We start from the raw sequence: 72,089 nt of genomic DNA on the forward strand, positions 1-72,089 counted from the left end.
GGCACAACAACGTGTCGGTCTCCGTATTAGCCTCAGAAAACAACTCTAGGCGCTTAGTTAGTTCCCTAAACTTTCTAAGTTAAATCCGAGGACGACCTCCTCGACGAAACGCGCTCGCAACAAAAAACTTGCAAATAAAGAAAAAGGTTTTGTCGCGCAGGCATTTAACAATGTCGAGCAAATACACAAACACCAAAACCAAAAATTTGTTAAGTTAAAAACGAGCAAGCATAAAGACATGCATATTACAAACAGGCATAACTTAGCAAAAACAAAGAGCAATAACATAAACATACACACGAGGAGAATAAAATTGACGAGCAGGATTAAAGAACGAGCATCAATGTTATAAATTACCGGGCATTAAAAACCCATTTGTCAAATATTACATAGTCGGGCACGCAGGCCCCCAAAAATAAATTGTCATGAAGCAAAAAAGACGAATAAAGTACAAGTCATTGGCGCGCAGGCCCAAATAAAACACCGGGGAGGATCAGGAGCTTTCATCATGACCCTCTGGGTTGCCCTCCGGTGCCCTCTCCTCCCCGACAACTTCCTCTTCGACTTCCTCATCCTCCTCGTCCTCATCATCAACCGCCTCTTCATCCAACTTTTCCTCCTCGAGCTCCATTTGCTTATACTCTTCAGGAATAACAATCTGCCCGTTCTCAACCCGTTTGAGCTTGTGAATGCCATCAGTAATCAAGCCATGCTCGGCATTCACAACCCTGAGTTGGGCGATCGCATTCTTCCACCCGTGCACCATACTCGCCAACATCAAGCCCCCTTGCCTTTTGATTTCCTTCACCAAGTCTCCTCGAGTTACAAACTTGAGAGTTTCCTCCTTCTCATCCTCAAGAGGGGCACACTTGGCTTGCAACATAGCCACTTCTTCCATCAGCTTACCCCTCTGCTCGGCACTGCTGACTTTCAGGTCCTCGAGCACCTTATTCGTCTTCTCCAGCTGCTCAGCGGTAAGTCGGGCCTCCTCCATATTCTTGAAATAATTTTCCTGCTTGCTCCTAAGGTCGAGCAGATCATTTTCCAACAGAGCAATCTCAGCCTCCAGCTTCCTGTTTTTAGCGGCCAGCTTCTCAGCCTCGAGAGTTGGTCCCCCTTCATTGAGCACCAAGGCTGTCTCCGCCAGACGGATGACAGCAGCAACATCCTCATTAAGCTGCTTCTGTCGGGCAGATGCAGAAGCGGCCAGTATAAAAGCCTTCTCTGAAGCGGGCACCTGGAGGGGATTCTTATCGAAGTATTTCTGGTCGCTCAAACATGCGGGGAGAACGAAGCCACCGTCCCCCTCTGACAAGTCGACGATAGGCGTCATCTGCTCCTCCCGCTGCCTCTTCGAACGACCACCCGGGGTCCCAGCTGAACTGCCTACCGGGGAAGATTGGGAGACGCTCCCCGAAGCACCCTGATCGCCCATCAAAATGGTTGGCTTGGCCCTCCTCGCCTTTTTCTTTGATTTCTCCCCCTTTTGCTCAGCAGCTATCCTCATCAGCTCGGAGGCAAGATCAGCCATTCTACCTGCAAAGTTAGAAACGTGGTCAGAAATACGGGGAGAAATTCAAAACATCAAAAGTGCTGAACAATAAAAAAGTAAAAAACGGGCAGGAATCAAAGTAGATACCCAGCAAAGTGTTCTCAGCTGCAACAGTCTTGCACGACAATAATAATCTGGTATTAACGAAACGAGGTTCGATCCTCGGTCTACCGTGCTTATCCAAAGCAACCTCCCCCAAACTAGTCACGACCTTACACGGCTTAAAGCCGTCCACATAGGCCTTAAGCTTCTCAAAGCCTGCCATTTCGGCCGAGGTAAGATCCTCGGCAGCAGTCAGATACTCGTCGGTCCGCAAATCGAAGTGCTCCGACGACCACGACAATGGGAATCGGAGAACCCACTCCATCACTTGTTCCCCTTCCTCGTCCAACCGAGGAGTCCCATCCTCGAGAAATACAGGCCTCTCCACGTGCAGAGAGTCCATAGCAAACTCTGTCGTTGGCTTCACCACATAATACCTCTCCTTGAAACCCCGAGCAGACTCGACAAACATCTTAAAAATTTTGCTCGACTGGTGCTTCAAGGAAATCCAACCCTGCCGGTCCCCGACTTTCTGCCGTTGGATTTGGAAGATGTAGAAAAATAAGGCAACAGTAGCTTCCACCTCCAGATACCGACAAAGGATCTCATACGCCCGGATGAACGCCAACGAGTTCGGATGAAGCTGGGAAGGAGCCACTTTTAGCCGGCCAAAAATCCCGGCTTCAAGATCGTTGAAGGGCAGCCGAAATCCCAGCTCCTTAAACGCCATCTCGTACATAGTGAAGCTACATCCAGTGTACGACGAACAAATCCGCTCCCCTTCCGCGGGTGCGTGAACCTCCCAGTTGACCGCACCAGCCTCCTCGACGATAGTAAAAAGCCGGGGATCCTGGGCAGTGATCGTTGAAGCAATGCCCCGAGGCTCGGGCGCAACCCAGGCCAGCACTGGATCCGTTATGGTATCGACCAGCTTATGTTTTGACGTTGCTTGGCTCCCCGTCATTTCCTCTGTATCTGACATTTTGAAAACCTGAAAAGCAGCGAAAAGACAGTGAATTCGACAATAATCAAATCCACCCTTTCACCGCAGATCAAGTGAAAGGGCGTAGGATAGGGCGAGGACGCTGTCCCCGACCATAAGCCCTTATCAAAATGGCAAACTAAAGCAAAACAGAGGAAGCGGGGAGAACTATTTAACAAAGCCTAAAAACGGGGAGAGGCTCCCCGACAAAGAGTTTTTTACAAACTCATGTATCTACCAAATTTCCCAGCGAAATAACGGGGAGAAGGTCCCCTAAAAACGGGGAGAGGCTCCCCGACAAAGAGTTTTCTTCAAATAGATATTCTCAACGACATAACGGGGAGAAGGTCCCCGACATTCATACAATTCGCAAAGACACTTAAATATTCGCGAAGGCAAAAACGGGGAGAAGCTCCCCGACATAAGGGTCAACTAACCTAGCTTTTTGCTACAATAAACGGGGAGAGGAAACAACATTCCCCTCCCCGACAAAAAACATAGAATTCCAGAAATCTATGAAATCTATGAATGTTGTTCATCATCTTCATGGTGTTCATCACCATTTTCCAGAAATTCATCACTATCTACCCCTGTTTCCCAGAAAACCCATCGCGGTTCATCAATACTCATCATTTTTCCAGAAAAACTTCATCACAACGAAGAAACGGAAAAGGGGAAAGCCTAAATCATGATACAAAATCATCGTTTAACAGTAATCCTACCACACAACTAAACACTAAATCACACTAAACTAAAAGGTTTAGAACCACCAAACATAGTGAAAAATGGGTCACAAAAAACCCAAAACAGAACATAAACCCAAAATAACCCAAAGATTGGCTCTAAATCTGAATGCACTCAAAGCAAAAACACAAATCAAAAGGCATAAATTTGGAAATCAAAACAGAGTAGAACACATTACCTGTTTGAAGGAAGACTTGAAGCACAAAAAAGTAGAAGCTTTGGTAAACTCTGAACCTTCGAAAAGCAAAAAGCAAGCAGCAACAAGTGCAGAGGAAACAAAGAGGCGAAGAAGGGAAAAGTTGCAAATGACCTTTCTTCCCCCTATTTATAGACTCTCCAAACCCTGCACCTGCATCACAAAAAGATACGCCCTTTCCATCCTCCACCGTTGATAAAATCCAACGGTCACGATCAAAAGCCATTAAGCGGCCCTGATTGAATCTCATGAGAAAACCAAAGGACGAATCGATCCAACGATCCACAAGCCTCCTCGTAAAACGAAGCAACGATCACATTTCCCCAAGTCATAATTGCACTTTTTAATAAAGGTGACACATGGCAGCAGCAGACGAAACGTCTGTCTTTTCATTTCCCATCAAACAGACGATACGATTCCCGAGGGACTTATCGTTATCCCCAGCGCAAATATCTCCTCGACTCCGCGAGCAGGCGAAAATCACGGGCAGTTAAGGCAAACTTCATAAGCAAACGTGCCCGTAAAAACAGGCAGCATCAACAAGATGCAATTAACACAACACTTCCTCGACAAACCGTCGAGGAACGTAAAAGCAAATGACTTTCAAAGGCAAAATCCCTTCCCCGTAATTTCCTCCACGAACATCCTGGCACGCGTCACGAGCAAAGGGAAGCTTCCCCCTTTTTGATAACTCTCCTCGTCGTGCCAAGGAGGAATTTACGAGCAACATACAGTTGCGCTCCTCGCGCAAACAAGCAACAAGCATAATCAATGTATTATAAACTCCTCCTAGGATTGCCGGGGAAAACATCTCCTCGACATGCGGGCCTGAATCTTAAGTCATTACTCCTACGCCTAGGAGCAACGACTTGGGGGGCTCCTGTTCTGGACTGGGCCAAGAGCTGGCCCAATCACTTATGCCCGACATTTGGGGCACAGCCCACTAAGGGGAGACTTCCCCGACACGTCAGCCAATGACGCGCCCTGCTCGACATAATGGGTAAGCAGCACGTTTAGCACGTGCTCATATACCCGCGCATGTTGATCCGTTCACCGTAGCTTAACAGCTAAGCAGCACGTTTAGCACGTGCTCCCTTATCCAGCCACAGCTGTCACGGAGCCTATCCCTTACCCGCGAATAGCGGAACGGCTCCAACCAAGATAGAGGCAAATAACGGCCTTCCCCTACGATACGGGGACTATCTTGGCAGTTGAGTCTATTGGGCCGGTTATCCCGGCCCAATAGACCAACCTTTGGCCCAGCGCTGGGGGCACTATATAAGCTCTCCTATACAGGAGAGCCAGGTATTCAAAACCATTCTACACTTTCTTTCTCTCTCTTCTTTTGTATCTCTCTGTTCACTTTGCTGACTTAGGCATCGGAGCACCTGCAGGTACAAACCCCCCCTTCGGTGTGGACGCTTGCTCAACGGACCGGCCATCAATCTATTCTGATCACCAGGTACGATCAGGTTTAATATTAATATTATAATCCTATACATGAAAGTTAAACTCCAAAGTGTATTTCTATTAAAGTATACGATGAGACAATTATCGTATTGCTAACATGATCGTCTAATACTATTTTCTTAAAAATATAAAGGGAGACATTGAAAAAAACATCACAAAGAAATACATTTTTTCACGAGCTTTTTTCTAAAACGTATCCATTTTGAGTACACTACAAGTCAACTACTAATATATATTAATAAGCAAGCAAATTGATATATTATTTAATGTCAAGTCGTGCTGAAAATATCTAACTATATATATATATATATATATATATATATATATGGGGAGGGATCAAATTACACCGGTGTAACATTTGAGTAATGTTACACCGCTCAATAACGCTTCAACAAATATAAATTTTACAAAATCCACCGTTGGATTGAAAGTTTATATCATATAGATCATTCATGTTCAATTCTATAAAAATCTAAAATCATTTGATATGTTATTGAGATTGATCAAGCTTAACGGTATTCAATAAAAACACATAAAGCGTTAATCTTGATCGGTCTCAATAACATATCAAACGATTTTAGATTTTTGTAAAATTGAACATGGATGATCTAAATGATACAAACTTTCAATCCAACGGTGAATTTTGTAAAATTTGTATTCGTTGAAGCGTTATTGAGCGGTGTAACATTACTCAAATATTACATCGGTGTAATTTGATCCCTCCTATATATATATATATATATATATATATATATATATATATATATATATATATATATATATGTATGCAATAGTGTTTTGAGAATAACATATTTGAGATTTAGTGAAAAAAATATTTATGTTTGAGATAACAATATGAACTACATTAATTGTTGGAGAGTCGCCCTTTTGATTTTTTAATTCTCAATTGTTTATACATTATATTGAGAGATAAGAGCAAAAACATAATCGAGCTATATCTTTTTGCATTCTCTCTATTGAGAATTATTTTTGTTTTGGTTATTGTAAGTGGATTCTATCAAGTTAAGACACACTTAGTTGAATTGTTGTCTTAAGAAAGTAATATATACACAAAAATATATAATTTAGGTAGTAAGATATGTGTATGACTTATGACAGATAATTATACGATGTTTTTAGTAGTAGTTTAAGGTAGTTTTAATAGCAATTGAAGTCGAAAAGCAAACAAATAACTGAAAAAAGTGAAGTTATTTGTCCCAGAAGCAAGACAAGTGAAAAAAAAAACAAAAGGGCAAAAACGTAATAAACAGCGCAAGTCATCGTACCTACGATGAGATCCAACGTGGCGCGATGAGAAGACGGTTTAAATTGAAGAAAATCTACAACAAATATTTTTCATCGTACCACGATGACTTATCATTGTGGCACGATAAAGACGGTTGAAGAAAAACAGAAAATCTGGAGAAGATCTTCTATCGTACCATGATATGATTCATCGTGGCCACGATGAGGCAAAATTACACGCCACCATGGCCACGATGGGTGCGCAGAAAAAGCCCAAATCCAGCTTAAAATTTATAAATAGAGTCCCCCCCTTCACTATTATTCTTTCCAAAATATTGAGAGTTATTCAATATTCACTCTAGAGTTAGGAGAACTCTAAGGAGGAGGCAAAGAGGGCCAATGAACTCCCTTAATTTATTTTTCTTTAATGTCTTTGTAATTTATTTTTCCTAGGTTAGGTTGAGTAGATGAACTTCCTTAATTACGAATGCTAGCTTGAGACATGTAACCCTGGTTAGATAAAGTTTGTGCTCAATTGTTATTATGTTATTTTCTATATTTGTCTTGGTTTTAATTCTTCATTATTTAGTATTGATCACATTAATTGAATGAACCTAGAGAGAAATTTACTGATCCCGTGACAACAACTTAATAAGCTGGACTGAAATGACATTTCATCCTACCAATATGTGAGACCATTAAATTCAGTATCTGACGGTACGAGGGCAGGATTAAGATTAGCACGTAGTTAAATTCTACACTGATGTTAGGAAACCGAGTTGACTTAGAGAACTTGTTAAATTTTGAACTTCTAAAGGTAAGGACGCCCCTTCGGCTTCGAGGCTGAACCTGTTAAAGGTAATGACACGAGATAACGAAGGCTAAACCTAGACTAGCTTAATTGGTTCGGCCTAAATAGATTGCAATAGAAGTAAGATTAGTAATACTAGACTTAATCCGGTAACTTATAACTGATAACAAGGTATAGTATAACGCAACTTACCAAGCAGGAGTAAGGGATGAATTCGAAACACTTAACCACACACACACCCCGTGTGGCCACACACACACCCTTTTATTATTATTGTCCTTTATTTTACTGTTATTTATTTTTATAAACTCTCTCAAACAAACAAAGCGAATACAAAACACTTTTACTTTCTAAATTCCTAAGCGAAACTAGTAATTTTTGCACAATCTCTGTGGAGAACGATAACTTATCACTTTATTACTTGGTTGTAATTATGTGTACTTACAGAACCACCATCACTGACCAATTGTTGCATAGTAGACAAAATTCATCAAATCAAAGAATTAAGTGTAGCTCTCAATTTGAGGATGAGTTAGGATAAAAAATTTGTATTTTTTTTTTACGAAAAATATATTGTATTAATTATCTTATCTTCCTTAACTCTTTTGTTTACATACCAACTTATTAATTCAGTAATGTTCTGGAAGTTGAAATTTATTTTAATTTAAACACACATTTTGAAATGATTTTTAAAATATTAAAAATAATCCATATTTTGTATACGTATGATCTTTTCAAAAATATTATTAGCATGAAACCATTTAAAATAGTCGCAATGAAGAACATTCCTATATAAAGAAACGTACAAAGCACATGAATCAATAAGTTGATCATGCATTTATTTATGGGTTCAAAATGGACACCTTCAAAACCATAATTTCAACTATCATGTTTCCCTTCTTGCATTTCATTTCATTTCATTATTTATAACTTCACCACTAAACCATCATTACTATAAAACTTATGTGTTGGAATGAAATTTTTGAACAATTTCTTTATTTAAAGACAGATGAATTTTTAAATAGGTTTAATGTGTTACATGGTTACAATACATTTTAAAATACATTTTAAAAGATGATGAAAGTCTTCAAAAAATTTGGTTGCAAAAGTTTGATGTATTAAAAAACTATAAACATAAAATACATTTTAAATTGCAAAAGAGATTTTATGTGGCTTTAATTATATTACAAAAGCTTGGATCCGTTAAGCAAGCTCTTGACAAAAAATACATAAGAGTTTACAATAACTATCACCATAAAATTACTTCAACTTCTGGGTACTTAATTTTTGGTAAATAAACACACTCGCAATAGTGTAGTCAAATATTCCTTTGGTAGAATGAGGTATTCAAATATTAACAAATATAATTTATTCATATATGTACTCCGTATAATATATATATATATATATATATATATATATATATATATATATATATATATATATATTTGACATTTAGTCAAACTTAGAGCGTGTATTGTATTAATTAAAAATATTAAATTTTCTTTATTTATTAGTATTTTTTTTAACCTTTCTTAAATAAAATATTTAAGCCCAAAAAATATTTTGACTAGCTATACATTTTTTTTATTCAGAAAAATTGATTTTGATTTCATTGACAGAATTTCAATGTTGATATTTGAAGACTAAGTTTGCTTACATATAGTTTCATCTAGAATAGAACGATCATACTTAGTCCCTCTTCATGTACCAAAACATCATGAGACACAATTGCTTACTAGTAAGTGAATGACAAAACTACTAACAACGATAATCAAACATTTATTACTAGTTTACTCGGCTTAATAAATATAACAAAAATTAAACAATTCAGACCCGAGGCTCATACTTGCGAGCCCATATGTGTTTTCCGTTGATCTGAAGCTTGGAAACACGTTTCCCCATCAGAATTTGATCTACTAATTCCACCATTTTCAAGATCATAACTGCAAATAAAGGTTGCTCACCTTGATTTTTATTCCCTCCCATGGTTAAACTTTGCAGACAATCCCCATAATTAGTTGTGAACAAGCATCTCACCTCCATCTCTGACACAGGAAAACCCCTTGAAAATGTGAGAAACATTGATCTATCATCATCTGTAGTAGCATCATCATCATCATCATAGGGTCTCTTTTCAATCCATATCCTTTCATCAGACAAATTGATGTTCTCAATCGTCGGCGATAAATCAAAGGTGCCAAATAAAGGGTGAGGAAAACCAGGAAGTGTCAAAGGAATGTTGGCTGTGTGAGTTCGTGATGCAGTACCTTGTGTTACAATTGTATTTTGTCTTTTCAGAACTATCTGCAAAATATCATTGAAAATTCGAGCACATATTTGGTTCAGAACAATTTTGATGCCAGTTACTGACGTGTACCTTTTCAAGTTGAACATATGAAGAGAGATCTCCTTTTGTATGATAATTTTGGTCAAGGGCAACCCACCCCCAATTGGGATGTTACGGTCATCCATCTCCAAAAACTGCAAGCAAGTCACGGCTTCATTCACTAGGGCATTGATAAGGGTACCCGGTAGAAATGATATTTTTTTTATAAGGTTATGACACCCAACTTTTTCAAACCAAAGCCACAAGGCCATGACTAGAAGTGATTGAGTCACGTCACGGTTAAGTTTGAAGATCAGAAAACAAAATAGCTCACGATCCATTTGGTAAAAGAGATGAACCTCTTTTCTGGTGATAGGAGATTTTGTGACGATTAAAGGTGTATCCATGCTGATGAAAAGGTTAAAAGGGTATTAGACGAAAGTGCGACAGTGGGTAATTGTGATTGTATATCGATAAAATACCTTATTTATATATAAATTTTCTCCGGTACAATGTATTAAAATTATATTTGGTAGGTGTATTGAAAATGCAACGCGAAATTAGATTAGGATAAATTTGAGAATTATTGTAAATAAAAAAAAAATTAATCAGTTAGAGAAAAAAAAAATGTAGGAGTTACTGAAAAGATGCAGGATTTCAATTCAAAGCCCTTTTTTCAATACTCAATACCCAAAAATAAAATTATGGAGGTTACTTTTAATTATTCAATTGAAGTCTAATTTTGGTGGGTAGTCAGTAATAAAAAAATTTATATGAATTAATGAGTGTTGAAAATATTTTTTTTTGTTAATTGAAATTTAATAAAAAATAAAAAAATTATGCTCTTTTTCATGCATATAATAATATTTAGTCCTTTATGTTTATTTAAGGTTTTAATTTGGTCTCTTACGTTTAAAAAGTTAAGTTGGTCCCTTATGTTATTGATGTCAACATTATATTCATCCTTTTTGTTAAACTTTGAGTCAATTTCTTCTACCTTTTTGTTAAATTTTGAGTTAACTTAGTCTAAACCTTCATATAAAACCATTCAAAGTTATTCGCGTATGCAAATCGGTTAGCCACATGGATGATTTAAACAAAAATTTGATTAAAATGGACCAAATATGCGCTTCATTTTAGTCCTTTTCAACGTATTTCAAGTTTCAAATTTATGATTTTCTTTCTATCTATGTTTTCAATTGTAAAAATATGTTTATGTCCTAAAATAAAACTATAGATTTGAATCTTAAAAAACCATTTTCAAACATAGATGAAGGACAAAAAATGAATAAAATGACGAGAAAAAAAATAAAGGACAAAATCATTACGTGAAATCAAGTTAAAGGACTAAAAGTGTTATTTTGTCAAAAAATTAATATTAAACAATACTATCACATTTGTCCCTAATTATAAGATCCTTTTGAGAATTTTTCGCGTCCCTTTTTATAAGACCCGTTTCAAATTTCTAAGGTTGTTAATTATTATTTTACCAACATACCCCTAATTATAGTGCATCTTTTTCTATAATCTCTAATAAATACACTAAAAAACATTAACACATTTTTTCTCTCTCTCTCTCTCTCTCTCTCTCTTAAAGGATAAAATTGTAAAAGTAATACACCCTCTGATCTTAATTATAAGCAAATTTATACTTTTTAGATTCATTGGAAAATTAATGTATTTGGTCTATAATTAAGGTCGAATACATTAAATACTCAATGAATCTATAAAGTGAAAATTTGCTTATAATTAAGGTGGGAGGTATCAATTATCAACAAATTTAATACCATAACCAACTTTCTTAATCTTAATTTTTTCTCAAAGGGGTCTTATATTTATATTTAGGAACAGATGTAGTATATAAATATATTTTATTCACCTGATTAAATTTTGGATGGATTCAAAAACTTTTCTTTTTTAAAGGTGGATTTTTAATTGGAAAGACTTAAATATCGGATTGAAATAATCTATAAAAAATATTATGGTATTAAACAAGATTTTTTTTTTTACTCTTTTGAAAAGAAAAAAAAAAAGGTTCTTGGGAATGGATAAATGACATCACAAAAATTAATATTTTGTCTCTCACCAAACTTGTGTTTAAGAATTTTAATAAAGATTGTGTAAAAAAAAAGAAAAAAGAATTGTAATAAAGACAAAATATTCAAAAATACTTAAATACCCGTATTTATTTTTTAGTATAAATAAATACTATCTCTATTTTATTTTTCTCTCTTTAAGATTTCTCGATGAGAGCTCCATAAAATAAGAGAGAGGGTAAATACCACTCAAAAGGCTTAAAACGTTGACAGTAAATTGTAAATGAAAAAGGGTTAACTATATTTTTTTTATATAAATATTTTAAATTTTGATTTTAGTATATATAAAAAATTTCAGCAAGTTTTGGTCCTTCAAATTTTTTTGTTATGATTTTTGCTACATAGTTTTCACCGTCATATTAGTGTGACACAATGGATTTTTCCCTTTTAACTGAATTTTTCGCTTACGCATAAGTTAGATATTGAACCCATAATATCTGCTTAAAATGCTCAAATTTCTTACCACTCGGATCATCATTGTTAATTATAATATGTTAATTCTATGGAACTCTCTTCTTTTTTTTTTTGAAGCATTGGAACTTTCTTTTGAAGACCTTTAAATATGCAAATTTGACTATATTTTTTTTTTATAATCAACTTTGACTATATTTATTAAATTGTTACACACCAAAATAATATTTTATAATTAGAATAAATTATAATACTTGATAATTTATTAATTTAAACAATAATTAGAAGAAAAGTAATTTACGAGCATCTTTGACTAAAATGTTGTATATATATATAAACTATAGTAATTTAGAACTTTTTTGACCCAAATGAATAAATTAAAATACCGTTTTTAATTAGAATAAATTATAATACTTGATATGTACCCAAAAAAAATTAGAATACTTGATAATTTATTAATTTAAACAATAATTAGCAGAAAAGTAATTTATTAGTATCTTTGACTAACATCAAAGAGAATAGAAGATATGTCAAGCATAATACACTTTATAAACCCTTTTTTTTTTTTGACGAAATAAACTCTAATCTCTTGTCAAGTGCTCATAGATATCATCACTCATAGTTATAGTGAATATTTGTAAGGAAATTGAATTTATTGTCTTCGAAAAAAAATTCCAATTGAATCAATTGATAAATATAAAATGACAAAGTGATAACTTTAGTTATTGATTTTTTTAAAAAAGTTAACATAATATAAAGTATTATTAATTATGTCAAAATAAACTATTTTGTTTAAAATTTCATACTCTATAAAAAAAATACACTTATTAACATAAAAATATGAAAAATTTATTAATACTTTTTTTTTTGATAAATTAATAGCATCTAGATATCAAGACAGATATAGACATCTCAACTCAGTTGGCACCCCTATCCCTCCCCTCCCTCTACCCATATAGCTCATATTATGATTAAAGAAGAAAAAAAAAGAAGATAATTACAAGGGGGACTAAACCTTACCCCAAAGAAAATGATAAAAAAAATAAAGTTCAAGTACTATGGTATCACTTTATCATGCTTATGAGAAAAAATAATAATTCCTCAAAGCTTTTCTAGTGTTTGGGTTACTAAATTTTCATAAAGACGTGTGAGAGGGAGCACCCTTCGATCGGGTGTTATATGGCTGACTTGCGCTCCTCACTTTTTGTTTATCTTTCTTCTTTCGATTTCTCGAAACAAACGACGTAAATGACTTTTCCTGCTCTGCCATGTTTTGCTCATAGTTGCTTCACCACTTTTAACTCATTTTGCACCTCTTCATCAAATTCCTCATCATTAACCACTCGAGTGGTTTGCGTTTCCGGTACAATAATTATCTTCTCGCCATCATCATTAATCTAATCATCTATGGTTTGTGTCACCACCTGCTCATCAACTTGTTGTAATACCGGGTCATCTACATGTAAATGACCATGTCCAACTTCGTCCGTAACGTCTTGTAGAGGCATACTAAAAACATTATGTTTACGAACAGCAACAACTTCCTCCACCTATAACTTTGGCGTATCTGTTGGGAATAATGCCTAAATATCTTTTTTGGAAGATTTTATATTTAAATTTAGTTTAGATTTATATTTGAAATAATATAATATTAGGGTTTATGATTTATATTTCTGTTTAGAATATTTAAGATTTGTTTAGAATTTATTATAGGATTAGTTTTGTTTTAAAAATATATGTGATTTGTTTTTATATAGCTCTATATATAGAGCCATAAGCATATGAATAAAACAAGAACTTTAGTATTCTTCATATAACCCTTTATTTGAGGAGAGTTTTCTCCCTAAATTTATATCTCACCAAATTCCGCAATACAAAAACACAAAAAAACCATATCAGTGGCATCAGAGCGCCGTCGTTCAAAAGGACCCGTGAAGATGGAAGAAGAAGATGATGAAGACGAAGAAAAAAGAAGAAACCATGAAATCAACAACCCATAACCTTGATTGCATCTTTATTATGAAGATGTGAAAAAGAAGAGAAAAACAATTCATAGCCAAAAACCATAACCATAACCTACACCTTTCATACGTTATATGCGAGATGGTTTCATGTATCATATAACCCATAACCATAACAAATCCATGAAAAAAGCTCAAGTCTCATATGAAGTTGTAGAAAAACCATAACCATAACCTGCATCTTTCATATGTTATATGCGAGATAGTCACTGGCGGAACTAGGGGAGGGCTGAGGTGGGCCGCGGCCCTCCCCCAAAAATAGGAAATTACTAATATACCCTTGGTATTTTGATAAAATTACATATTTCTAATACTATATATATTTATGAAGGTAATTAGAAAAAAGAAATGCAGTGATAGCCTAGTTGGTTGATGCTTCAACGCCTATTGTGCAGGAGGCGCAGGTCATGGGTTCTAACCATGCTTTTGTGGTTTTTGCTTTCTGTTTCTTTTCCCTTTTTCCTTTCCTTTTCTTTTCTTTTTTGTTTTTTTTTCTTTTAAAAATTAACTTTAATACACACCCTTGAGAATAAATTATCATCTTAAACCTGTAAAGACATAATTTTAAGATTAATGTTTTTCATATGATATATCAATTCACAATTTTTATTTTTACCAAAAAAACAAAACACAACTATTTTCAATTTAATTAATCCATGTGTAATTATCTTATATTTATTAATGAATAAATTTCAATCTAAATTTTTTTTATTGTATAGTTATGCAAGCAATAGTTCAAAGTCAATTATTGATGATTTCAAGTCACTTGACATATGCAGAGTATTATTTTCAGGTATGTAATTTAATTTTTTAATTATCAAATTATTGCTTATTATAACTTAAATTTTTATACGCAATATAATTTTTTTTATATTTAATTTATATATTATAAATTTTTTTAACGGCCCACCCAAGAAAAAAATCCTGGTTCCGCCACTGGAGATAGTTTCATGTATTATATAACCCATAACCATAACAAATACATGAAAAAAGCTCAAGTCTCATATGAAGATGTAGAAAATAACAACATCCATGGGTAACATCCTATTGTTACAAGAAACATACTCATTCGGAAAGAATGTAGATGAATAAAAGAAGACAACAACAACAAAAACAAAAATCAACATGAATCTCGGACTGGATACAACACAAAGATATTCAGTCAGGGATGAGTGTTAAACAAAAACAGCAACAAAGAATGTGGATGAACAACAACAACAACAACAAAATCAACATGAATCTCACGCTGGATACAACACAAAGATATTCAGTCGAGGAGGAGTGTTCAAAAAGGTTTTTTCAACTCAAATCTCATGTCGGATACAACACAAAGATATTCGGTCAAAGAGGATACAACAAAAAGATATTCAGTCAAAGAGGAGTGTTGGGAATAATGCCTAAATATCTTTTTTGGAAGATTTTATATTTAAATTTAGTTTAGATTTATATTTGAAATAATATAATATTAGGGTTTATGATTTATATTTCTGTTTAGAATATTTAAAATTTGTTTAGAATTTATTATAGGATTAGTTTTGTTTTAAAAATATATGTGATTTGTTTTTATATAGCTCTATATATAGAGCCATAAACATATGAATAAAACAAGAACTTTAGTATTCTTCATATAACCCTTTATTTGAGGAGAGTTTTCTCCCTAAATTTATATCTCACCAAATTCCGCAATACAAAAACACAAAAAAACCATATCAGTATCAGCGTCAAGTATCGGTTCAGGCACAAGCTGAGACTGGGCAGCTTGGATTAGGAGGGTCTCTGAGACGTGTTCAGGCATATTATGTGATTGTGCATCTTGCTCTAGGAAGGTCCCTGAGGTGAAAAAAAGTTGTGTTTGGGTTTAAGAAGGATTTAAGACTGATTTCAATGGGAAAATGAGAGTTAAATGATTTTTTTAAATTTAAATAGACACACTCAATTTTCATTCTTTCGCATGCACAAGATCAAATATTGCATGCAATTGTATGGTTTCTTATGTGACATAAGGTTAAAATAAAATTTCTTGAATGTTAAGACACCTAAGGGGCCAAACACTTTATATAATTATATCTACCGATTCAAAGTCTATCCAAAGTACTCACATACATATACACACACACGTACATATACTAAGAATATATACAATAGATAATTGAAGAGTTATATGTTTGGAAGACGAAAAGATTATTAATTCGGTATTACACAGAGAATAATGGGAAGAAAACATCTCATTTAAATTTAATTTGATTTATCAATGACTTGGTATATTTGGTTGAAACACAATGAGATTCTTTTTAACCTAAAAGTCGCCAAAAAGACAACATTTTAAAGGTGGTAGATCGTACCAAACCAATGTTTTGGTCATTGTTTATGTAGAAACTTAGGAAAATATGAGAGAATATTTTTGTGTATTCATTGTATATTTCAAGTACAAGTAAAAGCTCCTATTTATAATATAGGATTGGAGACAAAGAAACAAAGAAAATAAATACACATAAAGGCTAATGATCCTAACTTAATTACAATATAAATTATTATAATGAGAGAATCATAACATATCGTAACATCCCCCCTTAAACTCAAGTGGGTGGAGCTGTAAACAACTTGAGTTTGGACAATAAAGTGCAGAAGCGACCTGGAGAATGAGGTTTTGTGAACAAATCAGCAGGTTGATCTAGAGTGCCAATAGATATAAGATGAAGTTCACCATGGAGAAGATGTTGACGGATGAAGTGACAATCAATTTCAATATGTTTTGTTCGCTCATGGAAAACATCATTGTGAGCAATTTGAATGGCACTACGGTTGTCACAATAAAGATCTGTCGGTGAAGGTTGAGATGTCTCTAAATCAGCAAGAAGCCAACGAAGCCATAATATCTCAGAAGTAGTATCAGCAAGAGCACGATATTCAGCTTCAGTGCTAGAGCGGGATGTCAAAGTTTGTTTCTTGCTACGCCAAGATATAAGAGAATCTCCAAGAAAAATACAAAAACCAGTGGTGGAACGACGATCACTAGGATCACCGGCCCAATCAGCATCAGAGTAGGCTCTAAGAATTAATGGGGATATAGCTGAGTAATGAAGACCATAAAATAAAGTACCCTTGATATATCGAATGATCCGGAGGACAGCAGCATAATGTGTGGTGCGTGGAGAAGACATAAATTGGCTCACAAGATGAACATCATATGAAATATCCGGCCGAGTAACTGTGAGGTATATCAGACTACCTACGAGTTGCCGATAAAGAGTAGCATCATTAAGTAAAGTACCATCTTGAGGAGTAAATCGAACATTGGGTTCAAGAGGAGTGTGTTCAATTTTACAATCAGTAAGACCTGCTCGAGAGACAAGATCGGACGCATACTTAGCTTGTGAGAGAAACAAGCCATCACTAGAAGATAATACTTCAAGCCCCAAAAAGTAACTTAATGGTCCAAGATCCTTCATCTCAAAATGTTGACACAAGAATTGTTTGAGCTCTTCAATTCCAACAGAGTCATCGCCGGTAATAATCATGTCATCGACATAAAGAAGCAAGACAACAGTACCATTGTCAGTTTTTCGAGTAAAAAGAGCAGAGTCATGGGCACTTGAGGAGAAATTCAACTTGGTGATAGTCTTGTGAAATTTAGAAAACCAAGCTCTAGGTGCTTGTTTGAGACCATAGAGAGCCTTACGAAGGCGACACACTTTGTTTTCCTGACAAGTATAACCTGGAGGTGGACGCATGTAAACCTCTTCTTCTAACTCGCCGTTGAGAAAAGCATTTTTGACATCCATTTGAGTAAGCCTCCATTTGCGAGTAGCAGCAATGGCAAGAAGAGTTCGAACTGATGTGATGCGTGCAACAGGGGCAAATGTTTCTTCATAATCAATACCATACTCTTGAGTGAACCCTTTTGCCACAAGACGAGCTTTGTAACGTTCGATAGATCCATCAGAAAAAGTCTTTATTTTATACACCCATTTGCATCCCACGAGAGTCTTATCAGCAGGAGGATCAACAAGGTCCCATGTGTGGGTTTTCTCCAATGCGTGTAATTCTTCCTGCATAGCTTGCTGCCAATGAGGATCTGCAGAGGCTTCCTTATAGGATTGTGGTTCATAATGGTGAAGCATAGTGGAATAACAATGGTAATTATCACGAAGGTATGGAGGTAGATTTCTTACCCGTGGAGGAAGTTCAACAGTGGGCGGTGCAGGATCAACAGGAGAAACATCGTCACTAGAAGTGGATGGAATATCAGAAGGCGTCGGAAGCTCACTAGATGAACCTACATGCGTCTCAGAACCTGCAATTGTGTCACTAGGAAAATAATCGACATCAGGGTTAGTAAAGAGAGGAGTTGAAGTAGAAGGGATTGACTTAAACTTTGACAAGGAAGAGAACATTATATGTTCCCAAAAGACAACATGACGAGAGATACGGATGCGTTGGGATATTGAGTCCCAACATCGATAACCTTTGTGTTCAGTCCCATAACCAAGAAAGCAACATAGACGAGCACGAGGCTCAAGTTTAGTATATTCATGGGGCTGAAGGAGGACAAAACAAGCACAACCAAACACCTTAAGTGAGTTATAATCTGGTGTCGTGAAATAAAGACGCTCAAAAGGAGAGACATTTCCAATGACAGAGGAAGGGAGACGATTGATTATATGGACAGTTGTAAGAGCAGCTTCACCCCAAGCGCGTTCTGGACAAGAGGCTGAGATAAGCATAGCACGAATTGAATCAAGAATGTGACGATGCTTTCTCTCAGCACGACCATTTTGTTGAGATGTATATGGACATGAAAATTCAGACAAGGTACCCTGCTCATGAAGAAAAGACAAGAGTTTAGAATCACGATATTCCATGGCATTATCTCGTCGAAAAACTTTAATAGCTTTAGAAAATTGTGTTTGAATCATTTTGGCAAAATTGATATAAATTTGAGGAAGTTCATGCCGATTTTTCATCATATATATCCATGTAAAACGAGAATAATCATCAATAAATATAACAAAATACCGAGAACCTCCCATAGAAGGTGTGGGAGCAGGACCCCAAATATCAGAATGCACAAGATCAAATGGTGAAGCTGAATTAGAAGTACTTTTATTAAAGGACAATGCTGGTTGTTTAGCAGTTTGACAAGCAGAACAATCAAAAGAATCATTGGTGACAGAACCTAAATAACCTTGAGACACTAGGGGGCGCAACTTTCCAATAGAACTATGGGCAAGGCGTCGATGCCAAAGTTGCATGGAATCATTTGTGGAAGCGGCACAAATGTTGGACTCGTGAGGAACATGCAGTTCAGTGAGCTCATATAGCCTTCCGATCTTACATCCAGTCCCAATGAGTTGTCCGGTCCGTGGATCCTGCACACGACATCCAGAGGAAGAGAAAGTAATTTCATAGCCAAGATCACATAATTGACCAATAGAGATGAGATTAAAATTCAATTTAGGTATAAGGTATGTATTAGGCAGACTTAAATTGGGCAGAGAGATAGAACCACTGTGACTTACATGCATAAGAGATCCATCAGCAGTGTGGATAGAACAGGTAATGTCGTTTTTAGACAAGGAAGAAAATAAATGAGATGCAGATGTCATGTGGTTACAGCAGGCAGAATCAAAATACCATTTAGAATTACCTGGTGTGGTGGAAAGTGCAGCAGGAGTATTACCATTACCAGAAGGAATAAGTTGTCTAAGAAGAGACTGTATATTTGTGATAGAGAAGGCAGATTGAGAAGATTCTAGATACTCATCGGCAGCAACAGTTGTAGGAACAGACTTGGTAGAATTGGGACGAGGTCGATTCCTATTTTGATAAGATCGTGGAGGACGAGTGGGATAATTTTGAATCAAGTGTCCGACTGTCTTGCAGTATCGACAACAATTTGAAGCAATGTGACCCTTTTTCATACAATTATGACATTCAACCATGAGACAATTATAAAAGGAATGCCCCGACTTACGGCAATGACCGCAATATTTCTCCATTATTGCGAAAACAATATTATTAATGCAAAAACAAAGCAAAATATATTGTGACGGTACTTAAGCAAAAGGAAAAGTAGTGCTCAATGATGCTATATAAGAATACTCAATTTAGGAGTATTATGACAACAAAAATTGGTTTGTGAGATATCAAGATATGTATACAAGGGAAATTAACTCTCTGGAAAACGATGGTATATCAAGATACTATGGCAATTGGTTTGTGATATAATAAAGCAATAAGGTAGTCTTAAAAGATTGACAAACAGAGGGAAATAAAACTCACTGAAAGACGGTGGTAAGCAGCAACGAAATCACCGATGGATTGATAGCAACGATAAAGGAGAACCTAAGCTCTAGATACCATATAGAAACTTAGGAAAATATGAGAGAATATTTTTGTGTATTCATTGTATATTTTAAGTACAAGTAAAAGCTCCTATTTATAATATAGGATTGGAGACAAAGAAACAAAGAAAATAAATACACATAAAGGCTAATGATCCTAACTTAATTACAATATAAATTATTATAATGAGAGAATCATAATGTTGTAGAGATTAATTCAAATGATCATATCATATCTAGTTAGCTTGCTTGTAGAAGAAGTTTGTTAGTTAGTTAGTTTGAGTTTGTTTGCATGATTGTTAGTTAGTTACAAGTTGGTTAGTGTTTGTTAGTTAGTTTCAATTTTCTGTTTCTTGTTGAAGGGGTTATCTATATAAAGAGCCTCTTGTACCTATTTTTCATATCAATAAAACTTACCTTTTCTCTAAAACTCTTCCATTCAATCCTCTCTCAAATCTCTCCAAATTATCCATTCAATTCATCATTCATATTCCAACAAATTGGTATCCAGAGCATAGGTTCTGATTCAGCTGGTTCTGATTCAACCATCCATAGTTGTTGATCATCAAGAGAGTAATGATGGCATCAACAAATCTGCCAACACAGCTACCAAAATTGAAGGATAATAATTGGGATAGATGGAATGTTCAAATGCAAGCAATATTTGGGTTTCAAGAAGTGCAAGAAGTGATCACTGAAGGTGTCACTGCACTTGTGGATAATCCAACAGAGGCTCAAAGAATTGCACACAGAAACATCAAGAAGAAAGATTGCAAGGCAACATACCTCATTCATCAGAGCATTGATGAGGTCAATTTTGACAAGATTGCAACATGCACATCTGCAAAAGAGGCCTGGGATACACTAGAAAGATGTCACAATGGTGGTGACAAAGTCAAGAAGGTGAAGTTGCAAGCTTTAAGAAGAAAGTATGAACACATGGAGATGGAAGAGGACGAAAAGATTGAAGATTTCTTCAATAGGTTGAGGACAATCACTAATCCAATGGCACAGAATGGTGAAAGAATAACTGATCAACAATTCTGTGAAAAGGTATTGAGATCTCTTCCTTCTAGGTTTGATTACATTGTCTGCACAATAGAAGAAACCAAAGATATCACAACTGTGACACCAGCAGAGTTATTAAGCACACTGCAAGCTAGAGAAATAAGATTCAGTGAAAGAAGTGCTAACACTGAGAAAGATTCAAATCAAGCACTGTATGCACATTCAAAGAGCAAGAATGGCAAGAAACAGTGGGGTAAGAACAAGAAAGATTCTCAAGTTGCAGGTTCTAATGGGAATGACAAAGCTGAATCCTCAAACAAAGGAGGAGGAGGTAATGTGAATCCTAACAAATTCAAGAAGAACTTGAAGTGCTACTGCTGTGGAAAGAAAGGACATTTTGCAGAAGAATGTTGGTTCAATAAGGAGAACAAAGGAAAGGGTAAAAAGAAATACAAAGAAGAAGCAAATGTTGTGCAAGAAGAAGATTCATCTGATGATGATGATGAAAGTGAAGTAAAAGTGATGATGGCCACATTGAGTGAAGATTCACATCAAGGTAATCACTGGTTTCTTGACACTGGTTGTTCAAATCACATGACAAGTCATAAAGAGTGGCTGATTGAGATAGATGCCACAAGAAAAAGCAAAGTGAGATTTGCAGATGATAGAACAATACAGGCAGAAGGAATTGGAAAACTAGTGATAGACAAAGATGATGGAAACAATGTGATCATGGAAGATGTACTGTATGTGCCAGGTATGAAGAGTAATCTACTTAGTCTTGGTCAATTAATTCAGAAAGGATTTGAAGTTGAGATGAAGAACAAAGTCTTAGCACTATATGATGCAGAGCAAAATTTGATTCTGAAAACTCCATTGTCAAAGAATAGGACTTTTCAAATCAATCTCACTACTGCTAAAGTGATGTGTTTAAGTGCAACAGAGACACTAGATGAAAACTGGATCTGGCATGCTAGGTATGGTCATTTAAACTTCAAAAGTTTGAAAGATTTGGGCACAAATAAAATGGTGAATGGTCTACCAATCATCAAGATTCCTGAGAAAGTGTGTCAAGTGTGCATGATTGGAAAGCAAAGCAGAAAATCATTCAAGTCAGAGTTGCCTTCACGTGCAAGTAATCTGCTTGAAGTGATTCACTCAGATGTCTGTGGACCATTTGAAGTACCATCACTTGGAGGTAACAAGTACTTCATTTCATTTGTAGATGAATTCAGCAGAATGATGTGGATTTACTTGATTAAGGTCAAAAGTGAATCATTTGATGTGTTTAGAAAATTCAAGAAGAAAGTTGAGAAATACAGTGAAAAATCCATTAAGATTCTGAGAACTGATGGAGGAGGAGAGTACACATCAAATGAATTCAAACAATTTCTTGTTGAACAAGGAATTGAACATGAAATTACAGCTCCCTACACTCCTCAACACAATGGGTTGGCAGAAAGGAGAAACAGGACTGTGTTGAATATGGTTAGGAGCATGATTAGAGAAAAATCACTACCTAGTTATTTGTGGGGTGAGGCAGCAAGCACTGCTGTGTACATTCTCAACAAATGCCCAACTAAAAGGTTGACCAAATCAGTACCAGAAGAAATATGGAGTGGAAGAAAGCCAACAGTAAAGCATCTTAGAGTGTTTGGTGCTCTATGCTACAGTCACATTCCTGATCAAAGAAGAACAAAACTGCAAGACAAGAGCAAACAAGTGATACTGGTTGGTTATCATCCAACTGGAGCATATAGATTATATGATCCAGTGAAAGAAAAGATTGAAATTGGCAGAGATGTGGTAGTGTGTGAATCAGAGAATTGGGATTGGAAAGGTAAAAGTACTACTGTGATTAATCCATTGTTGAGTGACATAGATGATGATGCTGAAATCACCACTGCAAATAATGGAGCTAGCACAAGTTCACATGGCAATGCAGAAAATGGAAATGTTGTTAGTACTATACCAGCTGGTTCTAAGAGGACTAGAATTCCATCCACAAGACTACTAGATTGTGAAGTTTATGCTGATGATGCAATTGATGCAGAAGGTGACCTTGTACACTTTGCATTATTTGTTGACACTGAGCCAGTTAACATTGAAGATGCCATAGCAAGCAAAGTCTGGAAGCAAGCCATGACTGAAGAAATTGAAGCTATTGAGAGAAACAACACATGGTATCTGACTGATCTACCATCAAACAAACACCAGATAGCAGTGAAATGGGTGTTTAAAGTAAAACTCAACTCAGATGGATCAGTTGCAAAGCATAAAGCAAGGTTAGTGGCAAAAAGTTTTTTGCAGAAAGCTGGTCTAGATTATGATGAAGTTTATGCACCAGTTGCCAGAATTGAAACAATTAGACTAGTCATTGCAATTGCAAGTGCAAAGAAGTGGTCTTTGTCTCAAATGGATGTAAAGTCAGCTTTTCTCAATGGATCATTGGATGAAGAAGTTTATGTGTCACAACCTCCAGGATTCATCATGAAAGGTAAAGAAGGAATGGTGTATAAATTGAATAAAGCTCTATATGGCCTGAAGCAGGCACCTAGAGCATGGAATAAAAGAATAGATGGATTTTTGACTCAAATTGGCTTCAGGAAAAGTGTAGTAGAATATGGTATATATGTGAGACACTACTCTGACCCCAATAATGTGTTAATCATCTGTCTATATGTTGATGATCTTTTAATCACTGGTAGTAATGCTAGTGATATTGCTGCATTCAAGAAATTGATGCACTCAGAGTTTGAAATGACAGACTTAGGCAAATTGAGCTATTTTCTAGGCTTACAATTTGAAGATACAACTAAAGGTATCTTATTGCATCAGCAGAAATACATGAAAGAGATTCTATTAAAGTTCAATATGTATGGATGCAACCCTGCAACTACTCCAATGGAAGTCAATTTGAAACTGGAATTGGATGACACTGGTGAAGAAGTGAATGCTACTCTTTATAAACAAATAGTTGGATCTCTGAGGTACCTATGCAATAGTAGACCTGACCTTTCTTTTGCAGTTGGAGTTGTGAGCAGATTTGTAGATACTCCAAAACAGTCTCACCTAACTGCAGTAAAGAGGATCATGAGATATGTGCAAGGTACAATGAACTATGGCATTTTATTTCCTAGGTGTGTCAACAATGCAGTAGACAAATTAGAAGGATTCTCAGACTCTGATTGGTGTGGTGATCGTGTTGATAGAAGAAGCACAACAGGCTACATTTTCAAATACCTAAATGCTCCAATCTCATGGTGTTCAAGGAAGCAACCAGTCATTGCACTCTCATCCTGTGAAGCTGAATACATAGCTTGTGCCTTTGCTGCTTGTCAAGGCCTATGGTTAGAATCTCTACTCAAAGATATTGGAATTGACTTAACTGAACCTATACAGCTACTTGTTGATAATCAATCAGCAATCAATCTTGCAAGAAATCCTATTTCTCATGGCAGAAGCAAGCATATAGAAACAAGGTTTCATTTCATAAGGTTTCAAGTTGCTGCTAAGAAGATTGTATTGTCTCATTGCTCTACTGAGATACAAGAAGCTGACATCTTAACCAAAAGCTTGAAGCATGACAGGTTCATTGGATTGAGAAACAAAATTGGAGTTGTGTCTTTGGATCATTTGATTTAAGGTGGCATGTTGTAGAGATTAATTCAAATGATCATATCATATCTAGTTAGCTTGCTTGTAGAAGAAGTTTGTTAGTTAGTTAGTTTGAGTTTGTTTGCATGATTGTTAGTTAGTTACAAGTTGGTTAGTGTTTGTTAGTTAGTTTCAATTTTCTGTTTCTTGTTGAAGGGGTTATCTATATAAAGAGCCTCTTGTACCTATTTTTCATATCAATAAAACTTACCTTTTCTCTAAAACTCTTCCATTCAATCCTCTCTCAAATCTCTCCAAATTATCCATTCAATTTATCATTCATATTCCAACACATAACATATCGTAACAGTTTATATGTAGGAAAAGTAAAAACTAGAATTTTGTTTTTTCAAGCCAGTGGATTAATCCATCTCCCTTGTCTTCTTTTTTTGTACGGTGTAGTAGCATTGTGACTAAACTCACATTTTAAGGGTCTGTTTGGATGAACTTCTTTGAGTAATTAAGTTGATCGATGATTGACATACGTTTTGTGAGACTATTTGGCATAACTTATAAAAAACAACTTTATGACATTTTTTTATGAGCTTTTTTCAGCTTATATCGTATGCAAAAACAATTAATTTAATTTTATATCATGCTATTAAAATAGCTCATGTGTTTAAAAAAAAAAAGTTTATGTAAACTTATACATAAATACTTATTTTATAAGCTGCAAATAAGCTGTTTATCAAATCAGTACATATCGAGAAATGTAGAGTCTCAAATTCAAATCCAAGCAATTTGATATATGACAATTCATTGCTAATTGAGTTGCACTACGCGACCTACTCCATTGTCCTTGGTGTATTAGATAATGACTATTTAAAATCATTTTTTTTTTCTTTCTAAAATTTGCAATCAATTTTGAGTTGCGTTGTATTCTCTCACAAACACACATATAAGTGAAATGACATATTATGCATGTATATGAGGCTGCCACGTCATATTAATTTTTTTATTATTTAAATTATATTTTATTATTTCTTAAATTAAAAACATAAATTAAGAAATTAAAAATGACTAAATATCCGAATTTTTCAAAAGGACTAAAATTGTCCCAGACAAAATAGGGACCAAAATTACATATACTTTTGTTCATAAAAAGGCTTAAATATGAAAACAGTCAATGTAATTACGGCTTGTTTTGATTTTAGCCCCAAAAAAAAAATTGATTTTAGTCCCCGCAAAATACCAAAATTTTTAAAAAGGTCCATGAGGTGATCAAATATACAACCAAGTTAAAGCCGCAAAGTTAAATGGCGACCTAAGGGCTAAGGCCATGTATTGAAAAGCACTAAGTGCTAGGGTGGTGCCACACAAACAACGCCAAGACGCTCGTGGTTGTCGAAATGAAAATCATCTTATGTACTAAAAACTTTCAGAGAATGTACCGTGTCAATAAGTTTTGGTATTTTGCGGAGACTAAAATCAAACTTTTTTTGACAGGGCTAAAATTAAAACAAGTCATAATTGCATGGACTGTTTTCATATTTAAGCCTCATAAAAAAAATAGTATTTTTCTTATCTTAATTTTAACTCCTAAAAAAATAGCGGAGTCTCCTTAGTAAAAATAAAATAAAATAGCGGACCCAATGTCCTAAACCGTGGGTAAAATGACCGACCCGACCCGACCCGGTTGAAGAGATATACCTAGACTATAGACAGACCCTGGTTCTTTCTAGTTCCTTCGCCGAAGTCTCAACGAACTCACAGTATATTCCTAACTAACAAAAGACGCTGAATACAATACAATACAATACAATAGAGTATTCATTCAATTTCGTGCAAAATCAACAAAATGGAATCGAATATCAACAACAATCGAGAGCAAATCGTAGACGTTGGATCAGTGGTTGAAGCTGTTTCTGCTGACGCCGGCGATGCACCGCTTTACACCCTCGAATCCCTCTGCATGCGTTGTCATCAAAATGTATCATTCCATCACTTTCATATTTTTTTCCCCTTTTTTCTGTGTGTTTATTCATTCATCCTCGTGAATAGTTTCTTCGCTTATGCAATAGTTCCGCTTTTTAATTTTTCTTTTTGTTTTTTCCTCTCTACCCCATTTTATTGATGAACACTTCATCTTTTATTTGTTTTTGTTTTTTTTTCTCCCGTTTTTGTTCTTCTTTTTCTCTTTTTAGGGTTTCATAAAGTTCAATAAATGCAATTTGCTTTGCTTGAATACTTCATCTGATTGGGTTTATGTTTTTTCTGTCAAGGAATTTTGTTTTTGTTTTTATTATGTGACTTGAAACTTCTTCCATGTTTTTCAGGGAACTACAAGGTTTTTATTTACTATAATTCCGAACTTCAGGAAGGTACATGTCCTTAATTATTAACCCTTTGTTTTCTTATGCTTAATTAGTGGTTTCTTGATTATGTTTTCTACCGTTAGGTAATTGGTCTTGGGAATATGAATTTTAAACCATGTGAATTTTTATGTGCTTGTCCTTATGCTGATGTATTTTTTTATTGGAAAAATTTATTTGCTTCTAGTGTAATATATGATGGAAATGTACTGTATCATTCAAATTTATATAAAAAAGATGTACCATTTAAATTGATTTTGCGGTACCATTTAGTGGATATTTGGAATTACGGTAGCAAAACTAATTCTATTTGAGAGCATCGAAACATGGTTTGGTTATGTGTGGAAATGGCTTCTAGAATCACCAATAAGAAAGTAGGCCAAATGAAGGATAGTATAATAGTTAGAGATATAGAGGGAGACTATGAAAAACTATAGGCCAAACTAATAAAAAAGATTTAAGGTTTAAATATGCAAATGGTCCCTGCATATATAAAGGGTTTTGATTTTAGTCCCTGTTAAAATATTTTTTTGCTTTTAGTCCTTGTAAGTTGTAACCCTAAATATAACGTGTTGCTTTTGGTCCTTGTATTTTGTTTTAGTCCTTTTGCAAAATTGATTTCTATTGAAGTTGGTCGTTGTAATATGTAAAATATTTGATCTTAGTCCCTCACAATAAGGATTAAAATAAATATTACAAGGCTAATTTTTTTATTTTTTGGTTTTTAACCCTCTGGTTCCCGGGGACGGGGGCCCCGGTAATCCAGACTTTGGCTGCGAGATAAGTAAAGACTGGCCAAGGACTAATTTTAATATAAACATATTTTCCAAGGACTAAAACAAATAATTATATTATTTGCATGGACTATACACAAATTTTTTTACAAGGACTAAAACAAAAATACGACATTTTTTTTTTGGTATTAACCCTCTGGCTCCCAGCGGAAGGGGGCCTTGGTAATGCAGAGTTTGGCTGCGAGGTAAGTATAGCCCGGCCAAAAATTGTTCCCACTAGGAATCTAACTTGGGTTCTCTCGAACCATTCATCCTAGGGGGAGCTCATTAACCACTTAAACCCAATGTTTTGGTTAACAATATGGCATATTTGCTGGTACTAAAAACATATTTAAATCAAGATTTAAAAATGATGGTTTGTCACATGATTCATGATAGGGCATTCTCTTAACAATGGATCCATATACAGTAGTTGCTCCACCTAGTGGGCTAGTGGAAAAAGATTTTAGTTGTGTCTTTTTTGTTTGAATTATTCCTTATTTTGGACCTGATAGAAATGGACACATTAGAGAGAAAATTGTAGTTGACCCTAATGTGGAAATGTTGGTAGATTTTCTGCAAGAGGCCCAATAAAATGGAGAAACCAAATGGAGACCAGTTCAATACAAAAAGATCAATCAAAACTATAGAGCAAATTGTTAAGAAGGATTTCAATTTAAATGGTTTGTCAGATGATATGAATTATAGTAGAATATTATTACGACATTTAATTCATTTACTATATCCTACCTAATGAAAAAAGGCTTCTGTTATTGTAAATTATTCTTACATACTTAAATAAATTGATATTATCATTCTACAAAGTAAATGATGGACCATATCACATATTGTTATTTTCATCCACTGTTTCCTTACTCATGTCTGTAGTTTTATAGGAATAGGAATAATAATCTAATGCATTTGCCTTTGTGCAGATTTTGTTGTCGGCTTTTGAATGTCCTCATTGTGGCGAGAGGTAAGCTGCCCTTAATCTATGCCCTCATCTTGTAGTGTGTGCATTCAATATAATTGCTCCTGTTATTTTTCCTTGAAACCTAATATGTGTGCATTCAATATAATTGCTCCTGTTATTTTTCCTTGAAACCTAATATTTACTTTATGTTTTTGTTAACCTGCTAGGAACAATGAAGTGCAGTTTGCTGGTGAAATTCAACCACGCGGTTGTTGTTACTCGCTAGAGATCCCAGCGGGTGAACAGAAGGTTGGGTACATTCAAATTTAACTCCCCCTGATTATTATATAAATTTAAGCAAACATACATAGTCATCACTGGATGAATTAAAAATCATGGTTTAATAGTCGAGGTAGGTACAAGACTAATTTGGGTGGAGGTGCCCCAGTGACTTCCTAGCATCTAGTTACTACTCGGTTAGGTTAGTTTCTACACGAGGTCCTGTGTTGGATATCAATGACCAGCCGCAATGCAGGACTGATTTTTCATACTTATACTCATTTATGAGTTATAAATTGTGTCCATGCTTAGCCAAGGGACATATGTCTTAAAAGAGGCAATGATGTTTTGAAATGTTTAAAGTAACTGGTGATCATACAAGGCATGCCAAAATATAATTAAGAAATACTTAATATAGGACTTCAATGTTCACCAGTCCTCAGCCTGGCCATAAAGACAATGAAATATCTTTGGATAGCAATAGACTGTTCAAAATGTTAAAAGACATTATAATAACGTTTTCCCTTTTAGAATTGCTGTCTCACTTCACTCAATGCACTTACATCGGCTCCATCCCAGCTGCCAGTGACATATGGTGGTCTAGCATAGGATAATTTTTGCAATTGCCAACAAACTGCACATTTGTGTGCATTTATTGAACCAAGTTTGACAAGAATCTCATTGGTGGAAAGAATGTATCCATTCTTTTTCATTCTCTTTCTCTTACCACATTTGGTTTTGGAATAGAAATAGAAAACAAAAATTATAATTGTAATTTGAATTTTTGAAATCTAGGAGGCATTTTGGGCATACCAATAATAGTCATGTTTATCTTAGAAAAGAGGGAAATATGGAAGTTTAGAAGGTGAAACACTGAAGTATACTGTGAATAAATTAGGAAAGGTCTGGGAAACTAAATAAATATAATAACACAAGCATTGGTGGTATAACAGGAAAGAGAGCCTATCGAATTATTGATGTGTGCTTATATAAGATCCCATGTTTCTTATTTTGATTTGCGAGAGTGCCGTTTGCTAACTAGTTGGCTAATTTGTGAGTGCCTTATTAACAAGTTCAATGAATGCAGATGCTCAATCGCCAAGTGGTAAAATCAGAATCTGCTACCATTAAGGTACAATGATTGTTATTATTTAATTTTCTTTACATTTGTTTACACTTATTAGCACTTGCCTTTTTCGCATTTTATGGTAATGATTAAGTTAATGAAAATCCTTTTGATGTTTGACACGGCAATCTTGTATCCTTTGAAACTTAGACATATGCTATCTTAGTTGAGATGAGACATGACATGTATTGATTAATGTATTTCATCTCTGTTAGTGTGATAAGATCTGGTTGTTGCTATTGTCGGTGATGCTATGTGCAAGCATGCTATTGGTCCTTATTGGTCCTATAGCACCTTTTATGTTGGTTGAGCATCAATTTTGCTTTGTGTTGTTTTCTTCTTTATTTTTTAATTTATTAAGGAGTTCAAGTTTTCTTCTGACACTTTCTTCTACTTCTACCTCACCACCTATGTTATTTCTCGTGACTTTTTCTTTATTCCAGTCCTGCTTAATACTTGTATTATGATATATGATATACACCTTTTCTTGGTTGCTATAGTTTGTCACTAACAACACTGCCTGAAGTCTCAATAGCAGATTGTATGATATTTGCATAAGCAACATTTTACTCATGCATGAAGCCCGATTTTTGAATTTATAAGATTCATCTTTGTTGATTCTTAGTAAGCTTGAAACTATGACTAATACATATATTTCTATTATTAAAAATTTGTAAGTGTATCATACTTACTTTAAAAAACCTTTCTTATATGTATGACTGCAGATACCTGAACTCGATTTTGAAATTCCACCGGAGGCACAACGTGGTATTCTCTCAACGGTATTTCTGATATAAACTTTTATTTACTTGCTATTTTCCCTCTCCTATAGCTTTGACTTTTTTTTTTCTTTTCTTGTTCTTATGTTGGCTTCTCTGTCATTTCATGTGTCGTTGAATTTTTTGACACTTGCCTTCTTTTTTTCCTTGCTTATCAAACATTTGAACAATTGATATTAGCTAAAGTTAGTCAGCTTATGCAAAGTTATCTTGTGAATAAACAGTCACACATTTCCTTTTTATTTGATCAAAACAATCTTTCAAGTAAACAGATAAGAGTTTATTGCTATGCACTGATAATTGTGGAGATATTTTAGGAATTAATATAAAAGTGGCATAATGGTGAGATACTATTGGATGCATGTGTAATTTTTTTACACTGACAATGTATAACAATTAAAGCTGAAGGGGAAATTTTATCGTACAGCCTAAGATCATCAATGTTGTATTGGACAAAGTGTTGGGCAGTAAAGAACCTTCATGTGAATAAAATAATCCCAGCAGAGGTAAGGATGTTGTGTAGGGTGTGTGGTGAGACTAGGCTTGATAGAATTGGAAATGGCGACATCAAAAAGAGAGTTGGGGTAGCACCTATCGTAGAAAAATGTTGGAAATGAGGCGTAGGTGTTTTGGGCATTTGGGGAGAAGACGTGTAGATTCTGTAGTAAGGAGAGTAGATCAGCTGGAGGTTGTCAAGTCACTAGAGACAAAGGGAAGACCTAGAAAAACTATGAGAGAAACTATTAAGAAAGATCTAGATATTAATGAGTTGAACAGGGATATGATATATGATAGAACATTTTGGCGTCGTTTGACCGCTGTAGTTGACCCCGCTTAGTGGGACAAGGCCTGGTTGTTGTAATGTATAACAATTAAATCCAATAAGATAAGCATATTAATCTTATATTCCTTACCTTTTTGTTAGCGCGAAGAGGAAATAGTTTTGGGTAGATGTTTGAAGCTGTATTTTGGCTCAATCATATCATAGCTTAGTTGGTTTCCATTTGTCACTCACTATTTGGTGGCAAGGATAATGTCCGTAAATTTATATTAGAAATGTTGATTGTAAGTGTTAGTTTTATATTAGAAATGTTAATTTTGACAAAGAGTCGTGTTAAATTCACGACTAATTGAACTTTTGTTGTCATATGATTTGCCAATATTTTTTCTGGTTTAATTATAGGTAGAAGGGATACTAACGCGAGCTGCCGATGAACTTCAAGCTCTACAAGAGGAACGCAGGGTATAATTGGTTTCTTACCTTACCCTATATTAATTATTGATCGATATAAGTTTCTCTGGTAATAATTTACTGTTATATTTTTTTTACCTTCTAGAAAGTAGCTCCAGAGACGGCTGATGCGATTGATCAGTTCTTGGTGAAGTTGCAAGCCTGTGCAACATCAGAATTGTCCTTCACGTTTTTTATTGATGATCCTGCTGGAAATAGTTTCATTGAAAATCCGTAAGACACCATCTCTTTTTGAAAGTATCCCCTCCCCTAGGGTGTGATTAAATCAGTTATATTTGAGAAGGAAAAATTACAAAAGTACGGGTTGAGATATCTCACATAATTAAAGTAAACAACAAATATCCAAGAACTTTTCATCCTGTCAGAGCTCACAAATTTCCTTGTTCATACATTTAGTTACTATGAACTGGCTGTCAAACATAGAAAACAACAATTTCCTCTCATCTCATACCTTCAACGCCAAATAAAAGAAAGCATGATAGCACTCCACCAAAGGTGCTTTACAAAATATTCTTCCCAAACTCTCAATTGACATGAGAGAAACTGGTCCAAACTATGGACTCAACAAACTCATTGTTGACTAAAAGCTCACACCATAATTGTCATGTGTCTTGGAAGCAAAGTATAAAAAATGTATGCTAGTCTCAGACTAAAATCACATTAAGTCATTAGGGGAGACTAGAGTGAATATTCAGCGTTGACAGGCCTGCATGCCTTTAGCAGTTCATTGCTTATGTACGAAGGCCAACAAAAATCTCCGAATTGATAACATGATCTATCAATGTAACACCAATTCACGACCAAAGAAAGTCTCATAAATATGAAAAAAGAGGTTATTTTATGAAGGATATGTTAAATAAGAGTAATATATCGTTCTAAAGAAAAGAAAGTCCACTTTCACACCGAAACTTCATAATGTTAAGAAACTTGATCATTTCATAGTTGTGCTCTATCAGTGAATTTTAGTAGCTTGATGCTCTACAAATTGTTCCAAATCTATACTTTATTTTATGATCTTTTATTGTAAAAAATTACTTTGAACAGAAGCATGTATTTGTTAGCAAGACAATATTGCATCTGTATTTGCGACTTGTTAACATTAACCAAACCTCATAACTGCTTCTATTCTATTTAAATGGATTGAATAATATGTGAATAGGTTTGCACCGTCATCTGATCCATCACTGACGATAAAGTATTATGAGCGAACTCCTGAGCAACAAGCACTATTGGGGTACACACAGACTGAAGGAACTCGTGATGCAGCACCAGAAGGTGGAGAAGCTGTGGCTTCGAGGAGAACAAGGAGACAACCGCATGGGTCAGTTGGGGCAGCAGCCGGTCAGCGAGCCATTGCACAGAGTAATAGTGCAGAAATTGCAGATGCCTTATTTCGATATAGTGCACCAGAAGAGGTATGTTATGATGAGATGTATTATACTACTAAAGGTTAGTGTTTATTTGTTGTTCGACTATTCAATCTCATATTGCCTATTGTTCTTGACAGGTGATGACTTTCCCGTCTACCTGTGGAACTTGTGCCGCCAAGTGTGAAACTCGAATGTTTGTCACCAGTATCCTTTTACCATTTTTTATACTGCCATTCAGATACTCCTTACCTGTGCTTTTTACATATATTTTGTAGGGTTTCTGTCTGTTTTAGGCTTTTAGAATCAATGGCAACTAAAGGATTCATATTATTCAGTATATGCAAGAGATTACATTGTTTGCTGAGGGAAAACTAAAAGCATATAATGCTGATTATGTTTGAAGTACTGTTAACTGATTTACTCCTTTAATCCCTTTCTTGATTTTAACCTCATTTTTGAATCCGCGTTTGAATTACTTTCGGTTGAATTTAAAGCTTTAATCAGTACGTAACGTTGGTAGGTAAAGAATATTTTTTGATATGTATTGCAGACATAATATTCTGTATTTGTTGGATGTTTGAGATTAAAATGGATACACATGTCTACAGATTGACCTATAGTATGATTGCTGAGAATGCAATGACTGTAGATATTGGCTTCCTTTGGGATTTGGGTCTCTCTAAACTGAGGGGTGTGATTTGGAAGGTAAAGTGTAAAGCTGAAACCATTAATTGATATTTCAACAATTAAGATTGTGATATATATGCACATGTATAACGAAATATCAATTTGTTTAAACAAACTCCACTGATTTCTAATTATAGGTTTTTTTTTTTAGACAATTTCTAATTATAGGTTATAACTTTTTTTGTTGTTGATAGAATTTATTGGTTATAACTTAATACTGCACTTTACTCTCTAAAGAGAACCCCTCACTTTAGAGGAGCCAAACCTTACTTTGTCAACAATGCCTGACTTACCGTAATCTGATGCCAATTCTGCATGTATAAGTTGAGCCTGCATGAGCTGTGTATTTTGCTAGTTCATTTATACACTTCATTGAACTTAACAATGAACAGATATTCCATATTTTCAAGAAGTAATTGTTATGGCATCTACATGTGATGCTTGTGGTTACCGCAACTCTGAGGTATCTGTTGATTTCTGTGCGTAGTTTTCTCTTTTGAGGGCTGGGGCAGGGATACTTATTGCTCTTACCATGCCAGGTGAAACCAGGTGGACGGATTCCTGAAAAGGGAAAAAAGATTACTCTTCATGTGAAAAATGTTAAGGACCTGAGCCGGGATGTGATTAAGGTTTGTTATCTTTATCCAGATTTTGATAAATCTCAAGTATCCAAACAATCAGTCTGTAGTTCATACTATATATTTAGTGACCAAGTGTTGGATCTTCTCTATCACATTCTTTTTTCAAATGTGAAATAATTACTCCAACTTAGGAACAGTATAAGAGAGTGCTTTGTAGTGGAGAACGTAAGTCGGCTTGTATTTATTGCTTGCAAATCTCAGAAGCATAAAAATATTTAGGAATTTTGATTCTATTCTTTAACTTTGTAGTACTATACTGGGAAGGAACTATATCGTCTTTTGAACAACCAATTTAAAAATCTGTGGTTGTCGATGTCTGAAATGTTCATTTCATCAAAGTGCTTTGTGCTACATTGTTACCATTAGCATGAAGTTATAGAGTTTAAGATAAGAAAGGATACAGCAAAAGAATAAAAGACTTCTAATTATGATGATTATGGCAAGATCGTTATGTCACAAATTAAGCAGGGAAACATATCCTGATAACAACTAAGAAATATGAAAAATTGAAAACTAATCTTAAGAGATGATGCTCTAAGGTCTTATTAGATGTTTTTCATAGAATGCATAACACTCCTCAAGGTCAAACTAAAGCTTATTATACTCTTTAGAAAACATGATCAGACTATACAATCTGAGACGGGATTATCGCGAGGTCATAGTTCTGATGGCGGTCATCTTGTCAAAACAGTTCTCAAAATCTTCCAATGACCTGCTATGATACCAAAATATAACACCCAATTCGTATAAAACTGTAATGAGAAAGGTTTGAAAATTTTAAGCATGGATTGGATTTCATTAAACATCCGAAGACATTCATAGACTAACTTAACAATAGTTAAAATTTCTAATTCTAGGACTCTAATTTTTGATACGGGACATTCTAAACTTTGGATGACTGATGAGCAATTCGGATACACTCTTCAGTTTTCCAAAGCCTCTGATACCTGGAAATGTCTTTAAATCATTTTATCATATTCTATGTTACTGAGTTCTATAACTCTATGTTTCGGGGTACCACAGAGACAGACTGGGAATGTATTTGAAAATTGGAAGGAATGACATTGGCAGAGAGAAACCAGAGATGTTGCAGTAGTACGTGTTTAGATGAATTCACACTTGATAGGGGATAGAAAAAGTAAACAGTGCCCCCGGGGCACTAAGTTAAACATATAAATAAAGTTTAGCATGACCCAACTTATTATGGTTGGATAAATACCACACAAAAGACTGATTACTGACTCTTATTCATACTAATACTAGATTTCTAGTTATAATCATGCAAGGAAAGAAATCATGATAATAATAAAGAAATATGAAATCTTATTATAAGAGGTAATTGGATCAAAATATTATAAGATATTAATCATATCATCTAATGACTTTGTTTTTTGTTTTCAATAATATACTAAAAGTTGTGATAATACTCGTAGGTCTTTCTGTTCAAACCGTTAAAAATGTTGCAACTTTGATTTATATCTCTCCATACATGTTATATGTTTATATATCTTGACTGAATTAATTTGGTTTGACTAGTCTGATACTGCAAGTGTAATGGTTCCTGAACTTGACTTGGAGTTGGCCAGCGGCACTCTGGGAGGACTTGTTACAACTATTGAAGGTTTGATTACAAATATCAGTGGAAGTAAGTATGCTCCCTCCACCCCCCCACCCATCACACACACACACACCCTTCTCCCCCTCTCTCTCTCTCTCCACATCAAGGATGTCTCCTGTGGTGACAAAATTTAGAGTAATTATTTTTTTTTGGTAGAATTTAGAGTAATTTTTGTGGAAGTGAAAAGGAAAGAACTAGTAGTACCATGATACGAACTTGGGTATTATGTGCTGTTCAAGTCCACAACATTAAGTAGTTTGCAATGCTCAGTACGGTATTTAAGTGGCTTGATTCATCCCGGACTCTGTTACAAATTATTAAGTTCAGGGACCTAACTAAGTTTATGAGGGAATTAATTAAAAAAATATTTAAAAACTTAGGGATTTGATTAAATTTCTTTAGTTCAGAGACAACCACAGATTATTGATAAATTTAAGGACTCGATTATAAAAAATTTAAGTTCGAGGATCTGTTTGAAAATTTCTTAATAGTTTAGGGACCTCTAGATTTTTTTTGGTCAAGTAGTCTAGTGGCTTGAAATTCCACCCTTGAGGTGAATAAGTGGGGTATCCGAGGTTTGAACCCCGACCCCTGCATATATAATGCGATGTCCTTACCAACTTTAACTTAAAAATTATTTCTTCTAATCCAATGACTGATAACAATTATGTTGGAAAAGCCTTTTAAAAATGGCAACTTGGTGCTACCAAGTACCCGCCATGGCAGGTACAGACAGACCCTTTTTTGGATCTATTGTGGGAAATCATATCTTGAATTTGCAAATTGCAAGAGTTTGGAACTTGGAGCAGCCTTGTATTTCTAAAGATGAATTTTAATTGTTGCCATCCACATGTTCATGTTTTTCGTGATTCTTCTGTGGTTTATTTTAATATAATTTATAATTTATACATCTTTGCTTGAATGTTTGGATATTATTGATTTGATTTATATGTACAGGCCTTGAAAAGGTCCATGGGTATAGTTTTGGAGATAGTCTTGAGGACCACAGAAAAAGCAAGTGGCTAGACTTTCAAACAAGGCTAAACAAGGTAGGACATAAATTTCTCTTATATGTAGCTCACTTCTGTCTTTCTTCCCGGTCACTATATAAGGGTGCTTTACCATCAGATATTTTCATTGTATCTCTTATGGCTGACCAGGAAAAAGGAAACAACTAGGAGTAATACATAGCTAGATTCATTGCAATTTACATATTTGTTTGTCTCTAATGAATTTTCTTTAACGTGTGAAAAAAGAAGAAATAGCCGGAGGAATTTTAAGCAAATACCTTTTCCCAAAGAGTCAGAAACAACTTTGTGCTAGAATCTGATGTTACTCACATTTTATACTTACTTTTGGGTTACATTACTGGTTATATTCTTTCTCATAAATCATGGTTAACAGATTGAAGCTGCCCTACTATCAAATATCTTCCTGTCTTTGAAAGTTTTATGACTTAGCCTATTTAACCTGCATCTTTTCATTATGTGCAGCTTCTTAGCTTGGATGAAGCCTGGACTCTAATTCTTGATGATGCATTGGCTAATTCTTTTGTAGCACCTGTAACTGATGATCTCAAAGACGACCATCAATTAACATGTAAGTTTTATTAGATGCAGAGTCGCCATTTTCCAATTTTAAATTGATATTGTGAATATTTGTTTTGATATGGGCCCACCAGGCCCCTTTGCACCCAATGGCATTCTTCCCTATCAGTTTATTGAGAAGTTCTGTATTTTGATTATAGTTGACTGATATTAAAAATATAATTTTTTTGCTGTCTTTAGCTTCATTGTCTTGTGCACTTAATTTGTATATATTTTTTGAGACGGCCAATGTTAACAATTAAATTTGTTAGTTTTGTTAGTAACCTCTGACCTCCTTGTCACTCCACTTCCTAACTCATTCACCTCTAAGCCACCAAGTCATCCTTATATCTCCCCACTTAATTTGTATATTGACGTGGTTTCAACTTTTTATTTATTGTTGGCATACCTGATTCTTAGCTTCATATCATTCCCGGTGCCCTTTGGGGCGTACATAATTGGTTTTGTGTGATGTAACATATAGCACTGAATGTTTAGTATTATTGGCATGTTATCCACACCTGGCTGCATAGATCTTCATGTTAATATATTCATGTGTTATTATTGACATGCTAATGGCATTGTATCTATCCAGTTGAGGAGTATGAGAGATCATGGGAGCAAAATGAAGAACTGGGACTGAATGATATGGACACCTCTTCTGCGGATGCTGCATATGAATCAACAAACACTACTAATACTGTGTGAACATCATCTATAACTCTTCTTTCCTCTCTTCTAAAACAAGGAGGGAAAAAACATAATGAAGGATGAAAAATTTTGTGCTTTTAATAGCTAGGAAACATAGAAAGTAAGGAAATGCTAGTTGTCTTTTTTAATGGCTTATTTGATCTGCTGTTATATCAAGGTGACGATTAACTTTTGTCATCATTTCTTTCTTATTTTATGATAAGATTTGATAACTTGTGTAATCCTTCTTGAGATAGTTATATTATGTCTCGAAAATATAATTTCTTTTGAATTGTCGAGTTAATTTGTTACTTCTGGTTTTTGCCGATAATTAGCTTTCCTCCATTTTGATCCGTGTTTCTCCCAAAAAGAGGAAGGGAGGTGGCGATCTATAAAAGTTGTACTCCTCCCATTTTTTTATTATAAGCAAAATTTTATTTTTTAGGTTCATTCAAAGTTATATACTTTATAACATATGCGGAAAAAGGGGAAAATGTACTATTCGGGCAATATTTCCCCAGGAGTTGCAAATGGATCCGTTCGCTGGTTCCCTCGATTAGAACCTGAGGATCAATTAAAATGTTAATTGGATGAATTGGTTTCTAATAATTCAATGAAATAAATTAGAATCTCCTTTAGATTCAACGTCAAACATGCTCCGACCCAACCTCGGATCGTTGGGGATGAACATTATCAAACTGCGCATCAAAATGGACTGCGAGTCTCCAATATTCTAGAACAGAATTGTATACAATAAGATAGAATGTAATAGAAACAAAGATAGGGAGAATCGGTTACTTAGTATGCATCGTGTAAGATAAAATGTTGTTCAATATCTTGAAAGTCTGTCTTTTGTTATCAAGCATGAGATTCTCATTCTAGGGTACCCTTAACTTAACTGATCCCCACAATAACTTAGTATATGATGTACCCATTTAATGTGACTAAATAACAACTACCTAACTGATGAGTCAATCACAATTAGCAAAAGTAGTTTCAGATTCTGTAACACTAGAGTTGCTTCTCATGAATCATGTTAAATGAATTATTTCCTAATCATTTATATGTGAGAAATACAATAAACAACTCAAAGTTCTATGACATATTTTAACCGAATTAATTAAAATTCATGACAGTTTTTTTTGAATTAACATCTATTTTATTAAGGTGGAGATTGTCCAATATGGTAAGGTAGATAGGCCAAGCTATATGTATTGCCTTAAGTTTATATCTGTTTTAAAAATTTATTATTATATATTTTTGTTTAGTAGATTAATGGCTAAACTTCTACCTTTTAAAGTTAATAAGTTATTTGAAGTTTGAATGTTTTGTCTTTAAAAAAACTTTATTTTTTCTTCAATAATTATTATTTTTTTTATTTATAAAAAGTGTCGATCCATGGATATCTGTTAATACAGGCGAATACCTCAATATCCGTGGATTACCCATTTGGTGGATATCTGCACGGATATGGAACATACACGGATATAGACACGGATATCACATTATCCACGTCCATGGATATCCATTGACATCCCTAGGAATCACTCACCTAGTCAATTTTTTGTAGCAGCGGTCAAGTTATTTTTGGCAGCCCTATACCCACGGAATATTATACCTATACTCATGGCTTGAAGGACTGAAGATAAAAGTGTCTGTTGGTATATGGCAATTTTCTTGCAGTGATGGTTTGTCTCTTCCCAAGTGTTGGGTATCCGACTCCTCATCACTATTGGACTTATCCATGAATTGAATTGGACTTTCGCTTAAAGGGGTAATTTACTCTTTTATTTTTGTTGGCTTCTTAGTTTTTCTATCTTCTTCAGTACATAAGGAGGTTAATTAGTCTATGACGACAACACTGAGACTAAGATGAAGAGGAAGCATACCGTTTAATAGCAAAAGAGGAGGAGTTATGAGACCAGCGTACTATTTCCCTTTTTTATTAAAGAAACACTAATTCTTCACATTTTGTTAACCATTGAAATTTTATTCTGCCACCTGCTATGCATTTATGCAATAAGCAAAACTAAATGGAGCAAAGCTAAACTCGCATATTTGCATTATATTTTCCCTTTGCTTGACCGGTACATGTAAGGACGCTATTTGCAAAGAAAGTATTAGAAAGAGAAATATGGGATAAAATTGAGAGAAATTTAATTAGGGAGGGAAGCTAGACATTTGAAATTTGAATTGAAAATTTGAAAAAGAGAAATTTGGTAGAGAAGAAAGATTCTGAACGGTCAACACTTAACACTTAACGGAGATGGTGAGGGTTTTGTTTCACTGATCAACGTAGGACTATAAAAGAGTATTCATTTTAAAACGTACCTACTATAATTTTAAAAAAGTATCTTCTCTATCATATCTATTATAACTTTTTATTTTTATAAAAGAATTTTATTATTTTATGATTTTTTGGTTTGAAGGAAAGAAAATGAAATTACAAAAATCGATGGATAAATTTAAACTAGAGTTAGTCCAAGTTCATCCATCGATTTAGTCCAAATTCATCCATTAATTTTCATAATTTTATTTACTTCCACTTTCTTTCCATAAAACTAAGTATACCCTCGGTGAGTGTTGGAAAATTAAAATGTCCATTTTGTTGGATTAGTGGGTGCTGTCAGGAAGGTGAGTTGGATGTTTCAGAATAAAAATGGATAATGATGAATAAACAACTACACTACACATTTATTTTTCTTCTTCTAATCATTAGCCGTAGCCAAACGCACACGGTGCCTCTAATCACAATCACAACGACATAACCACGCAGCCACTCCATTATTTTCCTTCCATTTGCTTAAAAGAGTTTACCATTAGATAAATAAGTAAATAAATAAATATAGTCAAAAATAAATAAATAAATAAATAAATAAATAAATAAATAAGTGCGTGATTAGTAGTTTCATCCATGCTCAAACAACCTGGAATCATGGTAATTTCCTTCAATAAGAAGCAGAGGTTTGGAGTCTTAAAATTGCAATTTCTTGGTTACAAAATTTAGGATTTTCTAATGTTGTTATAAAACTAGATTGCAAGCTAGTGGTTGATGACATTAGAGATAAACTAAATTTACGTACAGAATTTGATGCTATGTTATTCGCGTGTAAAGTTTTTTTGAGTTCATTACCAAACTTTAGGATAAGTTTTATTAGAAAATATTACCAACAATGTTGTTCACTTGTTAGCAAGAGCGACGTTGTCTTTCGCTAGTTGCTATTGAAACTATATTGTTAAATAAAATAACTTATGAATTTTATTGTAAAAAAAAGTGTGTGATTAGTTTTTTTTTTTATCATCAGTATTCGGTCCACAAGACTGCCTGATTTGATTTAGGGATCAGTTCTGACATCAAGTGTCAATCTCTAATTCACCGCTAGACTAACTAGCGATTGGTTGATTAGTTTTAGTTTTTTACAAAAATTGATTTTGAAGCAAATTGAGGCGTAAATTTATTTTGGTTAATTTTTTTTCTTTCTTTTGATATATGGTTAAAAATAAGTTACTAAAAGATAAAATGATATATGTTTGAATATATTTATGAATTCAACAATAAATTTGAGAATAAAAATCAATTATACAATTCAAAGTATTAAATTCTGGTTATAAAATAAAATAAATAAATTCACCACTAGTTTAATCTGGTTCGGGAGTCGATTATAGCATCAAGTGGTTCCAGCTCCCTCCCGATCGCAGTTGCGAAGGATCGAACCGTGGTCCTCCCTATCAAGTTCAGCGTCAATCACCACTGAACAAGCTAACGATTAGTTAGTTATATAATCAATTCTTGTGACAAAACAATTATACTTGAGTAATAGCCAAATGTTGAAGTCAATTATTTCTTATGCTTATGTCTAAATTAATTCTACACTATCAACAATGAATTGGTTCAATTGGTAAGGATTTTGGTCCCCTTAAGTATGTGGTCAGATGTTCGATTTCTGACTCATGCGTATCAAGAAAATTTGGTTGGAAGGAGAGAATCTACCTTGTATGCCACACAGGTTATCCGACGGATTTTAGTCATCGCTAATAGCGGTGGAAACTTCGTGCTAATATCATGATAACCCAAAAAATAATAATTAATTCTACACTTTCAAAATTAATCTTTTTAGTTTTCTTAAAAGTAGAACTAAACATACCACTAAATATTTGTAGTATTTTAATTAAAAATAATCCGTCAAACTAAGAAATCATACATTTAACTAATCACATTAATTTTACCATATAAATAATTGTACTGTGATATTTTATGAATTAACAAAATATATTTTCTTTGGAGGTGACATGTTTGTAATATAGATATAGATTATATATTGTTCATTTACTTGCAAAACTAGAATATTTTTTTTGGACTAAATGCAAAACTAGGATTTAAATTTGACATTTAGCAATATTATATAATATTTTGTTAAAAATAGACTTAATGAGTCATGCTAAACAGTGTCCTGGGTCACTTGTTAAGCATACTAAAAAATAAAATAAAAAATAAAAAAAATATTTTTTTTGACGCAAGCAAACTTAGTGCATTTCATTCATAATAATAGTTTCAATACAAGGTGGACAATAATCAAAGACCCGAGGACAAGCAATTAAGCGAGCTGCCTGAGCAAGATCATGAGCTACTCGGTTGGCTTGTCTCCTAATATGACTGACCTTACGGTTCTGAATCAAATTTAGTAAACTTCGACACAACCTTTTATACTTTTGAGGCATTGAATGCATGCATTTCGAGATAGAATTTCTATTTTAATATGCTTAATCAATGCTCGGGGCACTGTTTAGCATTTTCCTATAAGTTTTAATTTATTTTTTTTGACAAACCTATAAGTTTTAATTAAAAATATGTAAAAAAAATGAAAAGTTTGAGATTGTTGGCGGACCATGCCCTCCTCAATCCATGAATAGCTCCACCTTAACTTCTCCTAGTCTGAGCTTCATTTTCTTCATCGTCCATCAGACAATATCTTTCTTATTCGTTACCATTTGTATTCAACACAAACCAACTAAGCGTAAATAATTTGAATATGCAAGTTAAAAAAATACAAGTAGAATCCAATGAATTTCAATGAATAAATATGACTAGAAGTGTTGAATTTAAATATGAGATGATCAAAAATCTAAATGAAATGCACTTTTTTTTTTTTTTTTCCCATTATAGATTCTTTTAACCGCGTCAAATAGATCTCAACAAGCTATGTCAACTTTATATCTCAAGGCGAATTAAAAAAGGATTAATTTCTATATATAAACTCAAAGAACATACATGATTAAAATGAGTCTTCATAAATAAAAACTAAAAGACTAAATTGCAGTTTTGCCCCCTTACGTTTCATAATTGTTCGATTTTGGCCCTTAGTTAGGGATGGCAATGGGTAGGGTATGGGTAGGGTACTATAGTACCCATCCCCATACCCACAGATTGAAAAAATACCCGTACCCATACCCGTACCCGTTACCCGCATTTTTACTAAAAATAAATTGATCAATTATAAAATATCATATAATTTTAATAGAATTAAAAAAATTTCAAAGATTTTAATATTGACTAATAAAAATTATAAACAAAATTATTACTAACCTTATGTTAAAGTTCATATTTATGTTAAATATTCACATTATTTTTATATTTTGTTATAAATAAACATTTTTATTAAAAATATGTAATAGTTTAGTAGAGTTGTATTGTTTTAAATTGATTTATATATATTATAATATAATAATATAAATAAAATAAATAAATATATATTATGCGGGTATGGGGCGGGGTGGGTACTAAGGTACCCGCACCCATACCCGTTCATTTTTGCGGGTAATTACCCATACCCGTGCCCGTACCCAAAATGCGGGTTTTTACCCTACCCGTTGTGGTAATTTTTGCGGGTACCCTCTGGGTATGAGTCAAATTGCCATCCCTAGCCTTAGTTTCAAATGAGCGATTTTAGTCCACACATTTGCCCCCTTTAACATTTTTATTTTGACCAAAAAACTGTTAACATAGATTATTTAACACGTGTCTATTGTTCGCCAGTTACAAGCCATATAAACAATTCCCCAAAGTTCTGCATGAACAAGCTAGACCGTTCCCACGTTTGATTTCAAGTCCACGTTTGATTTTCAAAAGATTTCTGGAATGGACTCCCTTGTTTTCTCACAGTATTTGTTTGTACATCATGATCATTGATCAACCATAGATATTGTAATGTCTTGAAAGACTTTGATGCTCCTGCTATGTCATTAACCTGTTATTAATTACCATCAAATAAATCACATTCAATAAGATAAGTCAAATCTATTAGAACAATTTCAAATAACTTATATTCTGATATTCATATATATATATTCTTACTTAAACATTTTCTTCTCACATAAAACCTTTTATTCTGATATTCATAGTAACCGGTTTATCGGTACTTAAATTACAGTGTAGGTCATTTATCTTCTTTTTTTTAACACTTTGACCTTTTATTTTTATTTTTTTGGTAACATTTTGGTTTTTTACATTTTTTTTGTAATACTTTGATTCTTTATTTTTTTTTGTAACATTTTAGTCCTTTATCTTTTATTTGTAACACTTTGGTCCTTTATATGTTTTATTTGTAATACTTTAGTTTTTTTTATAACACTTTGGTCCTTATCTTATTTATTTATAAAAAAATAAAGACCTAAATATTACAAATAAAAAATAATAAAGGACCATAGTGTTACATAAAAAAAAATAAAGGATCAAATTATTACAAAAAAATAAGATAAAAGACATGTAATCTAATTTTGTCTATTCAAAGAGCTTCTCTTCCTCATGCACTATGTGGTCGTGATGTTCTTGGCGCCGCCAAAACTGGCTCTGGAATAACACTTGCTTTTATTATATCCCTGTGAGTGCCTTAGGGTTCTGAGAAGAAGATGAAGGCGTTGCGATACACAGAGATGGATGAAGCAAAAGTTTAAAATTTTGAATTTGAGTTTGGAAGAACAAGAATCTAAGATAGAATGAATATAAGTTGAGATTTCTAACCTTTGAAGCTTTGGAGAAGCAAATACAATAGACTCACGTGACCTTCCTTGGATTATTATTACTTTTTTTTAAAAAACTTTTTAGGTTGTCCAATATAATTAAGACATGTGTTAAGAAAATTCATGTCAGTCCCATAAGTCATAGCTCAACTAACAAAAATGTCGAAATTGTTAGGTCGGACGTCGTGACCCGAGTTCGAACCTGGGATCTCACAATTATATGTGAGTTTAATTTCAGTGGATTACCAATTCATCTAAGACAAAAAAAAAAATCATGTCAATATTTGTCAAAATACTCACTCAATAGGGACAAAAAAATGCAAAATGGGGCAAATGTGGGGACTAAAATCGCTCATTTGAAATTAAGGGGGCCAAAATCGCACAATTGTGAAACGCGGGGGCCAAAACTGCAATCAGGGGTTTCTCCGAGTTTTACGAGGCTTTGTGCAAAATATAAAAGTGACCCCTTAATAAAAAAAATATAATTTTTTTAAAAAAAAATTGTTGATTTAAATTGCATATAATATAAATAAATAAAAAATCATTTTTATTCTCTTAGACATATAAATTATCAATATTAAACTAATTACATTAAATCGAATGGGACAAGAAATACAAAATAATTATCTTTGTATATAACGTCAAAAAGGAACATCCTAATCTAAGATTAAATTTTTTGCAAATATTAAATTAATGGACTAGAACTATATTTACGAGTATAGATAACTAATATATTGATACTCATATAATATTTGATGAACATTAACAATATATAATATTATTTTAGGGCCTAAAAATTAATCTATTAATATACATCTGATATTTTATAGGTATAAATAATATATAAGTAATATTATAGGACCTCAAAATTTTGAGTTGAGACCCTCAAAATTTTGAGGCCCGATGCCGTTGCACATCCCACACTTGTGTGCAGGCCGCCGCCCCTGACTGCAATTTAGCCAAACTAAAATACATATAAATGATGAAAGTTTTGACAAATCAGGTCTACTTGGCTTCAGATCTCCTATATCCTTCTCCAAGTTGTTTTCATCCGGTTCATCTCAATATTTTTGTTCTTCTTAGCGGGAGTTCTATCAAGTTTTTCATTTCAAATCATCTTTAGACTTCTCCAGTCGAGACTTCAAATTATTTTTCAGCCTTTTCCTTAACATCCTTCAAAGCTTTGTCTTTGTTTTTCGACTCCACAGTCAAACCCAAGTTCCCAACTTGTGAGGACATATGTCTTTTATTGAATTTGATGATTTTAGTATGTGAAAGCACATCTCACTACTTTACGGTTAATTTGTCGTGATAATAAAAGGAATTGCTAGGGAATATAACGCCATATTACCAAATAGAAATAGAGATTCGAAATCACGTAACCATCTTTCTCATATTGAATTTATCTCAAAAATATCTCAAACTCTCTTTTGTTAATTTGGCCTAAAATTTACTTTATGTCTATTTCCTAAATTAATTCTTTTTACTTTTTTAAAAATCCATGTGGAGACGAATCTTTATAAATGTTATTATTTGACGATAAAGTTGGTACATTTGCCAATGGTCAATCACATATTATCATACAATCACTACCATGACCAACAGAAAAAACAAGGTCCCCACAACAAGCAAGAAACTAAAAACACCCCAAAAGACTAAGAAAACCATCCCACTATCTAAAAATACAATTCCAAAGAATTTACATACCATTCATACAACAAACGCCAAAAGCTAATTGCAAGAGATACATTTTATTCTCTCAATCGGTTCATGAATTGTGTTTGACATCTTTATGCTCAAATTCTAAGGTTTTACAAGTATGCTACTTTGTTTTAATTCTTCAAAGATCTTTTTAATCAAAATTAGAAGTAGTAGTAGGTTTTCCTCACTCGCACTCTCTAAAAGAAAATATTATAATGACTTTCTTGCTAAACTTAATGCTTCTAGACTTTAATAATTTGGCCATCCTTTTCCTCCACACATGATCTCATAAAACTCACATGCTCTATTGAAATTGAAACTTGGTTTCATAGTGCTTAATTTTTCTTCTATTTTTTTTTTTGGGGTCCTTTTTCCTTAGCTTTGAAACAAAAACACTCATCATTATATTATTTTTTTGACAGATCATTATATTATTATTTTTTGGGATTGTATTATTTATTATTATTGTTATTATTATTATTATTATTATTATTATTATCAATTATTTATTTTTTAGAAAATTATTATTAGTTGATTATTAAAAACCTTGTGATTCCTCTATAGGAATAGGAATCCGAACTAATCGCGGCTTTGTAAGTATCAGCAGCACTTTATAAACAGTTGCAAAACCCTTTCTTTTTTCTCACTCTTTCTCTCTCTATATTCCCTCCCCCTCTCTCTCTCTCTAGAAAAGAAGAGAAAAGAAAGGAGAAAGAAAAGAAAAGTTTGGAGAGAATATAGCTAACTGCATCACCACCATCAGAAGAAACCGTTGTTCGATAGATCTGTGGAGAAGAAGATGGGACAGAACCAAAAATCTTTGATCTACGCCTTCGTTTCTCGCGGAAGCGTGATTCTCTCTGAATACACCGAATTCAGCGGAAATTTCAACTCGATCGCGTTTCAGTGCCTTCAGAAGCTTCCAGCTTCCAACAACAAATTCACCTACAACTGTGATGGCCACACCTTCAATTACCTCGTCGATAATGGCTACAGTTCGTACTTTTCACCTTTCTCATCCTAATTCATTTCATTTTCATTTCCGATCTATCAAAATCGCAGTCCTAAACACGTTTTTATGAACAAATCGATAACCTAGAAATTAGTTACATCAGTATATGCTCGCTAATTTTACTATAAAAAGTGATATTAGGTTAGGGTTGTACTTTATTGAAATTCATGTTTTATATGTTTAATTAATTAATCATGTAGAGGTTAATTTTTAAGTTCCGTGTCGAGTTTGGTGAGTAATTTATAGTAATCATTTTATGGATGTTATGATGTGTTGTGTTTGTAGCCTATTGTGTTGTTGCGGATGAATCTGTTGGAAGACAAGTGCCTGTGGCTTTTCTGGAGCGTGTGAAGGATGATTTTGTTGCGAAATATGGCGGTGGGAAGGCTTCTACAGCTGCACCTAACAGTCTGAATAAGGATTTTGGGTATTGAATGTTTTGAGTTTGATGATTGAGGGTTTGTTGTGATTGTGTTGTTTAAAGAAAAAGAAAGCTTATGTGATTTGATCTTTACTTGTGCAGGCCTAAGTTGAAGGAACATATGCAGTACTGTGTTGATCACCCTGAGGAGGTAAGCAAGCTTGCAAAGGTGAAAGCTCAGGTTTCTGAAGTCAAAGGTGTCATGATGGAGAATATTGAGAAGGTATACTCATTTCCTTTAACTTAAGAGGATTATACGACATGAGTTGGATGGATATAATAGCTTTGTAATTTAAAGAATCATAATTTGATTGTTTAAAACATTTATAAAAACAGAAAAGACAGCATAGCATGAATAGTGAATCTTTGAGAAAACATATACATATGAATACTGAACCTTATAAATGAGACCATGAAGTTAGTGTAACCAGTTGTATGTGTATTGGTATACAAGAGTTAGACTCCTAAACTAGTGATTTATACTGCACTCTGCACAATTTGTTAGGTTACGTTTGAAATTCATAAAACCAAGTCTTTGAATTTCAAAAGTCCGGCTTGCTCTCGGTCTTTCTGTTCTAGTTTCCTCATTTTACAATGACTAAAAATATATTTAAGCCTAGTATATTTAACTAACACGTACAATGATATACTAAAAGAGTAAGAATTCAGATTTACTTATTTTGTCGTTGCTGTATAATAATTCACTATATCAAAACTGAAGTGAGACACAAACAGAAAGAATTATAAAAGCCAAAATTTGGACTACGAAAGTTAAATGAAATCGCAGGGGTCCCACCTCGAAGATATAAGAAAGCAGTATAATATGTCAAATATAAAAAGCAGATGTGAGCCATTAACCAATCAATATCCATTCTCATTTCTGTGTGTGTGATTTGTTAATTGCGATAAACCGGTCGACTGCTGGTTTTTATGTCTTACCAACTTTTAGTCTCGTTCTTATGCCAGCCAGATTTAACGTCTAATTGGACCGGACACAGGTCCGGTTCCCAAGTCAACCAATCGAACAGGCCGATCTAGTCCAGTTATGATTACCCTGGTTAGAAATATTAGTGGGGGGGAGTTGAACCCACAATTGCTTATATCTCCAACCCTCAGGTTCCTCCCACCAAACCACTTTATCACTTCTTGATGTACTATTTTGATTAATTCATCATTCCAATCTCATTATTCTAAAACCAGGGCTACCCTTACACACAGTCCCCCACTCACTCTGCACTCTTTTTTGTATTACAGTACTCTGTTTTCATTCTTCTGATACACAGGCTTCATACAGTCACTTGCTCACTCTATCCACATCTCATTTTACTATAGCATTCTCTGCTATTGTACTTCTGAAACATAGGTTTGATCCAGTCATTTTTTGGGGCCTCAAAGTCTAAGAAGTGGAAGAAAGACATTATTCTTAAAACATTATATTTTTTTACTATGATAATATTACACGTCACATGAAATTATTGTTCAGTGTCGACAAACAACAGGATGAATTAGTATACTATCATTTATTTATTTAGAACAATTTTATGACCCATGAGTTTGTTTGGTTACTTTTGTATTAGCTCCTACATAAGCTGATATTGGGACTCAGTTATGACTTAGTTATATTGGCCATGGCGGATATTGGAGGAGGATTTTTGGAACCGATATGGTCATTTTGTGAAGGATGGCAGCGCCACGGCGGAATACTTGGTTATTGCGGCACCATATGTCGTGTTTTCGGCTCTCCGCCTTGGTCTGCCATCAATAACATTGGTTATGATTTTGTATTGTCAGTGTGCACCGTACCATACATCATTTATATGATACAGCTTAAGCTATTTTCTGTGTCAGTATCGTACTAAATGGAATGATTTTTGAAATTTTTTCTGGGAACATGATTTGATTTATTTTTATTTTAAACTTGTATAGCACTGATATTTCTACAAATCCAGCTTAGACATGTTAAATGTGGATCTGGGATAATCAGGCTTTTGTGGAGATATTTTTCATTGCATTTTGGATTTCAACATGTGAACTATGTTTAGTCAGTCATGCAACTTTCCTTGCACAAAAAGCTGCAAATAAACGAGGGTTTATATGTGATCTTGAAATTTTATAAATATAAGAACAAAAAAGGGGAATTTTTTTTATGTTCAATTGGGTGTCAAAAAATAAAAGGAATGTTCACAAAAACTAGGGTTTCAGAGGAGCGGAAAAAAAAGGAACCGACTAAGTTTCCATTCTTCTATGTTTTGTCAGTGTTTTAGTTGAAAGAAGTTATCATATCACATACAGAGTATCATTTTGAAGAACCATAATTCCTTTATTGCAGAAAACAAATATTAGACTGCTATTTTTAATAGCTAATGAAGTAGTGGATGCTGTTTCTCTAGGAAAATAATTATATAATTAATTGTTAGGTTGGATTTTAAGGAAGCTTGTGATCGGGTGAGTTGGGTTTTTTTTTAAGTTTCTTGACTGGTAGTACATTGGTTCTAAATGGAGAAAGTGGATTCCTGTTGTCCTTCTACCTACATATTTAGTGATTTTACGTGGTAAGCCTATGGCTTGCTTTCATGGACGCAAGGAGCTAGGCAAGGGAAACTATCTCCTTCAAGTGTTGTTGATGGCGGCCTAACATATTTTGGTTATCTTGTATTTCATTGTAGTTCTATGCTTTGAGTGTCACATCCTGTTTGATGCCTTTGAGTTCCATATTCAAAAGTTGTGATCAAATTGATTCAATGCTTTTTTAATGTAGTGTAGCCATAGCCCATAGGTTGTGCAATAAATTAGGTTTGATTCCTTTCATGATCCTCTTAGTAGATAAACTAATCTAGCTACAATATGGCTGAAAACAATGTTCACTGACCTCTCATTATCCTTGTTGAAAATTTATTAAGTTAGGTAGATTTTAGGGAAGTTTTGAAGGCACACTTACTCTTGTTTCATAATAGATTCAATTTTTTTACATGGCTTTTGTTGTGCTTTGCTTACTGATTATAACACTTAAAAGTTAAATTCTTCATTGGGCCAAAACTAAATTATACTCCTATAGAAAACCCAGATATATCGGTCAACTATTCACAACTACCAAATATTTACTACTGTAGACATGAAAAATGAAAATTACAATTTTGTGTATTTCAAGAGCATATCGTAGGAGTGAATATCTGTCTGTTAATTATACAATTTGTATGGTATAGAAAAGGAGAGACCACACCAATTGTACATATCAGAATAAAAGTAGAGAGAAAAATCAGTCAAATTATCCTATGCCTGCAATCCTGATTAGTTGTCTAATAATCATTGATATTCTGTTAGGTTGTATTGACGTGTTTGAACCTTAATGTAGGTCCTGGACAGGGGGGAAAAGATTGAGCTTCTGGTTGACAAGACTGAGAACCTTCATCACCAGGTTAGTAAATCGTGAGATTGGAAGGTCTTGAACTTTAGTCTTTTAATGTGTAGAACTATTTTCTATGTAGTTCTAAATCATTATTTATAATAATTGATGGCAAACTGACTGTCATGATAAGATCTGCCCTTTCCATTCAACACAAGATTGTTTTCTCACTTGCTGTTTTTGAGACAGGCACAAGACTTCAGGAACTCGGGGACTAAAATCCGTAGAAAGATGTGGCTGCAAAATATGAAGATAAAGCTGATTGTATTGGCAATTTTGATAGCCCTGATCCTCATAATTGTCCTTCCAATTGTTCTCAAGAATAAATAAACGCTGCTTGCCGAGACATTTATCTTGTTATTTCTGACTTTCTTGTGATTATATATATGATGAGGAAAGATATCAGGTGGATGGCATGATTTTGTATGTAGTCAAGATATCAGAACCTGTATACCTTTAAAGCTTTTACAGTATGAAGATGATGATATAAGATTGCTTCTATATGCTTTTTTGCTTGAATATTGTAGTTCCATTTCAATTTACCTGACCCATCTTGTTATTCATGCAATTTAAGTTCCTTGTTTATCACTTTGTGTATGAATGTTTTCTTGCCTTCAACGGAAATGTAAGAGATGTCATCAAGTTTTTCTTTTGTCCCTTGTTTTGAATTGACTTATCAACGGAAATTGAGTGTGGAAAAAAATGCCTTCAAATGTAAGAGATGTTATCAAGTTTTTCTTATATTTTTAATTTCTACTTTGTGGCAACCGTGTGTATTTTTCAACCTTTTGTTGTTGTGAAACCCGTGTTTATTTGTTGAACGAGACTAAATGAATATCATTCCATTGAATTAAACAATATCATTTCAAGATGTGCTCACCCAATTGAGTGGTATAGTTAATCATTCCATTGAATTAACTATACCACTCAATTTGTATAGTTGTTTATACAAATTGTTGTAAAAAAATCTATCATTTATTTTTACAGTGAAATGATTATTTATTCCTATTCAATAAGACAAAATACAAGTTTTCACAATAGAGCTTCTTTTTGTCGAACACAAGCGGAAGGCATTCGACCCAATAAGGTTGATATTTCGATCCGGCTTGGACAAAGCAGAAAATATTGTTGATAAATAGGATGCCTCGTTCATTGATATCTCGGAAATATTCGACCATAGTTAGGACAGTTAAACCAACTCCCATACGAACTCCGGGCGGTTCATTCATTTGACCCTTGAGCTATTTTTAGTTCACATTCAATTTAACTATTCCTTTGGATATTTTCGATTTTTCATTTGGGATCTCAAGTGGCCATTTTCGATTTTTCATTTGGGACTTCTGCATAGTCCCTTGGGATCTCAAAAATAGGTGGAACCATTGCTTTTCTCATAATATGAAATTATTGTTCTCACAAGTTTTTAGGGAACGTAATTGTTGCGCAAACAAATTGGCGAACCACGATCATTAGCATATTTTGGTCTCTAATAGAAGAACTAAATTGTCCAAAGTTTATAACTTAAAGGATCGATGCATTGCTTAAAAGACTAAAATGAAAGAAAAAAAATGTAAAGGACCAAATTATATAATGATCGTAACTTAGAAGAAAACGAAACAAAAATAAATAAATTAAGAGACCAAAGTGAAACATAAAATTAACTTAGATCAAAAGAATAATTTAATCTATTTTACATGTAGAGTTGTGGTAAATAGGCTTGAGACATATACAATAGACATTTTTGTAATTTTTTCTATTGGAATGTGGATTTAGTGTTGAGTTGAATTCTACTTTATTTTATTAGCTTATTTAATTTATTTATTTAATAATTTCCGATTTCAACTGGTTAATAATTTCGTAGTTTGCCATTCAAAACAATATTTCCAATGACTTCATAAAAATTATAGTAGTACAAATTATAAATAAACTAAATAAATATAAAATACATATCATATCAGTATGTGCATTAGTCTTACAAATACCCTTCCTATTTGCCAACTAATCTAAGGTTAAGTTGATGCGAGAGGAACCCAAAAAACAAATATCTATTTCCAAATCGCATATGTTAACCATAATAATAATAATAATAATAATAATAATAATAATAATAATATTAATTAGGAACATAAACATTATATAAATTAGAGAAACCATAGACAAATAAGAAATTGAAGATGAAATAATAAGTCATCTAATCTAAGGCTTGAAGTGGCAGATTTGAGTGAGTCACCACCACCTGAATCGGGCTTTTTAACTTTTTTCCCTGCATCTGTAGATGCATATGGATACTTGCACGTCTCATAACCTGCACCAAACCAAGCACGCACATTCTCATAACTTTTCTATTGGAATACATCAAGGCCGAAATCCTAAAAGGAAAAACTTCGAAACTACAGAATACATTAATTTAGTTTATTGGAATCAATTTAGTTTGATGGTCTAAAATTTGTCAATAATAAATAGAAGAAAAAAAGAAGTAAACTTACTAGGGTCTGTGTAAGTAATGACTCCAGTGTGTCCAAAATCACAGTCCGAATCATGGTGGCCAGATTTCTGATAATATGCGTTCATGGCGTAGGCCGCATGGGACCTCAGTGAATTGGGCTTAAAGCACGTCCCATTATTCTTTATAGGCCCACAATCTATCCCATTGCTGCACACATAGTCAATGTTGGCTTGCAACGCCTTTTCACTAACATTCATCTTTGGTACGCACCACTTCTTTGAATTAGACGATTCTGGTGACTCTGCCGGACCCATAACTGCGGGTTCAGATGCTGGACCCATTGTCGTGGGCCCAGACGCGGGACTCATTGCCTATAGTTACAACAACATTCCATTAGCCCCAATAGTCCAATACCGTATACCCCATAGTTCACACTGTCACGCACTAAATAATAGTACTAATACTAATTTCAATTATTAAAACGCAGTATAGAGTACGAGAATTTTGGCATTTTACACTTGGAAGAATTTTAGCATGTGCCTCTCAAACCATGTAAAATAAATGCCAGGTGCCAACACAACAATAATAGTAATACCATGTGAAACCTTAGTACGTAATTGCTTCAAGTCAAATATTATAATTGTTGCCTTTGAAATTTTAACCAAAAGCTGGCAAGTGGCAATGTGTCACACAATAAAAAAAGAGAGCAAACTTACCAAAATAACCCCCCAACATTCAAATTCTAAACAAAACAATGTGAATGAAGTATGGGTACAATTGTACTTACATAAAAACATGTCGTATACTAATTTGTCACGTAAAGGTCTAAAACAGTAGATACTGGTGCTACTATCGACACAGGGATTCTCCATTAAAATAATAAATAAATAATTGAAAAAAATGTATAGGTACCTTTTGATGTTGTTGGGTAAAAACACCTACATCATAAACCGGTTTAAGATCCGGTTTAAACAACCCATAATTCTGCTCCGAAACAGTAGGTTTAAGATTCTCATTAAACAATGAGAAAATATAAGTATCAAAAGTTCTATTAGGCATCAAAGGAGTCCCTTTTCCAGAATTAACATGCTTAATAAGATTCCCATTATAAGAAACCGCATTCTCCAAACTAACACCGGGTTGACCCGGATCACCCAAAGAAGGCCAACCCGTTTCACCAATAATCAGTTCCACGTCATCATACCCAAGTTTCTTCATCGCCGAATAAACCGCATCCATTTGAGCATCAAACATGTTTGTATAGTTTATCCCTGTAACTTTATCAAAAACGCCACCGTTTGGTTTAAACAAAGCATAGTTTAATGTTTCGGGTCGGTTTGGTGCGAAACCGAAAAACGGATACGGGTTAACCATAAAAGGAGATTTAGTTTGACGATGAAACTCAAGAATAGGAGCGAAGATTGTACGGTCGTAGCCACGGCGGAAACTTCCAGCACTCGGTGGTTCGGAGGATGATAGAATACCGAGTGAGTGAGGAGATGAGATTTGAATGTGAGTGAGATTTGAAAGTGTTAGAGCTTGGTGAAGTGCTTTCATGGCGGGAAGAATGTGTGCTATGAGGTTTTTATCGGAAGTTGCGAGAATTTCGTTACCGATGGCGATACGGTTAAAGATGGTTTTGGGATGGAAAGGGAGGATGTTGGTGGTTATCCATTTTTGAGCGGAGGGTAGTTTGGTGAGTGAAGGGATGTCGGCGTTGGAAACGGTTACGGTGACGGAGATGTTTGTGTTTGCGAAGGCACGGAGGATGTCGGGGTTTGTGTCGAAGATTTTTATGCGGTTGATGGTGGTTTGGGATTTGAGAAAAGTTGCGACGGTTGAGGGGGATGGGAGGTTGTCGGCGACGGTGCCGTAGTTGACGCCGATAGAGTTGGTTGTGGTGGAGGAGGAGGGTTGAAAGAAGAGGTGGGAAGTTGAGAGAAGGAGAAGAATGTGAAATGGAGTTGCCATGTTGAGGGAGTGGGAAAGATCTTTGAGGAATGAAAAAAGTTTTAAGTGGAAAGTGAATTATTGATAAGTACAATTGATTGGACCAAAGTTCAAACTGTGGGGTCCAGTTTTGAGTCAAAGTCAATATTATTCCCTTTCAAGTTTGAGCATTGAGCCTTTGCCAAAGGGTTTATGTTAATAATTTAATACTATAAACTCAATAGATATTTTATCCAAAATAAAAAAATATAAATATAACTTTTTGTTTTTGTTTTTGTTTTTTCCTTTTTGAAAAAAAGGAGTAGCAAAGGGCTGGTACCTCAAAGAATATATGGTGTCTTAAGATTTTTTAAAAAGGCTTAAATGCAGTTTTGTCCCACTGTTTTGATTAAATCGGAATTTTACCCCCCCTATTTTAAAACGCGGACTTTTACCCTCCCTGTTTTATAATTTGTTGGATTTTGCCCCCCCTAAAATTATGCTTTCGAGTCACAACTTTAAAGCTTCGCACACAACTCAATTTTGATCAATAATTTACCAAAAGGATAGCGAAATGACCGTAATCGAGTTATCTTTCCACATAATCAAACCCCACTGAATTTGGAGTTACAAAGAGAGATTAATTATCGTTTTAGTGAAGGAATGTCCCCCAAAATTCTGCAAAAAATCTGCTTTCGAGTCACAACTTCAAAGCTTCGCATACAACTCAATTTGGATCCATAATTCACTAAACGGCTACCGAAATGACCGTAATCGAGTTATCTTTCCACATAATCAAACCCCACTGAATTTGGAGTTACAAAGAGAGATTAATTACCGTTTTAGTGAAGGTATGTCCCCCAAAATTCTGCAAAAAATCTGCTTTCGTGTCACAACTTCAAAGCTTCGCATACAACTCAATTTAGATCCATAATTCACCAAACGGCTACCGAAATGACCGTAATCGAGTTATCTTTCCACATAATCAAACCCCACTGAATTTGGAGTTACAAAGAGAGATTAATTACCGTTTTAGTGAAGGTATGTCCCCAAAATTCTGCAAAAAATCTGCTTTCGAGTCACAACTTTAAAGCTTCGCATACAACTCAATTTGGATCCATAATTCACCAAATGGCTACTGAAATGACCGTAATCGAGTTAGCTTTCCACAGAATCAAACCCCACTAAATTTGGAGTTACAGAGAGAGATTAATTACCGTTTTAGTGAAGGTCTGTCCAATTACTAATTCTGCAGAAATCTACTTGTGATCTTCAAATTCAACATCGTCTACCGAACACATCGTAACTCCAAATTCGACGAAATTGAAATGCCAACAAGGGTAATTTCGTTAGATTTCCATACATGTAAATAGTATTAAAAAATGAGCTACAGGGTGAGAGGAATGACGAGAATACCAGTAGTAGTTTCATACGATAATTAATTTGAATAGACCTTCACTAAAACAGTAATTAATCTCTCTCTGTAACTCCAAATTTAGTGGAGTTTGATTCTGTGGAAAACTAACTCGATTGCGGTCGTTTCGGTACCAGTTTGGTGAATTATTGATCCAAATTGAGTTCTGTGCGTAGCTTTGAACTTGAGGCTCAGAAGCAGATTTTGTGCAAAATTTTGGTGGGGGGGGCAAAATCCAACAAATTTTAAAATAGGGGGGGTAAAATTCCGCATTTTAAAATAGGGGGGGTAAAATTCCGCATTTTTCAAAATAGGGGGGGTAAAACTGCATTTAAGCCTTTTAAAAATGATGACATGATATGCTTAGATAAATCAAAATTTTCTAACATTACTTACCGGGTATAAAATGATAGAATTTTAAGTCAACATATTCAATGAGAGGCTAAAATGATAGAATATTGATATTATAGGAGGTAAAATAAAACTCGACAACATTGCAATGGGCAGGGGCAAGCAGGGGCTTGGGCCCCTCCCTCTTGTTCATTGCCTTACAATACTAATAATATATGTGTAGTCATATTGAATAAAAGGATTATACTCCCTCCTTTCTTAGTCATATTTAAAGTCAGTAGCAATGATTAAGAAAATAAAAATGAAATACACTACTTTTAAAATTATACTATCAATTTTTTGAAGGAAATTTTATTGTTAGACTTTACTTAATCATCTTGCTACTGAATTCAGATTTTATTTATTTAACATTTAATATTAAATTTTTCGGCCCCCTGTCTCATCAATTTCTGGATCCGTCCCTGGCAATGGGTAAAGACCTATTAACCCTTTCTAAAATTATGTATGTGTACCTAAAAATAATTAATTTAAGTTTGTGTCTATGTAAGAATACCTTTTCGACATCTCTTGCCACATTAAATCTTATTATAAAACCTCACATTTTAAGGGAATGTGAATTTTGGACCACTATTTGAATGTGTCAAAATTAGTGTAGATACTTAAATCATGAATAATTAAATTTTTATATGTATGCAAGTTTTTTTTTTTTAATAGATTGAATTTTGATAACAGAAAACAGAGTATGCTTACACTCATCATACATGAAATATGTATATGCATATCAGAGAACGCAAAACTTAAATGGAGAAGAAACATGAGGGTATAGTTGGAATCATAAATAGCCAAGCCAAAACTTTAAATTTATGTGAACTTGTTGAATCTTTAAAGAATGACCAAATACCTGCAAATATGAATGAGGTCAAACGTACAAAATCAACAGGGACCAACAGTGAGAGGGGGTAGACTGCCTCAAATGTGTAACCACACAATGCACTTTGCCACCTTTACAGTGGAATATCTGCCTCTCAGCAATCACCACCGATTGACTGCTTTTGCGCTGCCATGATGTCTCTGTCTCATTCCCACATTCGTCGCTAAGAAACTAAAAAGGATCACAACATAATTAGTGAACTCGTAAATCGCCACTACACCAAGGATCATCAATGCTACATTTAACCATTCCAGCTTTTAATTAATTAATCTCAAAATGGAGCGGCACTACAAGTCTTGTTGAGACAACTAGTCCGCGGACTTTGTATTTTGTGTTTATGCCAAAAGAGGCATGAATGTGCAGCTGCACTTCAGTAGCTCCAAAGTTTCACAGTTGCGGTTCCGTAGCCCCACAATCTTACATCATTATGCAGTTGCCTCAACAAATATTTTGAGGTCTCGCGATTCCTCTTACTATTGTTATGCCTTATGGTTTAATACTTTCCATCAATAATATGGTGACTATTTTTTTAATTACGTGATTTATCATAATAATCCTCCACCCTGTAGTTTCACTGTAGTTTCTTTAGCCTCATCTGTTTCTAGAAGATTAAAATTTTGAAATTCCGTAACTTATCAGTTAGATGGAACATAAACATCAATTACTAATACGTAAGTTTGAGTTAAAGGAAAGGGGCATAGAATTACTTTTGCCTTAGTAGTAGTAAATTGAATTCATTTACTGCTCAATTTTCACACACAAGGAAAAGGAAATGCAAAATCATATGATATATTGTAAAACCAAAATAGAGCAGAACTAAGGGGCACCAAATAAGCCAACACCACTACGCAAGCAACACTACAATTACAAATGAATGCATTACTGCAAAAATGCATTATGAATAAAGAACTTACACTACAATGGTGTCTAGGTCCAAGGTCATCAATGGCTCAGACATATAATCATAGAATTTACATAATGAATATAAATAAGATTTAAGGGTCATCAAGACTGCATTTAACCATCCCAAAATTTGCATAGCCAATAGCAATTTGACATAACAGTCCACAAAGGTGGCATAATTTGCAATTGCCTTTTGCGTCGTCAAAGAACAAATATAGCACTAGAGATATCATGGATAAAAATTCATAATAAAATTGCATTTAACTCACCTAACCAACTTTAACAATATGAATAAATATTTCGTATTTTAGGTTCCTTTAGAATCATCAAAACATCTCATCCCTTAAATATATCATAGAACAAAGTAATATATCATCCCTTAAATATATCTTGGATCAAATTTGGGGTTATTGAGCTCAAAACTAACACCCCCTTTCAAATTTTAATAGGGTTTATATGCCCTGTTAAAATTTGATTTGACAAGAATATAGGTTCTTGAGTAGAAAATGTGAAATCGAACAATCAGGCATCAAATATAAGCCATACGCACATAGATAAAAGATTGATACTACATCAGAATGATGAGCTAATGAAATAAAAGATGCAAGAGAACAAAAACTCGGGGTTAGGCCACGCTTCGCAAGCAAGACTATCAGACACCTCCTAACCTGACTGATACTGCATGTAGAACCATTGATCAATACTAAGTACCCTGGAAAACAAACTTATTTCTATTTTGCCAAATCTGATCCAAAGCCACAAACAATACCACCTAGGTTCATCAAGACTGCAATTAACCATTCCAGTTATGTGTTATAAAAAAATAATTTTAATGTGTGACAATAAAACAAGCATCTCTACTTTGTTACAAATGCAGCTACCTTATTTGAAGTCTCGTCCTTTTACTGTGTTTGCTATGCCGTGTAATTTAATACTAGTTGTCAGTTCGATAAATGGTTACTACCATGGCTAATCCTGAAAAGGATTGTTTTTTTGGCTTTTGTAGTTTACAATCTTACCTTTATGTCGTCAAACATTAAGTTATTCTCTCTTTTCACTTTACCATGATGTACTGCTTAAACAGTTAGATTGAACAAAAGAGAGCAAAACTAAGGGACACCAGATAAGCCAACAACATTACGTAAGCAACACTACAATTACAAATGAATTCACATTGCAATAGCATCTAATTCTAGGGTCCTCAATGGCACAAAGATACCATCTCAAAATTTACATATGACACTCTTGCGAAGCGTGTGCCTAGGAAGCCATTTCTATTTTGTGATAGTTTAGAGAACAAATTAATAGTTTATTTAATTTTTAATGGTGGAAAAAGACTAAACAATGTGTATGAAAATTAACTCAATATACATATCACGGTGGCTTACCACATATTTGAGCCCCTGCTCAATCTTCCTGCAGTGCCTTCTCTTGTTGTTGGATTGAAACGTCAATGTTTTTCTGTTATATACAAATTTTCATTAGTAAACACTTTTCTCTTTTTCTGTTAATTTTTTTTCCACAAAATATTTGTCATCAATTACCGTGTGTGGTGTGGTGTGTTTGTTAACCATATTTTGCAGTTAAGTCTTAATATATGGGTGGCTTACAACATGGACATGAATAAGTGGAAAACAATAAAATAAGAATTCTGTAGTTGTATGAATCAAATGTGGTAAGTGGTAACAATTAATTGGATCTCAAAAATAAATTCATCTTGCAGAAGAGAAGTGCTCTGCAGAAGACAACTGAAGAAAACAAATTAAAACCAAAATGAAATAAAAGTTGTGGTGGCCACTGCCGTATGCATGTCTCAACATTTCATTTCATTGCTATCAATAACAGGATGCAAGAAAATAAAGGCCAACAAAAACTTACCACTTTAGAATCCCTTAATTAGAATATAAATACAAACGTTACATTTTCACTTTTAGGATGTCTCTCTTGTTCTCTATCCTTTGTTGAAATAACATTCATAGACACAAATTGATCAACATCTTAAGGTTCATCGAAAGCATCATATATCCATCGAAGGCAACATATACCCATCTCAGAATTTGATTTAAGGGTCATCGAAGGCATCATATATCCATCTCAATATTTATATAGCCAATAACAATTGGACTTATGGGTTATCAAGGCAACTATTAAGCATCTATGAATTTATATATCCAATAACAATATAATTTACGGGTCATCGAAGGCAACATATATTCATCTCGGTGTTTATATAGCCAATAACAATTGGACTTAAGTGTCATCGAAACAACAATTAACCATATCTGAAATTATACATCCAATAATAATTTGATTTAAGGGTCATCGAAGGCAACATATAACATCTCAGAATTTGATTTAAGGGTCATCGAAGGTAACATATATCCATCTCAGAATTTGATTTAAGGGTCATCGAAGGCATCTTATATCCATCTCAGTATATATAGCCAATAACAATTGGACTTAAGGGTCACCAAGGCAACAGTTAACCATCTCTGAATTTAATTGAAGGGTCGTCGAAGGCAACATATATCCATCTCAGTGTTTATATGACCAATAACAATTGGACTTAAGCATCATCGAAACAACAATTAACCATATCTGAATTTACACATCCAATAATAATTTGATTTAAGGGTCATCGAAGCCAACATATAACATCTCAGGATTTGATTTAAGGGTCATCGAAGGCAACATATATCCATCTCAGAATTTTATTTAAGGGTCATCGAAGGCATCATATATCCAATTCAGTATATATAGCCAATAACAATTGGACTTAAGGGTCACCGAGACAACAGTTAACCATCTCTGAATTTAATTTAATTTAAGGGTCATTGAAGGCAACACATCCATCTCAGTATTTATATAGCCAATAACAATAGGACTTAACCGTCATCCAAACAACAATTAACCATATCTGAATTTATACATCAAATAATAATTTGATTTAGGGGTCATCGAAGGCAACATATAACATCTCAGGTTTGATTTAAGGGTCATGGAAGGCAACATATATCCATCTCATAATTTTATTTAAGGGTCAACGAAGGCATCATATATCCATCTCAGTATATATAGCCAATAACAATTGGACTTAAGGGTCACCGAGACAACATTTAACCATCTCTGAATTTAATTTAAGGGTCATCGAAGGCAACATATATCCATCTCAGTATTTATATAGGCAATACAAATTGGATTTATGCGTCATCGAAACAACAATTAACCATATCTGAATTTATACATCCAATAATAATTTGATTTAAGGGTCATCGAAGGCAACATATAACATCTCAGGATATCATCAAAGGCAACATATATCCATCTCAGAATTTGATTTAAGGGTCATCGAAGGCATCATATATCCATCTCAGTATATATAGCCAATAACAATTGGACTTAAGGGTCACCGAGGCAACAGTTAACCATCTCTGAATTTAATTTAATTTAAGGGTCATCGAAGGCAACATATATTGTTAGGACTCAAAGCCCAAATCCTAATGCTGAGTCATCATTAGCTAATGATTATAATGTGGGGGCCAGGAATTGGATAGTTTATTCTAGAAGGAGGAGAGCTGGCAAGGAAGGGTAGTTACGATGACGTATGAGAGAGAAGTTGGTGAAGAGCTGTGTACCTGCATTCCGAAATATAAGGAGGAAGTTTGTATGGAGAGAACGGTTTTTTGATTTGCTGCTAAGTTGTTAGAATGGAGGCTCAAGTTTAACTTGGCCTTTAGTGAGCTTAGCTCTCAGATTAGTTATTGCTTGATTCTCATTATCCTGCATAACTTGTAACACTCATCTTTTTCATTCAATAAAGCTCTTCTATTTTGCCCTGTTTTTGCTTATTTCCATTGTTACTTTGCTGGGTCGTAACAATTTGGTCCGACCTGCCGGATTCGATATCGGGGATCAGTGAATGCCTAAAAACACCACTCAGATTCAGTTGATCAGAGGAATGGATGCTAAGATTGCTTCGTTAGAAGCAGAGATCAGTGGAGTGAAGACTACTTTGGCCAACATGGAACAGAACCAAGCTCGACTCATCGCTTTGTTCGAAAAGAGTCTAGGGAAACCTGTCGCTGATGAAGGAGAAAAGATCGGTGAGGGATCGGTACAGCATATTTCTCGATCGAACAGTAACCACCTTGATGACGACTCGATGGCTGAGTTCCGTCGATCAGTGAAGAAGGTAGAGTTACCCGTTTTCAACGGCGAGGATCCAGCTGGGTGGATTTCGCGAGCAGAGGTATATTTTCGTGTTCAAAATACTCGATCAGAGATTAAGGTGAATCTCGCACAGTTGTGTATGGAAGGCCCAACGATCCATTTTTTCAACTCCTTGATTAATGAAAACGAAAATTTGGATTGGGAGCAACTGAAGCAGGAGTTATTGGAGAGATACGGTGGTCATGGCGATGGTGATGTGTATGAGCAATTGACAGAGCTTCGACAGAAAGGAAACGTTGATGAATATATCAATGATTTCGAATACCTTACTGCTCAGATTCCGAGGCTTCCAGATAAGCAATTTCTGGGATATTTTTTACACGGATTGAAGGAAGAGATTCGTGGTAAGGTTCGTAGCTTATCTGTAATGGGAGACTTATCTAGGTCGAAGGTGTTGCAGGTAGCACGCGCGGTGGAAAGGGAAACGAAGAAGGATGGATTCGGTTTTAATCGAAATAAACCGGGTCATGGGTCTAATCGAACCGGAGTTAGCGGTTCACAGAGAGACCGGTCCGATTGGGTTTTTGTGAAGAATGGATCGGGTGATGGGTCCAAGGAAAGTGGTAATGGGCCTAAGCAAACTCGGCCCAATGTTGCTGAAAATCAAAAAATTCATTCACGCGATAGAGGGTATTCTCCGTTATCATACAACGAGATAATGGAGAGAAGGAAGAAGGGACTTTGTTTTCGGTGTGGTGGAACCAACCACCTTAAGAATCAATGCCCTGAACGGCATCTTAAGGTATTGATAGTCGACGATGAAGAAGAAGATTCAGAGGGGAAGTTATTAGCCGTGGAAGTAGAAGATGAGGAGGAAGAGGTACAGGGTGAGATGAGCTTGATGAATTTCTGTCAGTTGAGTAATACAGGGAGATCGATGCCACAGGTGATTAAATTACAGGGTACGATTCAGGAGGTACCCGTTGTAATTTTGGTGGATAGTGGAGCATCTCATAATTTTATCTCACAAAATTTGGTACACAAGATGAATTTGACTGTTAACGATGATGCTGCTTTAAACATCAAATTGGGCGATGGATTTTGCTCGAAAACCAAAGGCACTTGCAGTAATCTTGAAATTGACATTAAAGGGCTGAAAGTGACTGTGGATGTGCAGTTGTTTGAGTTAGGTTGTGTGGATGTTATATTGGGAATTGAATGGCTTCGCACGTTGGGGGATATGATAGTAAATTGGAAGAAACACACCATGAGCTTTTGGCTTAACAAGGAATGGGTTACATTGAAAGGAATGGAAAGCTCTCTGAATATGATGGATACTTTGCACAATGTCCTGTGTAAACCAAAATTGAAGAGAAGTACAGGAGGCGAAGAAGCTAAGGTTAAGGTAAGTTGTGGAGTCCTACATTCTTTAGAGGTGGAGCAGTCAAGGGAATTGGAACACTTGTTGAGTTTATATGCAGATGTGTTCCAAGACCCTAAAGGATTGCCACCAAAAAGAAATAAGGAACATGTTATTACCTTAAGAGAAGGAGCAGGGGCAATAAATGTTAGGCCCTACAGGTATCCACATCATCATAAAGATGAAATTGAAAAGCAAGTGGGTGAAATGCTACAGGCAGGAATAGTACGACCTAGTACTAGTGCTTTTTCTAGCCCTGTGTTATTAGTCAAGAAGAAGGACAATTCATGGAGGCTGTGTGTGGATTATAGAGCTTTGAATAAGGCTACTATTCCTGATAAATTTCCCATACCAGTGATTGAGGAACTGTTAGATGAGCTACATGGTGCCAGCTACTTCTCCAAATTGGACCTTAAATCCGGATACCATCAAGTCAGAGTTAGAGAAGCAGACATCCACAAAACTGCTTTTCGCACTCATGAGGGGCATTATGAGTTCTTAGTTATGCCCTTTGGATTAATGAACGCTCCTTCAACTTTTCAAAGTCTTATGAATGAGGTATTTAGATCATTATTGAGAAAATCTGTCCTTGTGTTTTTCGATGACATATTGGTCTATAGTAGGACTTGGTCTGAACATATGCAAAATCTGAAAACTGTTTTACACATTATGCAAACACATGAGCTAGTGGCTAATAGGAAAAAGTGTCAGTTTGGTAGACAATCTGTGGAGTACTTGGGTCATCTTATTACTAGTCAGGGTGTAGCTGTGGACCCTAGTAAGATAGAAAGTGTTATCCAGTGGCCAATACCCAAGAATGTTAAGGGAGTGAGGGGCTTCTTAGGACTCACAGGCTATTACAGAAAATTTATCAAGGATTATGGAAAAATAGCCAAGCCTTTAACAGACTTAACAAAGAAAGATGCTTTTATGTGGAATGAGAAAGCATTGTATGCTTTTGAAACGTTGAAAAAGTGTCTTACTACTGCTCCTGTCTTAACTCTACCAAATTTTGACAAAGAATTCATGATAGAGTGTGATGCATCAGGAGGGGGAATCGGAGCCATTCTTCTACAAGATAGCAGACCTATAGCTTACTTTAGCAAAGCTCTAGGGGTAAGAAATCTTACCAAGTCTGCCTATGAAAAGGAGTTGATGGCTGTAGTACTTTCTATACAGCATTGGAGACCTTATTTAATTGGAAGAAAATTTGTGGTGTCAACTGACCAAAAGAGTTTGAAACAGTTGTTGCAGCAAAGAATGATCTCTGCAGACCAGCAAAACTGGGCAGCTAAGTTGTTGGGATATAATTTTGATATTGTGTACAAACCCGGTAGACTCAATAGTGGAGCTGATGCTCTATCTCGAGTAAATGAAGGTGGTTTGTGTCAGATTACTAGCAGCTTGCAGTGGGTGGATGAATTGACTTTAAGATATGAGGTTCATCAAGATTCTCAGTTGAAACAAATTTTAGATGAGATTCAGAAGGATGCAGAAGCTAGACCAGGGTATGTGTATAAGAATGGGGTGTTGCTGTATGAAGGAAGATTGGTAATACCTGCCAATTCTTCTATGATTCCTATGTTGTTGACTGAGTTTCATACTACACCTCAAGGAGGTCATTCAGGATTCTACAAAACTTATAGAAGAATTGCTGCAAATGTGTATTGGATTGGTATGAAGAACACTGTACAAGATTTTGTCAAGGCTTGTGACATTTGCCAACGACAAAAGTATTTAACCACTTCCCCTGGTGGGTTATTGCAGCCCTTACCAATTCCAAATCGTATTTGGGAAGATCTTTCCATGGATTTTATAACAGGTTTACCCAAATCTAAAGGGTATGAAGCAATTTTGGTGGTTGTTGACAGATTATCAAAATATGTTCACTTTATACCTCTGAAGCATCCTTACACAGCTAAGATGGTGGCTGAGATCTTTGTGCGAGAGGTGGTGAGATTACATGGAATCCCTTTATCGATTGTTAGTGACAGGGATCCGATTTTTATGAGTAATTTTTGGAGAGAGTTATTCAAACTTCAAGGCACAAAGCTCAAGATGAGTACTGCATACCATCCTGAGACCGATGGTCAAACTGAAGTTGTTAACCGCTGTTTGGAAACTTATCTGCGATGCTTTATCACTGATCAGCCACGCACATGGGCAAACTGGATTTCATGGTCAGAATATTGGTTCAATACTAGTAACCATTCAGCTACAGGACAAACTCCTTATGAAGTGGTTTATGGGAGAACTCCTCCTGCTATTACCCGGTGGGTACAAGGTGAGACTAGAGTAGATGCAGTACAAAAGGAACTTTTAGACAGAGATGAAGCTTTGAGGCAATTAAAACACCATTTGCAGCGAGCCCAAGACAGAATGAAACAAATTGCTGACAAGAAGAGAAGTGATAGGAGTTTTACTGTTGGAGAATGGGTCTTTGTTAAGCTTAGAGCTCATAGGCAACAGTCAGTGGTCTGCAGGATCAATGCCAAGCTAGCTGCCCGATACTATGGGCCATATCCGGTGGTTGAAAGGGTAGGGGCAGTTGCTTACAAGTTAAGATTACCCGATGGTTCAAAGGTACACCCTGTATTTCATGTTTCCTTGTTAAAGAAAGCAGTAGGCAATTACAGTGAAGGCGAAGCATTGCCAGATTTGCAGGGAGAGCAAGGAGTACTCATAGAGCCTGAAACAGTGCTGGCTCATCGGTTTGTATGGGTACAGAATGAGAAAGTGGATCAGGTTCTTGTCCAGTGGAAGGGCCAGAAGTTGGAAGAAGCTACATGGGAAGATGTGATTCTCATGAGGAGCCAATTTCCAAATTTTTGTCTTGAGGACAAGACAAGTCTTTCTGGAGGGAGTATTGTTAGGACTCAAAGCCCAAATCCTAATGCTGAGTCATCATTAGCTAATGATTATAATGTGGGGGCCAGGAATTGGATAGTTTATTCTAGAAGGAGGAGAGCTGGCAAGGAAGGGTAGTTACGATGACGTATGAGAGAGAAGTTGGTGAAGAGCTGTGTACCTGCATTCCGAAATATAAGGAGGAAGTTTGTATGGAGAGAACGGTTTTTTGATTTGCTGCTAAGTTGTTAGAATGGAGGCTCAAGTTTAACTTGGCCTTTAGTGAGCTTAGCTCTCAGATTAGTTATTGCTTGATTCTCATTATCCTGCATAACTTGTAACACTCATCTTTTTCATTCAATAAAGCTCTTCTATTTTGCCCTGTTTTTGCTTATTTCCATTGTTACTTTGCTGGGTCGTAACATATATCCATCTCAGAATTTTATTTAAGGGTCATCGAAGGCATCATATATCCAACTCAGTATATATAGCCAATAATAATTGGACTTAAGGGTCACCGAGGCAACAGTTAACCATCTCTGAATTTAATTTAATTTAAGGGTCATCGAAGGCAACACATCCATCTCAGTATTTATATAGCCAATAACAATTGGACTTAAGCGTCATCGAAACAACAATTAACCATATCTGAATTTATATATCCAATAATAATTTGATTTAAGGTCATCGAAGGCAACATATAACATCTCAGGATTTGATTTAAGGGTCACCGAAGGCATCATATATCCAACTCAGTATATATAGCCAATAACAATTGGACTTAAGGGTCACTGAGGCAACAATTAACCAACTCTGAATTTAATTTAAGGGTCATCGAAGGCAACATATATCCATCTCAGTATTTATATAGCCAATAACAATTGGACTTATCACTTATGCGTCATCGAAACAACAATTAACCATATCTGAATTTATACATCTAATAATAATTTGATTCAAGGGTCATCGAAGGCAACATATAACATCTCAGGATTTGATTTAAGGGTCATCGAAGGCAACATATATCCATCTCAGAATTTTATTTAATGGTCATCGAAGGCATCATATATCCATCTCAGTATATATAGCCAATAACAATTGGACTTATGGTTCACCGAGGCAACAGTTAACCATCTCTGAATTTAATTTAAGGGTCATCGAAGGCAACATATATCCATCTCAGTATTATTTATATAGCCAACAACAATTGGACTTAAGCGTCACCGAAACAACAATTAACCATATCTGAATTTATATATCCAATAATAATTTGATTTAAGGGTCATCGAAGGCAACATATAACATCTCAGGATTTGATTTAAGGTCGAAGGAAACATATATCCATCTCAGAATTTATATATAGCAGTAAACAGTTAATCAACTTTGAATTTATATATCCAATAACAATTTGACCTAAGGGTCATCGAAGGCAACATATAAGAATCTCAGAATTTATATAGTCAATACCAGTTTGACTTAATGGTCACGAGATAACATATATCCATCTTAGAACTTATATAACTAATAATAATAATTGGACTTGAGGGTCATTGAGACAACATTTCAAGAAATTTCTACTTAATATAGCTATGAATTTAACTACTTAATTATATTGATTAATACTCTACAGAAACCATGTCTTTTGTAGAAACTAAGAAAGATAGGGTTAAATTTTGAACAAGTTATTATTTAAAAGGGACATATTTGCTGACCTTAATGTTTCTAGCTTCTTTAATTGCTTTAATAATCTTGACCTGATCCTCAATTAGTAGTCTACTAGCAGCACATATCACAATATCAACTAATTTAATTGCCTTAACACTAGATTCATGATCATTTATATCACCCTGCAGAGTTAGAGAGATAAAGATACAAATTAGAATATAAACAAATGCAGAAAAAAGAATATTTGAAGTTATAAAAATGATCATTATACAGTGATACTTTAAAAGAATATTGGACATTCACTATAGGTTCCATACTACCATTTAAAGAATAAAATAAGATTCGTCTTGCATCAAGGCATTTCAATATCATGAACACACCAATTGAAATGTGAACATGCATGTAAATATATGGTTTACATCAAAGCCTATCAATGCAACTGCACTCTCAACCAAGGTAGACAGACAAGGAATGGCGATGAAAAGGTACCTGGAGTTACGACAACAATCGGTGGCGTCGATTGTCCAGCCAATAAATTCCATCAGATCGAGAGGAGCAGCGATTTCATAGAGAGGATGCATGTCGGTCCAACCTAGAAATGTGTGTTCTATATTAGAAAAAAACTCGAACGTAAAAGGCAACATAAAAATGGATAGTAGTAACAAATATAATCCTATTAACAAGTTTATCCAATAAAATGCATCAAGCTCAACAAACTGCATAAAAAAAATCAGATCAACAATTAAAAAACACATGTACCAAACTTGTGTGTACTAAATGAACGTTGGCAAACTAAACTAATATAATATTACCTCAAGCGATAAAACAACTAAACCTCCCTATGTCCTTCATAATTCCAAGAAGTCATGGAATAAAGAACAACATAGGGAGGTTTAGTTGTTTTCTACCTAAGCTTCTATTACTAGAATTTCTTGAGAGTCTAACGACAACATCCTATTAGGTGGGTCCAGTGCAAGTAAAGATAATACTTTTGAGACTTCCATAGAATAATTGTCTCACTCTTTGTAAAAATAAAATCAAACAGAAGAGATGTTACAAATTTAACGATACTAAATGTGTTAGTTGGATGACTACACCAAAATAATTGGTGACATTCCCCACAATGTACACACTGATCCCCAAAACATGAGAATTTGATCCCTCACCAAATCTTTATCGCTTTGCAATATCTTTTGTTGGGTATCTACATTAACCAATAGATAAGCAAACAATCAGTAGAAGAAGGTAGTGGTATTCATTATCCCCTTAAATTAAATTAACCCGATGTCGCTTCCCACATTCATCCACTTAACTCTCCAATAATAAAAACATTGCATGAAATGAGTTGAGCAGAAAACCTAACTCTCCAAATTCAATCAATATGACAAAATTTGACACACTCATCCAGTAACTTCTCCAAAAACATTTTCTCATAATTCTGAATACAGCCGACACAAAGTATAACAACCCTACCACTTAAATGTATGAATACCAACATAACATCATGCAACATTAAATCTTTCTAGTC

At 34.7% G+C, this 72,089-nt stretch overlaps 5 protein-coding genes across 5 annotated transcripts; 2 read left to right on the forward strand and 3 right to left on the reverse strand.

Moving 5' to 3' along the window:
• Nucleotides 1-308: 308 nt before the first annotated feature.
• Nucleotides 309-3,595, reverse strand: LOC123911462. The gene is made up of 2 exons (XM_045962875.1): nucleotides 3,499-3,595; nucleotides 309-1,536 (listed from the first exon to the last, which is right to left on the reverse strand). Exon 2 carries the CDS (start codon nucleotides 1,529-1,531, stop codon nucleotides 494-496), a length of 1,038 nt encoding a protein of 345 aa, XP_045818831.1. The 5' UTR covers nucleotides 1,532-1,536; nucleotides 3,499-3,595; the 3' UTR covers nucleotides 309-493.
• A 5,277-nt stretch (nucleotides 3,596-8,872) lies between these two features.
• Nucleotides 8,873-9,778, reverse strand: LOC123904694. Its single transcript, XM_045954323.1, has one exon. The coding sequence runs from the start codon at nucleotides 9,776-9,778 to the stop codon at nucleotides 8,873-8,875; it is 906 nt and encodes a 301-aa protein (XP_045810279.1).
• Nucleotides 9,779-26,546: 16,768 nt separating this feature from the next.
• LOC123907337 (zinc finger protein ZPR1-like) lies at nucleotides 26,547-39,210 on the forward strand. Its single transcript, XM_045957551.1, has 16 exons — nucleotides 26,547-26,838; nucleotides 27,185-27,229; nucleotides 28,929-28,969; nucleotides 29,134-29,215; nucleotides 30,273-30,317; nucleotides 31,037-31,093; nucleotides 32,274-32,333; nucleotides 32,428-32,555; nucleotides 33,502-33,757; nucleotides 33,850-33,916; nucleotides 34,792-34,862; nucleotides 34,939-35,028; nucleotides 36,577-36,685; nucleotides 37,616-37,707; nucleotides 38,152-38,257; nucleotides 38,840-39,210. Exons 1-16 carry the CDS (start codon nucleotides 26,707-26,709, stop codon nucleotides 38,950-38,952), a joined length of 1,494 nt encoding a protein of 497 aa, XP_045813507.1. The 5' UTR covers nucleotides 26,547-26,706; the 3' UTR covers nucleotides 38,953-39,210.
• A 9,015-nt stretch (nucleotides 39,211-48,225) lies between these two features.
• LOC123908219 (vesicle-associated membrane protein 721-like) lies at nucleotides 48,226-53,007 on the forward strand. The gene is made up of 5 exons (XM_045958786.1): nucleotides 48,226-48,647; nucleotides 48,950-49,091; nucleotides 49,188-49,308; nucleotides 52,438-52,500; nucleotides 52,678-53,007. The coding sequence occupies exons 1-5, from the start codon at nucleotides 48,452-48,454 to the stop codon at nucleotides 52,816-52,818; spliced, it is 663 nt and encodes a 220-aa protein (XP_045814742.1). The 5' UTR covers nucleotides 48,226-48,451; the 3' UTR covers nucleotides 52,819-53,007.
• A 1,369-nt stretch (nucleotides 53,008-54,376) lies between these two features.
• Nucleotides 54,377-57,082, reverse strand: LOC123910232 (glucan endo-1,3-beta-glucosidase-like). The gene is made up of 3 exons (XM_045961323.1): nucleotides 55,844-57,082; nucleotides 54,972-55,302; nucleotides 54,377-54,790 (listed from the first exon to the last, which is right to left on the reverse strand). The coding sequence occupies exons 1-3, from the start codon at nucleotides 56,900-56,902 to the stop codon at nucleotides 54,627-54,629; spliced, it is 1,554 nt and encodes a 517-aa protein (XP_045817279.1). The 5' UTR covers nucleotides 56,903-57,082; the 3' UTR covers nucleotides 54,377-54,626.
• Nucleotides 57,083-72,089: the final 15,007 nt, after the last annotated feature.

Source organism: Trifolium pratense, linkage group LG2, assembly GCF_020283565.1.
Source record: "Trifolium pratense cultivar HEN17-A07 linkage group LG2, ARS_RC_1.1, whole genome shotgun sequence".
Lineage (NCBI taxonomy): Eukaryota > Viridiplantae > Streptophyta > Magnoliopsida > Fabales > Fabaceae > Trifolium > Trifolium pratense.

Excerpts from the sequence above, each read along its gene's own strand:
- LOC123911462 (XM_045962875.1), bottom strand. The coding sequence starts at position 1,531 with ATGGCTGATCTTGCCTCCGAGCTGATGAGGATAGCTGCTGAGCAAAAG.
- LOC123904694 (XM_045954323.1), bottom strand. The coding sequence starts at position 9,778 with ATGGATACACCTTTAATCGTCACAAAATCTCCTATCACCAGAAAAGAG.
- LOC123907337 (XM_045957551.1), top strand. The coding sequence starts at position 26,707 with ATGGAATCGAATATCAACAACAATCGAGAGCAAATCGTAGACGTTGGA. Across the intron at positions 26,839-27,184 it reads GCATGCGTTGTCATCAAAAT|GGAACTACAAGGTTTTTATT; the intron begins GTATCATTCCAT and ends CATGTTTTTCAG. Across the intron at positions 36,686-37,615 it reads GATTACAAATATCAGTGGAA|GCCTTGAAAAGGTCCATGGG; the intron begins GTAAGTATGCTC and ends TTATATGTACAG.
- LOC123908219 (XM_045958786.1), top strand. The coding sequence starts at position 48,452 with ATGGGACAGAACCAAAAATCTTTGATCTACGCCTTCGTTTCTCGCGGA. Across the intron at positions 49,309-52,437 it reads TGATGGAGAATATTGAGAAG|GTCCTGGACAGGGGGGAAAA; the intron begins GTATACTCATTT and ends ACCTTAATGTAG. Across the intron at positions 52,501-52,677 it reads CTGAGAACCTTCATCACCAG|GCACAAGACTTCAGGAACTC; the intron begins GTTAGTAAATCG and ends TTTTTGAGACAG.
- LOC123910232 (XM_045961323.1), bottom strand. The coding sequence starts at position 56,902 with ATGGCAACTCCATTTCACATTCTTCTCCTTCTCTCAACTTCCCACCTC. Across the intron at positions 55,303-55,843 it reads TTACCCAACAACATCAAAAG|GCAATGAGTCCCGCGTCTGG; the intron begins GTACCTATACAT and ends TTGTAACTATAG. Across the intron at positions 54,791-54,971 it reads CATTACTTACACAGACCCTA|GTTATGAGACGTGCAAGTAT; the intron begins GTAAGTTTACTT and ends GGTTTGGTGCAG.